The sequence below is a fragment of the Lactuca saligna genome, chromosome 9 (assembly GCF_052625555.1).
Source record: "Lactuca saligna cultivar CGN05327 chromosome 9, ASM5262555v1, whole genome shotgun sequence".
Classification (NCBI taxonomy): domain Eukaryota; kingdom Viridiplantae; phylum Streptophyta; class Magnoliopsida; order Asterales; family Asteraceae; genus Lactuca; species Lactuca saligna.
Window position 1 is genome coordinate 195,533,300 of NC_136425.1, and position 72,089 is coordinate 195,605,388.

At 36.8% G+C, this 72,089-nt stretch overlaps 4 protein-coding genes across 4 annotated transcripts; 2 read left to right on the top strand and 2 right to left on the bottom strand.

The window, feature by feature from the left end:
* The first annotated feature begins 26,829 nt into the window (after window positions 1–26,829).
* LOC145013880 (Chaperone DnaJ-domain superfamily protein) lies at window positions 26,830–29,564 on the top strand. The gene is made up of 8 exons (XM_078972228.1): window positions 26,830–26,923; window positions 27,240–27,568; window positions 27,808–27,891; window positions 28,048–28,085; window positions 28,183–28,262; window positions 28,519–28,602; window positions 28,939–29,047; window positions 29,294–29,564. Exons 2-8 carry the CDS (start codon window positions 27,245–27,247, stop codon window positions 29,433–29,435), a joined length of 861 nt encoding a protein of 286 aa, XP_078828354.1. The 5' UTR covers window positions 26,830–26,923; window positions 27,240–27,244; the 3' UTR covers window positions 29,436–29,564.
* Window positions 29,565–31,750: 2,186 nt separating this feature from the next.
* ATN (cyclin family) lies at window positions 31,751–33,596 on the top strand. Its single transcript, XM_078972839.1, has 4 exons — window positions 31,751–31,955; window positions 32,040–32,179; window positions 32,276–32,331; window positions 32,414–33,596. Exons 1-4 carry the CDS (start codon window positions 31,872–31,874, stop codon window positions 33,487–33,489), a joined length of 1,356 nt encoding a protein of 451 aa, XP_078828965.1. The 5' UTR covers window positions 31,751–31,871; the 3' UTR covers window positions 33,490–33,596.
* On the bottom strand, window positions 33,584–37,784 carry LOC145014467 (putative disease resistance protein At5g66900). The gene is made up of 5 exons (XM_078972838.1): window positions 36,989–37,784; window positions 36,500–36,906; window positions 35,953–36,308; window positions 35,027–35,241; window positions 33,584–34,489 (listed from the first exon to the last, which is right to left on the bottom strand). The coding sequence occupies exons 1-5, from the start codon at window positions 37,668–37,670 to the stop codon at window positions 33,672–33,674; spliced, it is 2,478 nt and encodes an 825-aa protein (XP_078828964.1). The 5' UTR covers window positions 37,671–37,784; the 3' UTR covers window positions 33,584–33,671.
* Window positions 37,785–48,504: 10,720 nt separating this feature from the next.
* Window positions 48,505–52,631, bottom strand: LOC145014988 (putative disease resistance protein At5g66900). The gene is made up of 5 exons (XM_078973435.1): window positions 51,834–52,631; window positions 51,301–51,707; window positions 50,863–51,218; window positions 50,039–50,253; window positions 48,505–49,474 (listed from the first exon to the last, which is right to left on the bottom strand). The coding sequence occupies exons 1-5, from the start codon at window positions 52,501–52,503 to the stop codon at window positions 48,657–48,659; spliced, it is 2,466 nt and encodes an 821-aa protein (XP_078829561.1). The 5' UTR covers window positions 52,504–52,631; the 3' UTR covers window positions 48,505–48,656.
* Between the last annotated feature and the right edge of the window lie 19,458 nt (window positions 52,632–72,089).

Below are 72,089 nucleotides of genomic sequence, written 5' to 3' on the forward strand. Positions count from 1 at the left end.
AATCTCTTACCAGCATACAGACAGTCAGACCAAACTATATGTCACTAAGAATAACAACATCCGATCTACGCGGATACCGATCTAATATATCATACTAGCATATAACCATCATATCTACCAGGATATTGGGCTAACAGATCATACTAGCATATGACCATCCTATCTACTAGGATACCGAGCTAACATATCACAACAGTAACAATCCCAAATAACAAATCAAAGGGCCAGCCTGGGTGCCTTAGACCCTTGAGTACAGTGAGGATGACTCACCTCGCAAAGTCGATCTGAACTGAAGAATCGAACTCCCGAATCGCCTCCTCACCAAAGATCCCGAACTATCCAGATAATAAAAACCAAGTCATTACACAACATAACAATCTTGACTAAAGGGGTCCACACAATCCATCATGTCCATTCTCTTTATTGGGCCAAGGCCCAATGCCAATTCCATAACCTTGAAAGTCCTTATGCCAAGCCCATTATTAGCCCAATTTACCAAATTGGGCCTAACTTCCTAATTGGGCCAAAATCCAAGGTCCAATAACAAAACTTGGCCCAAGTCCAATTGTAACATCTGGACCTTCAGATGCATTAATGTGTGTGTTTAACCTTGAGATGTATGAAGTGACTTGACGAGTTGTGAGTCTGACTCGCCGAGTAGGTGTTGGGCAGAGAAACCCTAATTTCCCGGGGTTGGAGCCTATTTAAAGGCACTTATAGCCTCATTTGCGGCTACCTTCCCTTGAGAGAAAACCCTAAATGACCTTTGAGCTTAGAGAGAGAGAGTGTGTGTGTGTGTGTGCCTTGCTAATTATGAGTGTTTGGTGCATCTTGTAAATAGAATATAAGATTTCCAAGCCAAGTGACAGGAGGGTGTTGCTAGATCTGAGGTTGTTTCACTTCAAAGATTCTAGGAAAGGTATAAAGCTTGCACCTTTCTCATTATTTTGTATAGATCTCATGATTTTGTGAATCTAGGGTTTTTCCACCCAAATATGTGGGCCTTGAGTTTTTCATGCTCATTGTGAGGGTTGAACTTCATATCTGGACCATGTGAGGTCCCTAGAGTCCAAAAGTCCCTGCTTTATCCAACCATATTAGTGATCTTGAGTGAAAAACCCTCTTTGGGGTGTGTTTTGGCATTTTACGCTCAAAATGCCATGCATGAACGTAAAAGCCCGTGACTTTACGTGATTGATGAGCCTTAGGAATGTAGATCTAGAGTTTGGGAATGTTCTCTGCCTTGAAAATGTTTAAATGATATATGAGTCAGAAGAGTCTGTGAGGGTTGGCCTCGATGGGTTTGATTGTGCGATAACTCGGCGAGTTGGGGGTCAACTTGATGAGTTGAACTAGACTTTCTTGAGACTTCTGACGAAACAAGGGGAATCGACGAGTTGCAAGAGCGCACTCGACGAGTCGGGTCAAACATGGACTATTGACTCGAGTATAACTTCTGTTGACTTTAGGATTGGTCAACATGAGTAATGGAGACCGGGGGGTGGGGGTGGTAAATGGTTTTTTACCCAATTCGAGAATTAGAGAGAGAAGAATAACTTTCGGTTACTTAGAGTCGAGAATCGAGTAGTAATTCGATATGTTTACCCTGTGTGTTAGGTAGTCGCTAGTTCGAGATTCGAGGTTCGAGGAAAATGTGCTTGCTGCTAGCAAGGTGAGTCTTCTCACTATACTTTACCTAGAGTGGTACTTATGTGTGACCGGAGGGTCTTATGTGCTTACATTGAGTATTATATTATCCTGCCTTATGTTGTATGTTGTGCATTATGTATTTGTGATTTATGCTATGCGGAGCTTTACAAACCAGACCGGAGGGTCCAACGAACCGTGGGACCAAAGGGTCCCACTGAGACACATTGACCGGGGGGTCTTGCAGTGCTATAGCCTCGATTGTCTAATGAGTTGTATGTGCGGTATTTTAGGGAACTCACTAAGCTTCGTGCTTATCGTGTTATGTGTTATGTGTTTCAGGTTTTTCTCAAGATCGTGTGAAGGCACCGGCTTGATTGTACACACCAGTGAAGGAGTTATGTTTTGAAGATCATGATCAAACAATTATGGAGTCGTGATTTGTAAACTAAATAAATGAGATTTTTGTGAAATGTGTTATGAGAACTATGTAATTTTAAATGAAATTTTATTTGAAAATTTACGGTGTTACACCAATTATTCAGAGAGTCCAGCAAGGCCCAAGCCCATCTAGTCCAAAACAGCCCAAAAAACAAAAGCCCAACAGAGGAAGTACGTGAGGCGTACTCCTCTGGTACACAGTGCGTACTCGTCCAGATGTTGACCACCATCGGGGTGGTTGACCCAGTACGTTGGGCATACGCGAGGTTTCACCAAAACCCTAACAAGTGCTTAATGGCTTAAGCACTTAAGCCCAAACTCCAGATCCATCGACCAAAAGTGCCATAAGACTATAAAGTCTTGCACTTTATCACTTTAGACGTCCAGAAAGTTCTTAACACATGGTCTTAATCCATTAAGACCTTCCCACTTCATGCATGAGACAAATCTAGCTATTGGGACACCATTTTTATCACTTAGGACCTATTGTAAGGTCTGAAAGGACAACTCATTTTGTCCAAAACATAACATGCACCATTTTGGGAGTTTTAGGACAAGAATGCTTCCTTAAAGCTAAAATGACTAGATTTATCTCATACTAGTATAAAGTTCCAAGCTTTTTACCTTTTGGAGCTCCCAAAATAGATGATGAACCAAGATCCACAAGCCAATCTTCCCTCCTTGGCTCCTTAATGCACAATCTCCTTCTTAAAGGCACCAAAAACTCACTTATAAGCTCAAGAATGGTCACTAGGAGGCTAGGGTTCTGTCAAGACGGATGAGGGAGGAGGCTGAAAGAGATGGGAGGGTATGGTCCATAAGGTGCTTAAATACTCCGCAAACCCTAAAAGTTAGGGTTTCATCCTAGCACACGTACACCCAACATACTAGGGCACGCCCTAGTACACGTAGTGTACCACATGTACGCCCGACGTACTACTTAAGTTTCCAAACTTACCTTTTTGCCACTAGGGCCTCCTTTTGCAACTTCCTTCAAAATAACCTAATTAGAATCCGAGGGATGAATTTGAAGCTACTGGAAAAAGTGGGATGTTACGACTCCCCCCCACTTAAATTCGATTTCGTCCTCGAAATCATTCCTTACCATCCCCAGCAACCTGACATCCTGAGGGGCACCTCGTACCCATGACATCCGACGATTTCTGAAGGAGACTAAATCCAAGGGAAATCTTCCGTTCCAAAGAAGACGAATCCATAAACCCACGCAACACACAACCTTACTCTGCCTAAACCCGCAACCTGGAAACCTAAATTCGGTTTGGCTCCCTGACAAACCACTCATAGTAACCATCGCTAACTCTCTTCCCAACACTAATAACAGACTGTTTAACCCAAGAATCCTGAGGTTCCTACCCAAAAATAGAACCATGGATCATTTTTTTGTTGAACCCATGTGCCTACGACTTACTGTCGGCCCACACCGGGTATCTTGGGCTACTACATAGAGCAGGACCGCCTCATCCCGATCAAGCACAACATGCCACCTAATAGACCGTTCAAATAAGATGTCCACAAACTACTGATAATAATCTACCATCTTGCTCCTTGTCACCCGCCACATCCATAGAATACAGTCCCGCAAGCGATTACCACCACCAACATACCTACCACTACCGGCCAACCAGACAAAATACTGATGATCCAAAGTATCGGAAAACCAACTTTCCCTCTTCTTGAAGCGAACCCCTTTGTGCTGACAGGATAACGTGTCCTTCAACTCCCAAAATATCATACAAAAGCAATCCACTAATAAACACGAACACTCATGCCTGACCCAATCAGCCTCGGGCTGGAATACCAGGCATGCCTACAACGGGTCCAGTCATCCCTAGCATGGAATACCCTCGTATCTCACACATGTTTGGCCCAATCAACCCTCGGGTTGGAATACCAAACATATCAGGTCCAATTAATCATTGGGTCTGGTCATCCTCAGGATGGAATACCCTAGATTGGAATACCTATATGAACATAACCCGGGTCTACTGATAACTTGAGATCCAAGGATCTATACTTGCGTCTCATCCATCACCCTCTGATTCGTCACAACTGAGTGCAATTCCCCCGAATCTCAACAATACATCCATTCCGAACGCGCTCCTACAAGAGACATAACCAACACAATCTCTATGCCCACAACCTATGATTGGAATACCATTACATGGTCGTCATCATAGGTCTGGATTTCCTCTGAGCCCACAACATGAGTCTAGTATGCCCTCTTCGGCCCTCAACTTATGACTGGAATGCTCTCGATAACCTATCGACACAGCTGGCATCACTTCAGTTATCCAACACTTCCATCCTAGAGGTACTTACCTCCTCGATTGCCCAGTAAGGCCTAATCAATGTCATTCAAAACACCAACAAGTGTCAAAGTGCTGAAACTTGATTATATATATATATATATATATATATATATATATATATATAATGTTTATGGGAAATCTTATTAATAAAACAAGGATGGACGCTTCAATAATCAAGTAATCGATTCCTCGTTTCTTTTACCCATTCAATGATCATTCTCTCTAGACTTTTTTCCTAGAATCAAGAATTCAAATATGATAAGAATCCTTGTTCAGTTCATCCCTTGGTCTTCAATTTTACACTCTTCAAACAATCAAGCTTCATTATTTCTGGTTCATGCTTCACGACAACAAATCAATAATCCTTCAATTTCATCCACCCTACTCTCATCGATGGTCATGGGATTACAGGAGAACAATCTACAAAAAGTTATAGCTTCATCCAAAAATCATGAACCTAGGTTAGTATTCGATTTGGTTTTCTACAAACGATTTAAATTTGCATAGTAGAATCAATTTCTACAAATGATTTCTTAACTCCAATCAGTTTGTAACTGATTAATCCATATATTAGCTGGAATCCATAATGGATATCTTGTAATGCATAATGGATATCCAATCAGTTTGTATCTGAAATCGATTTTATTACAGCCCTATTAGATTGAAGAAGCTTGAATCTTGATTAAACTGATTACACACAATTACCGGCCTCGTTTATTATTCCAAACGAAATCAAAGCTATATACAAAGTTATATGCCCGCCAAGTGTTCGATGATTTGCCTGACTTAGATTTAGACTGCCAAAAATTGTTCTCTAGTAAATTTCATTGCATACTCACTATCTAATGATTTGGCCAAGTGATATTGACAAACAAAAAAGAAAAGTATAAAGGAACACCCATACAAAAACTAGAAACAAAACCAAGAGAACTATCTTTTTTACTGTGATTGTTTTTATAAGATTATTCTGAAACTTGATTAAATCATAGAAACTTGAATTATGAGACTTGATTAAGCTGCATTTAAGGAATCCTTTTTACTATGATTAAGTGTATAAATGTAATATTTTTTTGGCTATGATGTTAACTGCATCAAGTGTATAAATGTAATATTTTTTTTGGCTATGATGTTAACTGCATCTATGGAATCCTTTAACATAAAATATTTATTTGTTTAATTTTTTATTACTAGGTGCACATTCAAATAGAGAAAAACATCTTTCAAAGATTGAAGTTGTAAAAGACGATGAAACGAGTTCAAGCTTTGTGGATTTTGATACTTAGCCTATGAAGAATTATTGTTTTTATTTTAGTTTTTTGGGACAAACATTGAGAATATTGTGGGTTTTTTTTGGTATGAAAATGAAATCTTAACTTATATGAATGTTTGGATATGATGATTGTAATTATGTTTTTTTTTATATATATGTTTCTGATTTACAAAAAAATGGATTTTTTTAATAAACGGATATCCATCGGGTTCCCCGAATCCGGCGGGGATTTCTACCCGTACCCGTCGGGGATTTGGCGGGGCAGGGCGGGGATGGATATAGGGATCGAAGTTCGGGTGCGGGGATGGGTATTGCAGTATCCGCTAATATTCTCCCCCATGTGCATCCCTATCGGGGAGACATACCAGTATAGATTTTAGATCTCGGAAAGATAGAATTAGTCCTCTGTATGACAGTAAGGGTGATCTTTCATCAGGTTTGGAGGCTTTCGATGGTTGGATTCATTTACATTAGGAAGGCCATTGATTGCGTAGGATGATAGTAGTACTTCCAGGACGGCGAGTGCCGGTGGCGGTGGGAAACACCAATGGTTCAGGACAGGCAGGAGGAAAGTTGTGGGCGTGGCGCGTGAGATGTTTGCAGGGTACGTGACTGTAGCAGACTTCGAAGAGGAATTATAGCTTAAGTGGGGAAGAGTTGTAACACCCGGAAACCAGAAGGCTAATTAAGGAAGGATATTAAGAAAATCAAAGGTCTACTCATCGAGTCCAAGGGGATAACTCGATGAATAGGAATAAGTTTTAAACGTGGGTAGAGAGACCTACTCGACGAGTTGGGGAGGACCAACTCGACAACTTTGTCTGGGTTTGGGAAACCCTAGATTCGGGGTTTTGAACCCTATTTAATGTCACACCCGAAAACCTGAACGACGGAATCGTTCGGGGGTGGAGGACGTCATGTAAAGTATCACAACAATGCAAAGTAGTAAACAAGCAACAACTTCATCCATTGCGTTAATAATATAATTTCATAGAAGTGTGTTCTGTCAAGTTAAATAGACACCAAAAGTACATCAAAATAAAAGAGGAGTCTTGAACAAGCTCTATCTTCTCAAAAACCTGGCACCGGTACCTGTCTACTGGTGACCTGAGAATACAAGTTATTTTGAAAGCGAGTATCAGCTTTAAAGCTAGTGAGATCATAAGTATAATAGTGTCTGAGTTTGTATGAAAGTATTTGTAAGATGTTTGTAATGTATACGTTTTGTAAAGTTTGTATTTGTTTGAACTATCCTAGAAAACCCTATGTTTCCTACTAAGAGTAGACTTCTATCAAGGCATCTAGTAACTGTGTGTGTGTCTCTTGAAAGAGTGTGTATTTTCCCAAATCCGACTATCATTAATCAAAAATATAGTTTTTACATTACCGTGCATCGTGTGAATGTTCACGAAGTGAATGTAATGGGAGAAATATCATAGTACTGTAGTATTGTATTAAGTAACTACTGCTGTACTAACTACCTTAAACCAATTGTTATTTAAAGTACTGTGTGATTGGCCTGTATCCTGCTACCGACTCAATAGTAAAACAATGATGTAAGATGCCGTAAGAAATGACATTTGGCACCCGTAGACTTGCAAGTCCCACTGTAGCGAGCAGCAAGGTGTAGGATAGTCAATCGAGTATAGATCTATACGCAAACTCATACGCTCCCCAATTAAGGAGATTCTAGATACAAAAACGGTCATGGCAGGTAGTGTCATGTCCCGTTTAATGGTTCACATAACTGAATGTAATGTATATATAATGTATGCTAGTTGTATTGTATGTTATCCCTCTTTCTAGCTTGTATGTTCTCTCTGTATAGTATTGTAATGTATTGTGTGTACTAGTTGTATGGTGTGCTCTCTCTCTAGCATGTATTGAAATGTACTGTGTGTACTAGCTATATTGTGTGTTCTCTCTATCTAGAAAGTATTGACTCATGCATGAACTGACTCTTTGTATGATTCATTGTTCTAGTATTAGTATTAGTAAAACCCTAAACTACGCCTATTGTAGTTTACTAGTAATATAACTTGTACGTATGAACATGGAAGTATACCCTTGCTACCCAGGGTATTGAATTGACTGGAATAACTTTTATAACTATATATGTACACATGATATATAACTAATAGTTAAACGACCTTCGGACGGATACCCGATACACTACCAGACCACATCCCAACGCGGAAAAGGAAATAAAGCGGGTTAGCCTTCCAAAGTCCTTAAAACATTACTTATATAACTATACATATCTAGGCATGAAATTGACAATATAAAAGTATAAAAGAAGTTTCGTAAAAGCATTTGATATGTAAAAGAGTTTTTAAGACAGTTTGAAGTAAAACAGTTTGAAAGTAAGATATTCACTTGTTGATAGTTATTAATCACATGTGTTTGAGATAATAACTATAGTAACTTTACTTGTATCCCCCCCCCCCCCCCCCATAAAAGCATTTAAAAAAATTTAAAAGATAGATTAAGGGGTATGAACTCACCTGTAGTGAGTGGTATGGATGAACTAAAGATGTAGGATTGTTAGGTGTCAAGTGAAGTCTTGAACACACTCTGTGATCCTAGTTAACATATAATATCACATATATGTATCCAATTAGTCTTTCAACAACTAATAAACAAAGTTAAGACACCCTAGGACATGCTAAACAACTTATACAAGTGTTATAAGTCCCAAGGATTGCATTTAAGTGTTGTAGGGAAAGGCTAGTGTGTTTGGGGTTCAAGGAAAACTCCATTAGGGAGTTTACGGTTTTGTAGTTACAACCAATAGAGTTTACGGTTGTAAAATATTGATTTTACGGTTCCTAAACCATTTCCTTTGAGTTTACTATCGTAAACTCATTAGGTTTATGGTATTTTGTGGGTTTTCAAGTCCTTAGCTCATCAAAGAATGGATCCATGTTAGTTACTAAGGCATAGGAAGGAATATGGGTCATTTATACATACTTTGGGGTGTTTACGGTTTTCGGAGCTTCCCAAACCGTAAACACATATAAATGAGATATTTTTTGTGCTTTTTATGTGATAAACACATCAAGGAAGGATTTAGACATGTCCCTAAGGCTTGTGAAGGACTAAGGCACCCTTTGGCACCTTTACTTGGTGTTTACGGTTCAAGAACTTCTTGAACCATGAGCACCTTGTTCTTGGTGTTATTGGGACATTTCCTTGATGTAAAGATGTATAACAAGCTTTATAAGACTCTAGGATAGAAGTACTTACTATATTGAAGCTTGAAATGAGCTAAAAGTCCAAGAACACTAGTGTGTGTTCTTGGTGTTTTGGAAATCTAAACAAAACATGAAATTTGATGGGTGAAAAGATGTATAATCACTAGTTGTTATGATATAACAACAAATCAAGCCAATAAGTACTTGCGTTTTCGGGAAATCGGGTGAAAGACGGGATGGTAGTTGAGAGTGTTTGGAGTTTGCTCTTGAGATTGGAAGTAAGAAATGAGGTATTTTGGGGAGTAAACTCATGCTTAAGGCATGAGTTTACGGTTGTGGAAGGATTTACGACCCAAACATAAAAGTTTGGCTATGAATTTCTTAACTACGTGGTACTTGCGGTTTTGGATTTCAAGACTCGAGACGGCACTTCCTTTCACCCGTTCGTTTAAAGAATAATTATTAAAATAATCAAACGAACTTTAAATTTTCTAAAAACAAATAAAAATGAACTTGACTTATAAATTGAAGTGATTGACTTTAGGGTTTGACCGAACGAAAATTTCAGGTTGTCACATTTAAGCATCTTAATGCCCACCCCTCAGCCTCATTACAGCCACCAAGTCGCAAACCCTAATCCACGAACTCCGGTGATTTGTTTGAGGTTGTGAGCTATTTTTAGTGATCCTTGTGTATTTTTGAAGCTTGTGGAAGAAGAGGAAGTGTCACACCCCCGGACCAGGCGACGGAAACGTCCGGAGGCGGGTGACTTCATTGTCTGACTAGAATATTAACAACCTTTTGAACAATCGTTGATATCCATTATTTGTTAGATAAATAATGATACTCGTACTCATTGAATAGAAATATCGTTTTTGTTCCATATTGTTTTCGTTTCATATCGTTTTCGTTTCATATCGCTTTCGTTTCGTAACATGAGTCGTGTGTTGTTGACTAGTTACATCGTTTCGTTTTGTTTATCGGAAAATAACCGCATTGAATCCTTTTTATCAAAAGTGATCCACTATTATTGATATTAGTAAAGATGGCCCTTCTTGTAAAGTATCAAAATAAGATCCATATTTGCCAAAAGAGTCGTAAATGACTCAAAACTTGGTGAATCGTTGGAAAATGACCCATTTCTTCTAAAATGCTCATTCTAGGCCTATATTTAAGAAATCGTTTGTAAGGTCTTTGTTTGTCCAAAAAATTTCCTTTTTGGTCCTTTGGAAATTGAGATCTTTAGTGTTTTCTCAATTTATTTCATAGTTCAAAAATAGCCCTTATAAGTTTCCATGGCCCAAAATAGAGTAATTTCCGAAGCTCTAACTCTAATTCCGGAGGGAAGGGTCTGGTTTGAGAGGTTCTGAAGCTGATACAAGGGAGTTTCGTAGTCATCAGCAAGTTCTAGAGCCCTCCTTCTATTTCCAGAGTCAGGTGTGAATTTGGTCGGTCCGGACTGAGGGTTCCGAAGCCGACTTGGATTTCCGAAGTGGGGCTAGTCCTTCCGGATGAGAGGCTTATTCTAGAGTGACCATTACGTAGCGAGATTTTCCGGGTATACCTAACTTTCGAAGCATATAAATTCCGGAGCCAAGGGATCCTACGTGCGAAATTTCCCGGTTCCTCAAGAAGGACCGAAGCTTCTAAGGGTTTCCGAACTAGGTTTTCTCTATCAAGTTTTCTCCTTTCGTTTTGAGATTTTTTGGACTGGGGAAGGTACCTAGGGAGATTCGAGAGAGATTTGAGGTATGTGGAGTGATTTGGGAGATATTTCACATACTTGGAGAGATCGTGGAGAGATTTGGGAGAGATTTCACATACTTGGAGAGATTTTCCATAGAGGAAGATATTCCTTGTAATATGACCATACATGGCTCCGTAGGAATCATAATGCAAATTTTAACGTTTGTGTTCTAGCCTCACAATGGTTGGGGCTCGCATGAGGACATAATTTCCTAGGCAAAAGTGTTAGTTATGACATCATCCCCCCATTAGAGGGAATTTCGTCCCAGAATTCTTTTAAAAGATAGGGTTATAAACGCGAGAATAAGTGAGGGTACCTATACTTTTGAAAGATAGGGTGTGTAACGACATAAAATCTCAAAAAACAATTCATTTCCAAACATAATAAATTTCATAAAATAATTTCACAGCTCATTCAATCAAATGTTTTCTCATAAATCATATCCCAGAATCTCAAACATATGGATCTTCATCAATGTGTACAGATCATGTCGGCACCTTCCCGCGATCCTCTCTGGTACCTGAAATGTGTATTACACAACATGGTAAGTATAAATGCTTAGTGAGTTCACCAAAATACCACATACAATACATATGTCACTCGAGGCTATAGCTCTACAAGACCGTCCGGTCAATGTGTCTCAGGGGACTTCCGTCCCAAAGTCCTGGTAGACCTTTCGATTCCACTTCTCTGACCTTTCGGTCCGTATCATCTTGATCTTCCGATCCTACTTCTCTGACCTCCGGTCCGTATCATCTTGACCTTTCAGCCCATACACTGTTGACCTTCCAGTCCATATCATAATAGTCATAACATAACATATTGGAAGTTCCCTTGGGTTGTGGTGACTTGGTAAGGCATGTGGAAGATATGGTGGATAACTTATTGACCCATGTTCAAATCCTGGCACCACTCAGCCCTTGTGGCCATGGAGGTTCGCCTGCAGTGACTCCAGGGCATGAGGCAAAGCTTTATGTTTGCAGCGGGGGATTAGTCGGTGCGCGAAAGCTGGCCCGGAAACCCTCGTTAGGGAAGTTCCCTCTCCAAAAAAAACATAACATAGCACATATATATATATATATATATATATCATATAACAGCATGCATCACATACTCATCATAGTACATAAGACCTTCCAGTCACACATAATTACCACCCTAGTTAAAGTATAGTGAGAAGACTCACCTCATATGATGTCTAGTAAACCTTCTGGCTTGATAACCTCGATCGAGCTCCCGCCTAACACATAAGGCAAGCATTTCTAATTAATACTTCCTTTTGTCCTCATCTCTATAGAATGGGTAGAAGACCATTCTACCCCTCCCTGACCTCTCTTAAAGGGTTCTGGAAGCAATAGGGATGAAAGGTGGCTGAATGAGGCCTTTAAATAGGGTTTAAACCACTTAGATTAGGGTTTTGTCCAAACAGTGCGTATTCATCGAGTTCGGGCGCCGACTCCTCGAGTCGCTCACTTAACTCCCGTGCCCAATCCACTTCTACTCGACGAGTTGGGCCACCAACTCACCGAGTCCCAGGTCAAAATGAGAAATATACTTGAATAAAATACATACCAGGAATCGGGTGCTACAAATTTGTTAGGATTCAGTGGTTCCATGGGCAATTTTCCCTTCCCTCTTATGAGGCAGTTGAGTGTTTTCCGCAGTTAGGGGATTGGTTTGATATTTTTCCTTATTTATTGTATCATTCTTATGTTCGGACACTATCCACTTTTGCGACCATGCTAAGTGATATCGGGGGTTTGGTTATTGAGATAGTTCCAAGAGTTGAGTTGATTCCAACGCGTCTTAGCACATAGTTGAGGTTTCCATAGGAATTTGGGGAACATATGGGGGTTTTGTTGTTATAGGATGAAGAGTTGTTGTTAATCGATCGAGTAAGGCAGAAAGTCTCTTTCTAGCCCAAAGTTTGGAAGGTGGGAATCATGCCAATCCGTGTCAATTTATGACGTTGGGCTCCTTATAATAATAGGTGCTACATTGATTGGGATGGAATGGTCATTAGAAGTGATAGGGTGTTCTATGCTAATATTCTTATCGCTACCGGTTTCGTTTTTGTTATTACCATTCTGTATATTTTGTTCCTATTTATAGAGTGGGTAGAAGACCATTCTACCCCTCCCTGACCTCTCTTGAACCAACTTGACCAAAACCCTAAGGTCAACTGAAGTCAACTCTAGTCAACGGTCAAACTTTGATCAAACACGTCGAGTGCATTTGTGTGACTCGGCAAGTCCATGCGTGTCCTCTTAATCCTCATAAATCCTCACTCAATTCGTCGAGTTAACCTTTCATTCAACGGGTTACCACTGGTCACGAATCTGCAACCCGACTCGACTTGTCGAGTCCCCTTATGGACTCGACGAGTTCCCTTCATGGCAACACTCAAAAGATTTTCTGAGGTCAGATCTGCTTCTCTAACCTATAGATCTGACCTTCCAATACACAATAATCACGTAAAGGTTCAACCTTTACACTCATACAACACTCATAGGGCTTCTTTTGGTGAAATAACTTCTAAAATGGCAACCTAGGTTCATATCTCAAAAGGAATAGCATAAAGCAGGATATATAGGACTCTCTGGACCTCTTAAGGTCCAGATCTAAGAAGAATTCCACCTTGGGACCTCATATGCTTCGGATTCAAGCTAAAGAAGGCATAAGAAAACCTTAGATTCAAGGATTCTACACAAAACAGAAGGAAAGGGGCGAAATAGTACCTCAGAATGGGGACCTTGCTTGGATATCTCATAATAAAAACCTCCTTTGGTCCTTCTAGCTGAATCCCTTCTCTTCCTTTGTAAAATCACACCAAAATTACTTGATTTCATCATAAGAAATCTCCTTTGGCTCCAATGGCGATTTGGGTGGAGTGGGGTTGGTAGGGGTAGGGACTGATCCCGCTTGCTGCCTTTTAGTAAGTCTCTAAGTCGAACTACTCCCTTTTTTGTTTTTAAACTTTTTCTTCTTGAGCTTAGGTTTAGGTTTTTGGTTGCATTGGTGAGTTATCCTTCGTTGATTCCCCTGGTTGTTGTTACGTTTGAATTTATCGACACTACTTCCACTCTTGTTTGTGTCGTTGGCATTGAAGTATGCCATGGCGGCTGCCACGACAGCTGTTACGGTGGCTTGGAAAGTGTCGGAGTCTATCCGTAAAACCGTTGCACCATAGGGGTACTGGTTATTTTCATAGGAAGACATGACTCTGTTGCAGATGAAAGGTGAGCTCGTAAGTATTCATTGCTAATTTCAAGTGAGTTAACTTGCATAATCTTAACGTACTGATGCTAATTGCGATGACCTACATCCTTATGATGTAGTTATGGTAGAGAGTGGAAAAATATATTGTATGACGTTAAGTCCGTCAACATAGCACATAATTAGCAATATAGTTAGCATAATTGGGTTGTATGGATTTTTGGAGGACGTACTTCTCTTGGTTTTACTACTACTGGTTGCGGCTAAAGGCATTATGAGCCTAATTAGCAATATGGTTAGCAGAATTGGGTTGTATGACGTTAAGTCTGTCAGCATAGCACATAATTAGCAATATAGTTAGCAGAATTGGGTTTTATGGATTTTTGGAGGACGTACTTCTCTTGGTTTTACTACTACTCGCTGCGGCCAAAAGCATTATGAGCCTAAGGTGAGTAGTGAGGTGATTCTCCCCTGCTACTGTGGTTCACAAGGTCCTTAACCCATTCACTCATGTTAGGAGTGCCCCATTTTGTTACTTACTTTGTTAAGGGTGTCCTAACCTTGGTTACAGCGAGTCGTGGTCTTCCAATGGTCACTTCTTCGTTCGAAGATTGTGGATGATCTACATAGTTTTCAGGTCCTACTTGTGGGTTTCGTAAGGCATTTTGAATGGTGTTCTTGTTTACTTGTAGGGTATCATATTTACATTGATGCACACCGATCGAGCTTCGTTTACGGTCTCCATTACCCCTGACGGAGGGTTGGGAACCGAGAGTCGATTCGAGTCACTTGTGGCCCAAACGGAGATGATGCTTGATTCGTGAAGGTGTTGGCTATCGGGGTTTGGTGCATGTTGATTGTGGATCAGGTTGTCTTGTGTAGAGATGCGCCCTAAACTAGGTAAGAGTCCCTCACAAAGCTTGTATTTGTGTGGGTATTGTTTTATTTCTAGGTACGTCCCTTCCAAGGTCACTTATATTGGGTGATTATGTACCTGGAAAGAAAAAGGTGAAAGGGACTCTGGTCAATTCCCAATTGGGTAAAGCTTGTTAGGGTTCCCTTGGCACTTTTATCTTTTCCGGCTCTTAGTCGGATTTGCGCATTTCACTGTAACGCCTGCAGATCTGGGCTAGTCAATTTAGAGGCAATAGGGGTCGAAAAAGACTTTCCGACAAAAGATTATTTAGAATAAATAATCTTAACCAAGTTTTATAATATTTCACAAGGTTTCTGTAAATATAAAGAACACCGAAATCCGAGTTATAACGAAGAAGTTATGACCCATCGAAGTTTCACGACGGAACCGGCACGATACCAGGAAGCGTAAATAGTGAATTTACGATAGAGTGAGATTTAGCCTTAGTGATCTAAATGAAAGTCGTAGAATATGTTAAACCGAGAGCATCCATAAAAAGAACGCCAAAATCTGACTTCGTATGAGGAAGTAATGAATTTTCGAAGTTTCGGATTAGCAGTGTACAGCCCAAAATTCGAATATTAGATCAAGCGGTTTTTTAAGCAACACAACCTAAACGAGAATCGAGGATCTCGTTATTTGTAGCATAACGAGAAAAAAATGAGCAAAAACGGACGTCGGATGAAGAAGTTATGAGAATTTAACGGACCAATCCTGTCCCGGCCTATTAATAATATAACTTTTAAAATAAAGTCAAAATTAGCCAACGAAGTCTAAACGAAAGTTGTAGATTACGTTCCCACCTACGTGTGGATATAAAGAACGTCAAAAACGGAGCTTGTATGCGAAAGTTACGATTTTTAGAAGTCAAAGGGGGAAATTGCGGAACTGATGCGGACTCGATGACGTGGTGCGATCTAGACCGTCCATCGCTGATCAGGGCATCGCTTCTGATTCGGACATGTCACTCCTCGCATTACGCCCAGCGTCCGAAATGGAGTACGCCCAACGTTCTTCGGCCTTGTGCGGTCCGAGAAGAAGCCACGTCGCTCCATCGAGGTCTCGCTACCTGGCAGCTCTATCTGAATTACGCCCCGTGTAAGGGCCTCGGTACGCCCATCGTACTCCGAGGCTGAGGCCTATAAAAAGGAGGCGAAGCCTCTCCGATTTTTCACACATTCCACCACAACTTTCTCTCTCTACTTTCTCTCACTACCCCCTAACCCTCTCCTTAGCCTGGGTAAACCCTCTAGCACCCGAAGGAAGCCCCGAGGCTCCCGGAGTCCCGAGAAAAAGGGTCTTTCGGTTTCGAAACGCTGCTCCGAGCAAAGCCCGGTTTACTTTAAAATCCGTTGTAAGTGAGTTACGCTTACGCAATTTTTAATATAGCTTTCAAATAATTATAGTAATGTTATTAGGTCCTTAAAATAATTATTTGGGCTATTATTATGAGTTATATTGAGTGTTATTTAACGCTTATATAATAATAATAATAGCTAGACTATTAATTTGTCGCGGTTGTCATTAGACTAAACTCTAGTGGTAATGATACTAGGTTTTGTCCAAGGGAAATTGTTTTAACAGTAACGAAGTGTTGTCCGAGTACCGAGTCATCACTTTATCAGGTGAGTGCACAGTTACTTTCATTTTACTCATATATATGAAGTATTTTATATAAATTACGTGCTATGTGTGCATAATACATGAGTACTTGTTGTCTATGTTGGATGAAAGATTTTATACACGTTTTAAATGATTTAAATTGTATATGTATTTTATATCTTCGAAAATGTTGGGGTAAGACATGGGTAGATGTAATAGATGAAATATGAGTTAGATAATGAGTGGAGAGGTGAAATAGACCGTGAGGTGAATGTGAGAGGTAGACGATGTGAGAAGCCTTTTCCCCAAATGATGTTTCTGTCATTCAGCAGAGTATGGATGACAACCACGAACTATTCTAGGCAGTCTAGTGGAACACTAGCAGGCTTGCAACCTATAGGTGTTGTGAACGATGTGTTCACCGGTGTACTCTGAAAACCCATTGATTTGTATTGCGAGTGGACTCTCGAAAACGATACTGTCAATAAAACCCTGACAGATGCGCCTAAAGGACTCTACCGGCAGAAGCGCCTAATAGAGAACCTTAGAAACCCGGCAGATGCACCTAAAGGACTATTCCGGCAGATGCACCCCATAGAGAATGTCACAATTTTGGCAGCTGCGCCTAAGTGACAAAACTAGCAGTTGGGCTTGACAGATGTGTCATTTACAAAGATGGAATTTGTACCTATTCCTTAGGATACTCCTTATGAATGAATGAACAAGAAATAACTCATTCTTAAGGTAGATCCTTAAGAATAAAGAAGATAATAGGGATGGGTAATTGGGTTAACTGTTTGATGATTAAACATAATAATTATATTATTGTAGGTTGAAAACCCTATGTACTCACCAGGTTTCCCAACCTGACCCACTCAGTTTATTTATATCACAGCTGTCGATATGAAGTGACATTACACTGAGAGATTAAAGAGATGTAGATCACTAGTGTAAATAAATGTAAGTTCCGTTTATGCTTATGTTCCTGTATTGACAATGACATCCCAAATGTTTTAAAATGAATAAAATACGTTTCTTCGAAAATGTTTTGATAACGTATTTATCGTATTTTTCTGGGAACAAATTCCGCAACATTTTTATGAAAAGAAGTACTCTGATTTTTATAAAGCATAAACAAAATCGGTCTTTTTTTTCCGTAAAAATGGGGATGTCACATTCACGATTCATCTCCTAAGATCCACATCTTTACCCCATCCACAATTCGATGTGACATGGTGGTAGAAGTCTTGGTGAGGAATTTCAACTATGTTGCTTGTGCGAAAATTGAGGTGTGAGATATACGGGGAAAGTTTAGGTGTGGGAGGGTTTTATAGTATCCTAAAATACTCCTATAGCATTTTAAACTCGATGTTCGATTCTACTGTTCTCTTGTATTCATAGTTGGCAGGTTTTAGGTTCGTTGCAACACCATTATCACTTCCAGGCACATGTTGGTCATATCTTGAATAAATATAGTTGATCAGACTATATTTGTCCCATATATGATTACATAACTGCCCGATTTGACTGTAATGTTCAACTTGTAGTTACTTTTGTTTTCTCCTCGTTATGATACTATGTTAGTATATGTGGATACTTTTAGACAATACTCATCTTTTTAAAGCGTACTTTTAGACAGAGTGTGTTTTAGTCCTATTTTATTTATAGTTGTATATCTTGTATGACTATATATACTAGTTTACTATAAACAATGTTCTACCAATCTGTCACACCCCCGGACCAGGCGGTGGAAACTTCCGGAGGTGGGTGACTTCATTGTGCAGTCTCATAACAATTGAATATAAATGGAAACTAGCAAATCCAAACATCATACATTGAGATAACAAGCTTACATTGTTTACATATTGTATTTGTTCTTTGAATTACACAAAAGAGACATAAGCAGAAAAATTTCAAACTACAACTAAATAGTCCAACATTCGCGTCCCTTGTTACCTGCTTACTAGCTCCTTGAGAATATGAGTCGTTTTGAAAAGCGTCAACTAAAAAGTTTGTGAGTTCATAAGCATTTTTGTATAAATAATTTTACACTTGTTTAGAATCGTTCTCATTGCACTTTTAGAAAACACAATATTTTCTAAGAAATCGTTTGAAGCCTTGCTTGGAAAATCATGGTATTTGTATGCATGTCGTTATTCTGGTTCATCCTTATAAAGAGTGATTTTGAAAAGTAGTGTAGTTTGTAAAGGCGAGTTGTGTCCGATAATAGTTCTTTTGTGTAGTAATAGTCAACCGTTTCCCATAAATCCCTTATTTCCAAAAAAGAATATAGTAGAAAATCTTGTTTTTCTTATCAAGTAAAATTGAGTGTGCGTTCTAGTTTATCGTTATCGAGATCATATAAAATCATTTTCTCCAGAAAATCCTATATTTTCTGCTATAAAATATTCGTAAGTTCTGTTTCCAACTAGGTATACTTGTGTTAGCTTATCGTTTTCAAAAGCGTTTACAAACGTTTTCCATAAAGTCCTACATTTTCTGATTTGTAAAGTAGCAGTATTAAGACTCTAATACTTGTTAGGTGTAAGAAATCAACATGACGATTGTGGACATTCTACGCAATGAAAAAAGGACGGTCAACACAACGAATGCGGATCATCACTACCATGCATAGGGTAGTCAACACAACGTGCCAAATTTCATTTGAGAGGTTTTTCTTGCATAAATTTCTAGATAACATAACATATTCTAGTGAGTCGTTATAACCATACTGATATGACGGTAACCTGTTTTGACGTTTCTCAGGTGCCCTCGTTTTGTTCCAATACATTTGTCACCCTAGACTGACTGATCTAGCTGTAGCGAATAGCGAAAGTACAAGGTGTCAACCCCGTATAGATCTATACACAAATTTCCGCTCTCCCTCCAGGAGACTCTGGCTATAACTCCTTACAGGATTTTAGGCATACACTAATATTTTTATATTTAGGTACTTTTGAGATTTTTCTGATTAGAATATTAACAACCTTTTGAACAATCGTTGAGATCCATTATTTGTTAGATAAATAATGATACTCGTACTCATTGAATATACATATCGTTTTCATTCCATATCGTTTTCGTTTCATATCGTTATCGTTTCGTAACATGAGTCGTGTGTTGTTGACTAGTTACATCGTTTCGTTTTGTTTATCGGAAAATAACCCGCATTGAATCCTTTTTATCAAAAGTGATCCACTATTGATATTAGTAAAGATGGCCCTTCTTGTAAAGTATCAAAATAAGATCCATATTTGCCAAAAGAGTCGTAAATGACTCAAAACTTGGTGAATCGTTGGAAAATGGCCTATTTCTTCTAAAATGCTCATTCTAGGCCTATATTTAAGAAATCGTTTGAAAGATCTTTGTTTGTCCAAAAATTTTCCTTTTTCGTCCTTTGGAAATTGAGATGTTTCGTGTTTTCTCAATTTAATTCATATTTCAAAAGTAGCCATTATATGTTTCCATGGCCCAAAATATTTCTCAACATATTATTATTTTTGTAGTTTAACCTTATTTAAAATTTTTTGTCCAACATTTATTTTAAACTTAAATTTTGGAGTAAACTCATGGTTCTTTGATGCACAGTTTATGATTCACCTTTTATAAACATATTAGCTTTTGTGTCTAGTATCTACTTTAACATATATATATATATATATATATATATATCGTTTAAACTTCAAGATTTGCTAGAAATCTCGAATTCTTGAGCATATATATATATATATATATATATATATATATATATATATATATATATCGTTTAAACTTCAAGATTTGCTAGAAATCTCGAATTCTTGAGCATATATATATATATATATATCGAAAATTTAAGCATATAAATCATAACATACATGCATAAGCAATTAATTATACTACAATTTTACAAGACTCTTGACTTGTATTCTCCCCCAAAACAATTAAATTTTTTAAAAAGTGGGGTATGAAGCTCACCTTGAGTTATTTGGAGTGAATGAATGAAGATTTTAAGCCCAATCTTTGGCTGAGATGAGGAACCTCCTTGGGAGAAAGTTATCCTAAAGGTGATTATCACGCATTATTATGAATAAAATAATATGGATTCATCTTGAAAGTTATATAAAATATAAGATGAGTGGAGACTTATGTAAAAATTTATTGGGAAGAGTTGAGAAATTTTCTTTTCAGCAGATTCCTTGTTCTTGCATTGGAGATGATTTGGTGAGAGAATAGGAGAAAAGTGAGAGGAAATGTGAAGCCTCATTTCCTTTTACCGTCGTTGCTTAAGAGTATAGGGAAAAGGGATGGAATCTTTGGTGCATGGGGATCTGATGGTCCATGCATTGTTATTTGGTGGGTAAAGCATTGAATATTGTGATTTGCACGGGGAAATGGAAGATGACAACAAATCACAAGGCCAAACCTCCTTGACTTTATCTTGATTTAGGATAGGATCTTCCTAAATCCTAAACTTTTATTTTATGAAAATATGATTTAAATAATTAAATTTGGCATAAAATAGAGGTTTTAGGGGTCTTAGTTAAGAAAAAAACGAGTTTGGTGGGATTCCCGACGTCAAAATACCCCAAAATGGAGAAAAGTTCTGAAATAGTCCAAAATCAGGAGCTAAAAGGTGAATTCCGGAGCCATAGAGTAATTTCCGAAGCTCTAAATCCAATTCCAGAGGGAAGGGTCAGGTCTGATAGGTTCTGAAGCTGATACAAGGGAGTTCCGGAGTCATCAGCGAGTTCTGAAGCCCTCCTTCTATTTCCGGAGTTAGGTGCAAATTTGGTCGGTCCGGACCGAGTGTTTTAAAGCTGAATTGGATTTCCGAAGCGGGGCTAGTCTTTCCGGGTGAGAGGCTTATTCCGGAGTGACCATTACGGAGCGAGATTTTCCGGGCATGCCTAACTTCCGAAGCATATAAATTCCGAAGCCAAGGGCTCCCATGTGAGAAATTTCTCAGTTCCTCAAGAAGGACTGAAGCTTCTAAGGGTTTCCGAACTAGGTTTTCTCTATCAAATTTTCTCCTTTCGTTTTGAGCTGTTTTTGACTGGGGAAGGTGCCTAGGGAGATTCAAGAGAGATTTGAGGTATGTAGAGAGATTTCACATACTTGGAGATATTTTGAGAGATTTCACATACTTGGAGAGATTTGGGAGAGATTTCACATACTTAGAGAGATTTTGGGAGAGATTTCACATATTTGGAGAGATTTGCCATAGAGGAAGAGATTCCTTGTAATATGATCACACATGGATCCTTAGGAATCATAATGCAAATCTTAACGTTTGTGTTCAAGCCTCACAATGGTTGGGGCTCACATGAGGACATAATTTCCTAGCCAAAAGTGCTAGTTGTGATAGGAAGCTAGAGGTCTCAAGAGGGAGAGAGTAGATCCAGAAACTACATATCATTTGCTACATTTTCGGGTAAGTAAGTCCCAACCTTGCTCAGTGGTTTCTTATAGTATAGATCTTAGTGAATATGCCTTAGTTTGAAGTATTGGTAGCTTGTGGACCAAGATATAGGTCCTAAGGAATTAGGATTTGAGCTACAACCATTATGTGAGTGTATTAACGGGTAAAGTTGGAAACTTTACCCTTAAAAGGACGTTTCTAGGGTACAAGTGAAGTATGGAGCTTAGATTTGAAGGTTAGGGGCTTAATCCTTTGAGATGAAGCCACAGATAGAGGAACTCGACAAGTCTTTGTTTGTCCCGATTCTATGAAGGATAGGACTCGACGAGTCTGTAGAAGAACTCGACTAGTTGACTCGTCATGTCCCTTCACTGATTAGCGTGGGAACTTGGCGAGTAAAGGGAGTGACTCGACGAGTTGGGTCAACTCAGGGTTGACTTTGACTTTAACCAAGCATTGACTTTGACCAGGGGGTAAAATGGTCATTTTACCCTAAGAAGGATTATCAATTTTTGACTAAGTATTATGTTGGTAATGATAGCTCGGGGAGTCGAGAAATCAGTAGTTTAGGGACCTACCAGCTAGCAGCGAGATGTTTATTCATGAGATTCTGCAGTCAGCTTGTGATGTAAGTTTTCTCCAGTGGGAACGGGTCGAAGGCACCAATGTCAGCCCATTTATGTATGTTAGTGTATGCCGGATTAGATCTGATGCTGGGGATAGCCTGATGTAGCTTATATGTTTCCGGATTTCGGTTCGATGTCGGGCGAGGCCCGAGGAAGGTTATTACGCATGTTTCTGAACTACGGTTCAATGCCGGGTGGGATCCGAGGAAGGAATGCTTGTTAGTTATACTTGATGTCTTTGTGATACTTGTATGTGCCTGGTAGGGAGGTGAGTGTGGGCGGGGGGCCGTATCTCATCACTAGTTGAGTGTGGACGGGGTTCCATATCTTATTATTAGCAGAGTAGGGGCGGGGCCCAAGATAGGTGGGGCCTTGAGGCTAACAATTATAGTGTTGTGTTTGAATGTTATATACTAGCATGATTATCTGTTATTATTTGTATGCGTATAGAGGGTGGGGCCCAGAGACAGGCGGGGTCTGGTAGAAATAGATCTGTATACCGAGCGGGGCTTGATGTCAGGTGGGGCCTGATGCCAGATTCGTCTGATGTCGGACGGGGCCTGGTGTAGCAGGCTAGGCCCAATTTTTGCAGTATGTGATTATGTGTATGTTATGTGGTATTTTGGGGAGACTCACTAAGCTTTGTGCTTACAATTTTCAGTTTTGGTTTTAAGTACTCACACTAGCCAGGGGAAGAGCTCGGGATGACTGCATGGTACATACCACAACTTTTAGCTTGGGATGATTTACTCTGATAGTTTGATACATGATTTTTATAAAGTATTTTGTTATGATGATTTGAGATATATGAACTATGATCTTTATTGTGATGTTATATGAATTATGGTTTTTCTTAATGATTTAACACGAAAATTTTGGACCGTATTTTTGGGATGTTAAAAACTTCTGAATTTGACGGCCATGTAACGCTCGGTTCCTGGTATGTATTTAATTCAAAATTTATTCGTTTTTGTATAGAAAATCGACGAATTGGAGGTCCCAAACTCGTCGAGTAGGGATGGATTTGGACGCGAGTTGTGAATTCTACTCGGCGAGTTGAGTGCCTAAACTCGACGAGTAGGACTAGAAGAATGAAACCCTAATTTTCATGGTTTTGCGCTCTATTTAAACACCTTAACTCCCCATAATCCGGCCTTATTTACAGCCTCCATCGTCCCAAACCCTAGCCAGGAAACCCTAATTCACTTTTAAGAGTTTTGAGCCATTTTTGTGCATTGCTTGTGATTTTGAAGAAGAAGATACTTGGAGAAGGAGCAAGGATGCATATGAGAAGACTAGATCCAGAAGTTGGGCTTCATTTATGGTTCACCTGAGATATAAAGCTCTTATCTTGCCTATAACATGCTTAGATCTAGTTTTATGTTTGTTTTCTTCATGTTTTGGTCCAAGGATGATGGTTTTGGGGAGTTGGATGCCTCATGTGAGCAAACTATTCAGATCTAGGGTCTTTAGGGGACTTCATGGCATAAAGGTGCCAACTTTATGGCCATGGAAGTCCCGTGTAACTTGTGGACCATCTTTTTGGCCTTTTGAGCGAAGTAAACCACACATGCAAGTAAAGATAGGAACTTTACATGACCAAACTATCCCTGGAGTCCATATCTATGACCCCATGGCTTATATCGAAGTTTTGATGGCTTTTGAAGTTGGAACTAAGCCATTTTAAGTTAGGGTTAGGGCTCATTTCTTCTAGTATGGGTCTTAATGGGTAAAGTCGGAAACTTTACCCTCCTAGATGTGTATTCGACTCAGATCTGGAATATGGGACTTAGATTCGAAGAATAATGGCTTAATACATTAAGAAAGCTTAACAAACTGAATAACTCGATGAGTTCATAGATGATCTCACCGAGTTGGGTCAAAATGTCCCGATTCTGTTGATAGGAGGAACTCGAAGAGTTCGTGAAAGAACTTGACGAGTTGGATCGCGATTTCAGGGTTTTATGATTTATGGAACTCGACGAGTAGAAGGACCAACTCGGCGAGTTAAGTCAATCTAGAACGTTGACTTTGACCAAGATGTTGACTTTGACTTTGACCAAAGTTGACCCTTAAGGGGTTATGAGTATGAAAGGGGTGACTAAAGGGAATATTTTATGTGTAGGAGTTTGAGTGTGGTTGATTTTAGAGTCGAAGACCGTTCAACTACCTTACAATATTCGGGGTGAGTTACCTTCCAGTAAGAGTGGGTCGAAGGCACCAATGCCGACCCACTAGTAGTTGATTATAATTGAGATGATTGTCTTTGTGATAATTGTTTGGTATGCCACTATCTGTTATGCTTTATGTGCTAGTATGTTATGTTATTATGCATAGTGGTATGAGGGGTGGGATAGACCTCGTTACTGGTCGAAAGGACCGAAGGGGTAGGATAGCACCCAGATATGCTAGGCAGTATGTGACTTATATGTTTATGTATTAGGATGATATGTGGTAGTAGTAGGGGGTGAAATAGTCCCAGTTACCGATTGAAAGAGACCGGAGGGATAGTCCAACATCCAGATATGCTAGGAAGTTACTGGTTGAAAGAGACCAAAGGGGTAGGCCAAGACCCATATATGCTAGGCAGTTATCGGTTGAAAGAGACCGAATGGGTAGGCCAGCACCCAGATATGCTAGGCAGTATGTTATTGTATGGTATGTGGTATGATGGGGGAACTCACTAAGCTTTATGCTTATAGTTTTGGTTTCAGGTACTTCCTCTTTGAAGGGAAATGTGCCGGCATGATCGTAACACATCACACTACATTTTCCGCACATGAGATCTCTGGGAGTTTTACTCTGATATTGTTTATCATGACATGTTTTGACTATTGATACATTGATTTTGATATGAGTTGATACTATGGATGTTTTCAGACAAATGATTTTATAATTATTACATCAAAAATAAAATTTTTATTCTTGAATTTTGGGATGTTACAGACCAGGTTGTTTAAAGTCCAAAAGGTTGAACAATGAAGAATTTCCACTCATTATCTGACCGAAATGGGGAGATTGTTGAGTTTTTTATTGTGTTGTGTCAAATTTACTAATGTATGTATTTAGTCTTTATTAGCGGATTGAGCATGTTTATCCGTCATTATGATGCTAAGGTTAGACTATATATAACACATGCATGCATTGTATTAGGGGTTAATCGTTAAATATTGTCTGACATTGCTTTTACAAAAAAGTTCTCGTCGAACTCTTCTAAGACATTGATTATAAAGCATTTCGCACACATTCGATCATTGTTCTTACTGTTTTAAGTCACTTTATTGTTACTAAATATATCGATCTTTAAGTTATTGTTTAAGCAAAACTGAATTGGACAATTGGACAATTTTGATTGAACTATTTGGTTCGGATATTTGAATTTTTGGATTAGTTTTCAATAAAACCGAATTATTATTTTGGATTTTGAATTGATTTTGGTTTGTAAAATAAGAACCGAATAATCCAAAAAAACCACAAAACAATTTATTATTTATTTATTTATAATATATCTATAGTTATTTATTAATTAACTTATTTGTTTTTTCAAATAGATTTAAAAAATTTGATAACATTTTCTCTCAAAACTTTTTTATTTATAAAATATTGAACTATAATATATATTTTAATAGTCAACACAACTAAATAATTAACTTTTTTCTTCTATAAAATTGTCTATTTAAAAAAAAAAACGATCTGAATTATAATATGATTAGATTGAATGACATTCTTTTATATATATATATATATATATATATATATATATATATATATATATATATATATATATATATATATTAAAAGAGGATACTTTTTTTAGAATAGTAAACTTATGTGATTTTTGGCAAGAATAGTTCTTTGTTTATGTGTTTGTGTTTAAATACATTCTTATATGTATTAAAGTTATTTTGTTCATATTTCAATTTTGTTGAAAGACTATCGCATCCGACCACCGCAACGCCGGGTTCCCACCTAGTTTAAAATTAATCTGGATTATATGGATCATGTTTTGAAAAAGAGTAAATTACACGAATGGTCCCTATGGTTTAGGGTAATTTGCACGTTTGGTCCCTAACTTATTTTTTTAACTCGGAAGGTCCCTACTGTTTGTTTTTGTTACGCGCTTGGTCCCTGTCTTACTTAAAAAATCTAATTTTCCCTTTATTTTTTAATTTATTTAAATAAACACACCCCTAATCTCACCTTACCTTACGTACTGAATTATTTTTTCCTATTTAAATAATAATCTTTTTAGGTATGACAGGGACCAAGCGCGTAACAAAAACAAACAATAGGGACCAGACACGTAATAAAAACAATCAGTAGGGACCTTCCGAGTTAAAAAAATAAGTTAGGGACTAAACGCGCAAATTACCCAAACCATAGGGACCATTCATGTAATTTACTCTTTGAAAAACCCATCCATCCGAAACGAACTCCTCTACTCTTCCTTCTCCACCACACCCGTATTTCTTTCTCCACCACAGCCGTACGTACGTCTTCGTCTTCTCCACAAACCCCCTTTGAAATCTTCAAGTAAATTACATTACTTGCTATTAATTTCTTCGTTGTTACCTAGGTGGTTAATATTTTCATATGTGTCAAATTTGGTTGATAACCAGATTAGAGAAATTAATATATAAATATCATGGGAATATGGGACGCATTAAGCAAATAACGTAAACGAGTAAGTACAGCATCACCCTCTTCTCTACATTCATACCCTACTTCAAAGCTCAAATTTCTCCTCTCGAAGAGCAAAAAACCCGTGTATTGAATCATTTATCAAGTAATTTACGAGTGATACATATAAAGTTGCAAGAAATCTAACTGACATGACATATATTTGTAGATGCAATGGTGGAGATGGGATCTTTTCCTCTATGCAATAAAGCTGTCACCTTATGCTCCTACTATCAAACACACCCATCAATAATCCAAAAGAGTTATCACCGTAACTGTCAAACGAGACCCTTTGAATCCTCGCTTCAACGGCTGATTCATACGAGCATCAAATACCCAAATCGTTTCTTTTCAGATACCAACAACCAGTTCAGGGTTAACTCAGTCAGAGACAGTAATGGAGATCAAACCACCATGTCTGCTTCTTCTGCCTACCAGGTGCTCGACATAATGCCTGATTGCACTTTGTCCGAACTCAAAGCAGCTTTTCGTGCCAAAGTATGTTTCCATTATTATTATTTTTTTTCGGTTATCCATACGTTTAAGTTCCAATTGCAAACTACAAATATATTTGATCCCGGATAAGATTTGTGTGGAGTGCTCGCTCTAGTGTCAGAATTTATAAACACAAAGAATTGTTAACTATTGTGAATACATGGGGATGTAATTAGGGGAGAACTCTAACGAAAATTTCCTATTTAATAGTCATTTTTGTTCTTGCTTTATTTTTTTTATAGGTGAAGCAATTCCATCCTGATGTTATAAAGAGTGATGATGGTAATTCAGATACAATGATTCGCCGTGTGATTGAAGCCTATGAGGTATAGATTATTTTCCTAAGATTTAAAGATGGTAATTGTTATCTAGAAACTTCGTATGAATATGATGCATAAGTTTCTTAATATTAAATTTATAAACTTCCTAACTTTGTAAAGATGTAACATGTGATGGTAAATCTTGAATATTATCTTTTCTAGGTGTTATCCAATTTAAGCAAATCAGAGATCATTGAAAGGCATGTATCCTTTTAATACGTGTTTTTGTCCTTTTATTTTCATATTTTTTTTTATGGATCCTATATTCTAAATATGGGATTTGATATGAAATTGTAGTGAATGTCTAGACCCTTTTGATGCTCCTGAATGTGAGGCATTTGACATCTTTGTTAATGAAGTTCTATGTGCTGGAAAAGGTAAGAGTCTCTTCATTCTTTTAGTATTATTTGTTTTTTCTACTTAATCTTTTAGAAGGAATGAAATCTGAATAATTAAATCTGTCATCATGGTTTTTGTTGGCAAGAAATGGAATGGAATGGAATTCAATTCCATTCTTTTGTTGTTTTCTATTGGTTTGGAAATCTGTCAAAGCAATTGAAATGAAAATAATGTTAAATGACCAAAATAGCCTTGATTGAATTTTTTTTTTTTTTTTTTTTTTTTTTTGTGCAGGGTGTCCTTATTCGTGTGTAAAGACCGCACCTCATGCCTTCACATTCAGTTCTTCAACAGGAACTGCATATGCAACGTCTCAAGGTTTGTATATAAAATTTATGAAACAAGGTTTCACTTTTTTTTCCTAATTTATGCAAAAAAATGGTTTCTTTTTCCTAAATTATGCAACAAAGGTTACTGGTGGAAATACTGAAAAATTGCATGTTTTGGTCTTAAAATGAAATGTGGTTTTATCTCTTAAAACAAAAAACCCACTTTGTTGCATAAATTTAAATAAAATATTGAAACATTGTTGCATAGATTCACATTCAATCTTATATTAGCATAGTTGAAAAACAGATCTAATAATCGTTGGGATTTTACAAAATACTCTTCTAAACTTTAGATCATATCTTTCTAAATTTTAATTCTAATTAGGTCATGGTGAGGACTATAAGGTACAGCTGGCAGTTGGACAGTGCCCTAGAAACTGCATACATTATGTAACACCTTCTCAAAGGATTATTCTCCAGGAGTTACTTGCCAGGTATACTTTATAAAACAAAAAATTAAAAAATATAAATCAATTAGCTTTCATTTGGTGACAAAAAGTGGTTGAATTGGTGATCTTTGTCTGGATAAATTGTTGTATACATAAAAGTCTGTTTTGTTTTTATGCTTAATAAATCATGTGGATGAGAATAATTGACCATTTTATCTCTACATTCCAAAAAAAAAAAAAAAACAAATTTTATAATATTTACTATGTGGTTATTTGTTGTTGTTGTTGTAGCATCTTGAATGTGCCTTTTGATTGCTCTGCTGAGGCGGACTTGCTTTATACACTCATTGTAAAAGCCAAGTTTGAAAATAATCGATACAAGAAGCCAAAAAAGCAACCCAATGTATCAACTAAACATGTTGATTGGTATTAATCAAACATTAGTTGTTAAGTCTTGTTGCTTTTGTGTAAATCTTGTATATAGCTTAAAAGGAGAAAACAAGGGCTTGTATATATTTATTCAGTTATGGTGTATATTTATATGCTTTGTGTTGTCTTTCTATCCCGAGGTTTATCGGATGATTTGTTTGTTTTTGGGTTCCTACTGACTTGGTATCTATTATTTGCAAGTGTGCAAACACAGATAGTAGGATCAATAGCTACTAATGGACACTGGGCTTCAGGTCAAGAGTGGATCATGTGATAGTAGCTGATGGCATTAGTATTAGTAGTTGTTAATAAAGAGAATGAGCAAAGAACAGTAAACACTTCCCGAAATAACAAAGTTTATTAATGGATGGTAAAACCAATCCAAACCTTCAAATGTTTTGATGATACATAATAACACCTCCAAACAAAGGAAAGTACTAATATACAAATAATGGGAATCAACCATAATTAGTAAAACAATAAAGACGAGAGAAAAACACACTAGTTTATGTAGAATAACCAAACCGGGAAAACAATACAGAGGAAACCATCGAGAGATCCACTCAGGCCCGTCTCAAAGGATGTGCGATACGGGCGACCGTTCAGAATCCATCTTTTAAAAGGGCTCAAATTTTTTATAGACTTTATTAATATAATGTTAGACATGATCTATTTTGAAGATATTATTAGTGATTTTGCATCTCAAAAAACTAAAAAAAAGTATTTTTCTTTAGATATATATGTTTTTATAAGCGAAAATGTTATATTCAGAAGGCTAGTATAAATAATTTTTTTTTTTTTTTCAATTATTAAGTTCAGTTGATGGAATTTGTGTATTTTAAATATATATGGAACGCCCATATTCACTCTTGATAAAATGTTTACAATGCAAAGAAATACCATGAAGTACAGGTATTTGGGCTACAATGAGGGTAATATGAGAGAACGGAAAAAGGCTTTTTAGGGTATTTGTATCTATTCAAGGAAATCATTTTAACCAAAAGTCCAAAGTAGTTAATTAAAAAAATAATGATATGTTTAGACGTATTTAGATGTGTCTAGACACGCTCATATGAGATAAGTCGTTATAGTTGGTAAATCATTTTGAAATAAAGGTTAATATAATAAAATATCTTATATATTGAGCTTTTTTTTTTAATCTTGTATTTTTAAATTTTTTTTCCCGAAAAGATCACATTAGATAAGTTTTTCCGGAAAAAACAACCTAAAAGGCTATATTAAAAATGAAAAAATAAAAAAATCAAAAATATTTAAAAAAAAAAAGTTAGTTTTAATCCCAAAAAACACGATATATAATGATTTTTTCATATATTAACCCAAAAAATTATTATGATTTTTAAATGACTAAATGATATGAATCATATTTACCGTTTCAGGAAAAAAAACATTGAAACAAAGTTATGAATGATAAAAGAACAAAAATTCCCCTACCCACATTCTAGAACACCCAATACATGTCACCTCTCTGTTTGAATGCTTCGGACCCACACCATAATTTAATCTCCCATTTAAAGCACTGCGAAAAATTTCAATGTTATATAAACAATACCTGAGGTAGACCCCCATTTTTACACATTAAGTTATTTATAATCAGATCAATATTGTCGAGTTGCAACTTCATATGGAAGTCAATATCGTTCATATTTATATTCATCTGTAACAAAGTTCTTGTACTACCTGTATTTTGAGGTAGACTAACAAATTTCTCGAAAAAAATGCAAAAAAATTAATTTTTTTATAAGGATAAAATACTTTTTGAAAGGGTCAAAATATATTATTTTCATCAGGTCAAAAAAATATTATTTTTGCTTTTTTTTTGAAATATTTTTTATTTTTCTTTTTAATTGTGGCCTCACCCCAGTATAGGTCTTTGAGTCTTTCCCTGTTTGTATAATTGAAAATGATGACTATATAATCATAAAACATTAACAGTTTTGAAGATGACGATATCTATTCAAGACATTGTTTTATCTGTCATGATTCAATATTATTTGGTATTCACTCAAAATTTAATGATATAACTTTGAAGGTGAAAAATTAGGATTTAATGGGTCAAAAAATGGCACCAAGTATATTCAAAAATTTATTACACTTTAAACCATTTAATATAATTGATTACAAACATAAGGGATGTTAATATTTTAATGAGCAGGATTTTATTAGCATGTTAATATAATAATAAATTACAAAATAATTATTTACGAAATGAAACGGAAAAAGTCAATGGTTGATTAAAATGATAATAATATTTTATTGGGAGAAAGAGAGATAAAGAAGTAGCCGTTTAACTCTCTTTGTGTGCGTTTTCTACTTTACACAATCTGACCGTTGGGGGTGTTCACTATACTTCATGTAACATACTCTTTCTTCTTGTTGTCGCACTTACCCCACACACACACAACACACACACACACAAACAATGGTCGCAAGATCCCCACCTAAGCCGAAGAAGAAGATTGTGGCTCCACTTGATCCGATTCAACTCAGAGACACACTCAACAAGGTACCCATTTCACCTTCTTCTAAATCTCTGTTTTTTTCATTTTTGGATTTTGATGTTTTAATGACGAAAACTTGGATTTTGAAGGTGGAGAAATGTATGGATAGACTGCAAGAGCTTCAGTACATCACCGGTGGGACGAAGGTGATATCCGGTGTGAATCTCAGCCCTCGTAGTTCCAGAGGCTACTTAAGAACAAGCCTCAGGTGTAAACAGGAATCACTCAGGTAAAATTTGTTGGAAATTCTCAGTAAATCAATCAGATGGGTATTTTATGATTTCATGGTTTAATTATGCTTATGTTTTCTCTCTCCAATCTTTAGAATCAGAAATGCAAATGGTCAAAAATCGCCACCTGGAAGATTACCCACACAAATAGGTGAGAATTTTGGGTGATATCTGATGTTTGTATTTTGTGTTTCAATGGCGGATTTTTGAATTTTGGTTTTGAATTGATGAAGGGGAATGGAAGAGGATGTCACTACCAGCGATGATTTTGGGCGAAACCGTGGGGGAGATACTCCAAGCAAGTCAGTTTGCTAGAGAAATCGTGACGGCTGTTGAAACGAAAGCCAAAAAGATCACCACCGGCGCCGGCGGCGATCCGAAAACTCCGGTGACTCATTCCAGACGGAATTCGAGGTTAAACCCAGAAACCACCGAGCTCCGGTCACGGAGAAAGAGAGAGAAACGGATAATTCGATCAGATCTACATTCTCCTTTACTTGAAAGAGCAAAATCACGGATTAATTTCAAAGTCTCCGGTTCACCACCCAAAAAAGAAATTGAGACTGAAAAGGGTCGTTTTCCGGCGAATAGGGTGTCTCCGAAGAACAAACCTTGGGCTAGAAAAACCGTGATCTTCCCGAACCCCCTTTTCCATTCAACACCTGCTTCACAAAACCAACAATTTTGCAGAACAAGGTCGCCGGTGATTACAAGAACCCGTCAGACCACGCCTCACAAGTTTCTAATCAAGACGCCGCCGCCTCCTGCTGCTGTGGCTAAGTTTCAAGTAAAAATTCGCAGTCCACCACTTTCTGTATCTCCGACCAGACCCAAAACGGCCAGCGCGAAGAAGAAGGCGATGTCACCGCCAAAGAACGTGTCCACGTCAGCAAAGCTACGGAGGTCATTTTCGCCGTCGAGATTGGCTACTAGATTGGCTTCGCCATTGAAGATTAGGAACCCAGCGATTTGCGTATCTCCGACAAGATCTGGGATGGCTTCCGTGAAGAAGTCGATCTCACCGCCCAGGACGGTCACCGGAAAGAAGAAGTTGGCGTCACCGCCAAGGACGGCCTCCGTGAAGAAGTCGATTTCACCGCCTAAGAAAGTGTCGACGGCGGCAAAGCTGCGGAGGTCGTTTTCACCGTCGAGATTGGCGAGTAGATTGGTTTCACCATTGAAGAGTAGGAAATCATCTGTACAGAAGAGCGTGGATAGTAGCGAGATGATGATGAACATGATGAGTGGATTGAAACAGAGGCCACTGTCAACAACTACACCGATGCATTTGTCAGCTCGGAGAATTTAAGATTTCATTCTTTTATATGATATTTCCTTAATGTCAATATGATTTCTGTTTGGTGTTCACATTTTTATAATCATAAAATAACAATAACTTGCAATTTGTTCCCATAATTTATGACTCTTTATTGATTCAGGAATCAGTCACAAAAGTACAAAAATCGATTATATTTTTATATATATGCCGCATCAAAACGACAAAATTCTCTTAAGGGTTTCTAATGGATCTTCTTCCACCAAATCAATCTCCACATTGCTATACTCCCGCCATTTACAAGCTACTTCTTCATTACACACCACACGTACATGAGACAGCTCCCCCACAGATTCTGGTAGCTCATGTACTCCGCTGCAACCTTTCATATAAATCTTCCTTAAACAACCCAATTTCCCCATTTTTTCTGGCAACCCACTCAAGCTCAAACAATCTGAAATATCAAAAACACTCAAGTTTTTAAGTCTCCATATCGATTCAGGCAATTTCTTCAATTTCATACAAGAACGAAGACCAAGCATTTCCAAATTAATCAAATCCCCAAATTCCTCAGAAAAGCCACACATCTCATTACAGTTTGTGATGCTAATCTTCTTGAGATGGACACTGTTACATAATGTCCCTGGGAATTTGACCAAGTCTTGGCAGTAATCGATCTCCAGTTCAACTAACTGTGGCCAGATATTTGGGGTTTTGGTAATGAGGTTCTTGAAAGTGTTGCCAATTTTGCACATTATTAAGGATACTTTTTGCAGGCTTATGAGTGATAAAATGGCTGGACTTATGTCAACACGTTCGAGTCGGATCCTTGTTAGATTGTAAGAAGCGCCAAGAAAATCGAAATTGCTGAATTCTGTAGGGTATAATCCATTGTTTGTGATGTTTACAATCTTTAATTTCGGATTTGCTGCTAAGAAATGGGGTAAAGTGTATGTTTTTGACATTAAGTTTAAGATCAGAACTTCGAGGTCTGGGACTTTCATGTCACACCATCGCGAGGAGAATGATTCCCCTACAATCAAGATTGTAAAAGATTAATAAAAACATAATATAATAACACATTCATTCATACTAACTGCCACTTTGTCCAGAACAAATAAGAGTTTTTACTTCTCGTAATCTAGAGATTATTATTGTTTTTGGCAGGATTAAAAGCAAAAAATAGCAATGTACTTTTATTTATTTGTTTATTATAACATCCTAGTATCCAATGTCATCTACTCATCCTAATACAAAGCATTTTTTGCCTTTAAATTAATTGGGTAGATTTTTTAAAGTATAATGTGCAAATCTAAAGGACAATGTTACGTATGTGTAGACTTTCAAAGAAATACAAAGGGAAGAGGTTCCATTGAAGGTATGAATGTAATCCCAAAAGGGCTATTCTTATCAACCGTTAAGGCACCCCACCATGCCTTAAGAACATCATGTCAGATTTAATTGTGGCTCACTAGGTGGCTAAGAGGTGAGACACAACATTGAGACTAAAACTCCCACCCTAGAATTAACTATGCTATGCCCAAGGGCATAAAGGTAAAAGAATCAAAACCTGTGGAAATGGACAATATGCGGGCTTGCATAGCTTCTTGGATTTTTACAATTGATGCAGGCAAGTCTTCTCCTGGTGCATCAATAAACAATCTACTCCTTTGTGGTAAAGGTAGTTTGTTATTCAAGTAAATAGCAAGCTCCCTCAGCAAATCATGCTGTGTCACGAATTGTTGGTCACAATAGTTAACTCTTGCACCCGAATCATTCCTAAAACTAAACAATTCAAGGATCAGTCTACAACAATATATATAAATGAAATTGGAGTTCCTCCTATTTAATAACAACTGTTGGACACCCTTGAATTCACTCGAGTAATTTTTAGTAACTGAGCAAGGTTTTGTTTCTCTTTTAGTTGATGGACTTGACTAGGACAAGTCTTAGTAAGATAAGTAGTGTATGGCATTGCTTAAAGAACGACTTGATGGAGAAAATGAGGTGTTCCCTGTTAAAGCCTAGGTTTTTAGAAAATTTATGCATATGCAATTTTCTTTTTGACTTAATGCAAAAAGAACGACTTGTAGAGGAAATGAGTAAAATGAGGTGTTCCCAAAGTCATGACTTTTTACAAATTTGCTATATATGGATTTTTTTTTTTTTTTTTTTTAAACTTAAATGCAAAAAGAACAAGTTACAAGAGGAAATGAAGGAACCATTAAGTCCCAACTATTTTATAAATTTGATATAGTAGTTTTTATTTTTGACTTGATATAGAAAGAACGAATTATTAGAGAAAGCCAGGAAAAGCCCTAACTTTTCACATATTTGCTATATATGAGTTTTTCATTTTGACTTGATGCAGCAAAGAGACTTAATAGAGAAAGTGAGGAAAATGCGGTACCAACCATTTATCCAAAGAATACTGTATTTAGACAGTCTGATGGGAAAAATAAAAAAAGGAAAGCAACAAGGGCGTAAGTTAAATACCCTTTGGCCATAAGATCGACAAGATTTCTATAGGAAAGCTCAAGGATGGTGTCCATGGTATCAACACCATCATCATCATGGTTGTACAAATGCACCCACATATTCAAGAGGGTACTAACGGGGATCCTTTGATCTTCTGGGAATAACCCCAAATCCAAGAAACATTCTTTAAATTCATCATCCAAAGCATCAAAGCTTCTTTCTAAGCCTATGAGTACATCCTTGTGTAAATCTAGAACCAACCTACCTTGAGACAGCTTTCCTAGCATAGATTTCCAGGCTAACTCATTCTTCCCATTTAAGGATCGACCAACCACCAAAAGGGTCAAGGGATGTTTCTTACACCAATGTACCATCTACATACAAGGGAATGAATGGATACAAACAAGTTAGAAGCAAAAGGAAGAGCAACAGAAGAAAGAAAAATCACTTCTTTATGCATCCAAAAATACTACATACATTCTTTGATTATATAATTAGTATAGACTATAGAATGAGGATCTCACAATGCATGGAAAAAGAAGAATATCATGATAAAGTTAGTTACCTGATTCACAACATGATCACTAATAGTTGGACTAGGTCTACTCCCTCCTTTAGTGAATGCTGAATCGCAAAAGAGAGTTTTGGCATCTTCCTCATTCAAAGGCTCAAATCTGAAGGTCTTGTATGTCGGAAAAGCAGTCCTAGATGTGACCAGAATTTTGTGTCCTCTGATCTTGGATGGAAAGAGTTCTTCAATAAACGAAGCAGACCAAACATCATCTAATACTAGAAGCATAGGATCTGATGCTTTCTTATTCAAAAAGTTGTCCAACTTGATCTTTGCGTCTTCCTTGCCTTGAAACTGAAGCCGCGGGGTGGAGGGATTTGGATTAAACAGATCACTCACAATCACCATCAAGTCGGGTGTTTCTGAAACTGTCACATAGAAGATATTCTCCCCAAATTTTTCTGTTCAAAAGTAAGAGATTTTAGCATCAAGTCAACCAAGAAGAACTAACTAATACTTCGATTCTAAAGATTGAAGGATCACCTCGAATTTCAGCATCATGGCATAGCATTTTCACCAAAGTAGTCTTCCCACATCCACCAGGAGCCTCGACAACCAGCACCAAACGATCATCAATACCAATATCAGAAACAACCTCAGCCTTCAGCTTCTCCAGTGGCTCGTCAAATGCCACGATTCCACTTTGAAGTCCGGGAACTTGCCAACCATATTTTTTTCGTTCTACACTTTCAGATCCACTATGACTACCAACCAATCTTGTTCTATGTTTCGAATCTCTTGAATCCACATACATACGATCCACTTTTGATTTGATGTCGTTCACCACTGCAAGAGTCTGCATAATGTCCCGAATCTGAATTGCTTGAACTCCAACTTGAAAGAAGTTTACCAACTTAATCTTGAAATTTTTTAGCTCCCGTGAGTAAAGGAACATCTTGGTCGGATCCCTCTTTACTTTCGAACATCTGATGATAAGTTCTTCTGCCTTTTGGACTTCATCTATGAACATCTTACACTCTAGCTCTGAATGATCTAGTTCCCGTTTCAGCTTCACCGTCTCTTCGATGATCGGTGTTATTCTCTGTAAGGTGGCTCTGAGTTCCTCCAGTTGGGGCTTGAATTCCGCTGTGGTTTCTGCTACATATATTACAGTTTTAAAAAGGCTGGAGATGGATTCGGAAAGGGGATCTTGAAGCAGGGCCATTTCTTGTTTCTTAAACCGAAATCTCGATGTAAAAGAATAGACAGGAAGATTATTGAGATGGAGTTGATGATACGAAGGTCTTGGTTTTTTAGAGGAAAAAACAGAGCTGGATAAATGGAACGAGTCTTCTGAATATTAAAAAAATCAACCGGCGGTATTACAAATTTGAGTAAATTACAAGAATGGTCCTTGTACTTTCTTAATAATGCATGTTCGGACCAACTTTTGAAATATTTACATAATTGTCCCTAACTTCAATTTTTATTTCATCATTGGATCCCGGTCACCAACCCACCCTAGTTCTACCACATGTTGATGTAGGGAAATATATTGCAGTAATGCAAGAAAGAACAACAAAAACATAAACTGTTGATGCTTGTATTGAACATAATGTCCTTAAAAAAAATATGCCTCCCGACTAGATGTTTGTTTTCCAAAATGCAACAACTGCAACAGTTATTCAAGACAACCAAATCATTATAGGCTAGCAAGTTGTCCTAACTTCAACAAGAAAATACAATAGTAAGAGCATAGGATATGATTGAATCTGATTTTCATTGAGTCTAAATGGTTGTAAAAAAGTTGTATTTATACAAGAAAACCATACCCAAACCTTAATGATTCCATACAAAACTTGAAGTTAAACATGGAAATACCCGAGCTCGGGGATCGAAGAAAGAGAGAAACAAAGTATCCGATCAAATCCACATTCTCCTTGCAAAATCAAGGATTAATTTCAAAGTCTCTGATTCTCCACCCAAAAAAGAAATCAAGACAGAAAAGCGTCGGTTTCCGGTTTCCGGCGAACAAGGTGTCACAGAAGACTAGACCGACTAGAAAAGTTGTGAAATTCCCAAACCCACTTTTCCATTCAAAACTTGCTTCATAAAACCTACGTTTTTGCAAAACAAGGTCATTGGTGATTTCAAGAACCTGTCAGCATCCCTCACAAGTTTTTAATCAAGATATCACCGTCTCTTGTTGGTGTGGCTAAGTTTCAAGTAAAGATTTAGATTCCACCCCCTAAGAGTGTGTCTACATTAGTAAATCTACGAATCTATGAAGGTCATTTTATCTGTCGAGATTGACGACTAGATTGGCTTCGTCGTTGAAGATTAGTAGCCCAATCTTTTTCATATCTCAAACCAACGACGACTATACTTGAAAAAGAAATCGGTCTCACCGCCTAGGATGGTCATCGTACATAAAAAGTTGATGTCCCACTAAGGACGACCATCGTAAAGGAGTCAATTTCACCGCCTAAGAAAGTGTCGACGACTGCAAAATAATGGAGGTCTTTTTCACCATTGAGATTGGCGAGTAGATTGGTTTCACCATTAAAGAGTGGGAAATCAACTACATATAAGTGCATGAATGATGATGAACATGATGAGTGGATTGAAAGTCAACAAATACACCTGGTATTATGTGATAAGATAGACAATGTGCATTTGAAAAGTGTTACTCACCATATTTCAATTGCATATAAAGATGATTAAAAATATTTTTCAACTTTGTATTATTTTATTTATTTTTATGATGAACTTGAATATATATATATATATATATATATATATATATATATATATATGTATGTATATATATATATATATATATATATATATATATATATATAATGCTATTTTCAATTATTATTGTTCATAATTAATTAAAAAAAACTTTTTAAAAAACTTATTATTATAAAAAATAATTTATAAAAAACTGTGAGTTGATATGATATTTGAACTAGTAAAAAAGCTCATGCTTTCACGTGGGTTTGTACATATTTGTTAAAAGGGTTCAAAGTAACAAAGTAGGGAGATTAAACTTAAACATCACACATTAAGCATTTGGTATGATGGTGAAGGAGAAGGAATGGAATGGTTCGACCATTACCATTACCTTTTCCATTCCATCTAACAAACATACCCTAAAAGGTAAACTGCAAAAATCTCAATTATAGTGTAACATCCGAAAAAATTCAGACAAAAAATTCATTTTAATTCATTCCAAAACATCCAGTAATTATGTCAAAACAACCAAAAGTGTATCATAGTGGATAATATCATAGTACAAATCCCAAAATCACTTAATGCAGAAAACATGGGCGAATGCGGTGCAATCAAGTCGGGTCCTTCCCTTTTGAGCTGGAAGTACCTGAAACATAATTGAAAAGTGTAAGCAAAACACTTAATGAGCTTCCCCAAAATACCACATATCATACATGCATAACAGTCAAACATAATTGGGTCTATTTCATCCCTTCGGTATCTTTCAACAGGTACTGGGTCTATTTGACCCCCTTCGGTATTTTTCAATCAGTATTGGGTCTATTTCACCCTGTGACAACCGTCAATTTCCAGTCTAATCAAAGTCAAATAAAGTCAACAAGTCAAATTGGTCAACTCAATTAACCCTTGTATATTAGGGATTACATTATGTATACTATTGTACAACACCCTATCTTAATGCAAAGAATCACTTTGAGTCTTCACGTGTTCATAAAATCTAAACCCTAATCAGGGTAAGTGATGGAACTACTCGATAAAACATTATTACATACCTTCCATGGATGTATAACACTCATAATGAGGCTTAATGGGGTTTACAAACCTTGCATTTCGAAGCTAAACACTCGCAAAGGTCACAAACAAAGTCTCTCTCAGTCTCTCTCGCTCTATATGTGACACCCACAAATTTTTACACCAAAATTTAAAAATTTTCAATCATAATTTAAAACCAACTCTCGGATCACTCGCCAAAGACTCCTCCACCTATTACCATAGTACAAGCATACTCATAAATCCTCAACCTCACAAGTACTCCATAAACCAACCAGTCAACCCCAGGTCAAAGTCAAAGTCCTCAGTCAAGGTCAACAGTCCATGTTGACCTTAACTCGCCGAGTACCCTCGGCTACTCGCCGAGTTCTTTGAAGTTTTTTCCCACTCGCAGAGTCATCGGGTGACTCGTCGAGTTCTCACGATTTTCGATCGAAACCCTAATGCCACCCATCGAGTTTCAGGTTATACCTTTAAAATGACTAATTGCACATGTTCATACGATTTTTCTATAATTAATGGTGATTTTTACAAAACTATCTATCACTGTAGCTACAAATTCGAACCAGTCTGTGAATATGGACATTTTCACACAAGTTAGAAACTTCTAAAAATCATAATAAAATTTATGAACAAACTAGACACATTTTGTAAACTCTTAGAGTTTATAAATTCAGTTTTTGACTTCCTATGATTTTTCTAAAACAAGGCGGAAAAGTTAAAAACTAGTTAACACCTTACCACTTTGATAACACTTTATAACATGTTGAGTAAAGTGTTTATCTTGTATGGTTATAGCGACTCACATAGGGAGATAACGACACATGTAGTTTATGGGAATTTCTATTTTAAAAAGGGGTTTTATCTATTTAAAACTGCATACCTTGTTACAAGTACGAACATACATATACTCGGTCTTGGGATTTAAGACTACATAATATTTTATAAGGAAAATATTAGATTTTTCTTGGGTATACACTACATTTACAAACAAAGGTTTTCAAACTCGGAATACAATACTCAGTTTTATTTCAAATAATAAAACTACTATACATACTGGTAGTAACCAGGGGTTTCAAATTTTACATCCAAAAGCTTATGAACTCACCAACTTAATTGTTGATACTTTTTTTCAAAACTACTTTTATTCTCAGGAAAATAGTAAAAACAGGAACCTGCAACTTTTGAGGATGGGACGTTAAGACGTCAAATAGTTCATTTTGTCATCATAATGTAATTGATTTTGAAGCATGCAAATCCATACTATGGTGTAACTTTTCAATTATATTTATAATGGTTGTATTTATTTTGAGTACTATTATACTCGTTGTTATGATACTACACATGAAGTCCTCCACCCCTAGACGTTTCCGCCATCCTTGGTTTGGGGGTGTGACACACCCCCTTTGGTATCTTTCAACCGGTACTGAGTCTATTTCACCCCTACAGCTAAGCATTCAATCATATCAACGAGAGTCACGAAGACAACAGGCATAAACAAACATAACATGAAATTGTCATGAAGACAACTATCATCCTACTAACATAATCTAGTGGGCCGATATTGGTGCCTTCGACCCACTAGTACGGTGGAGGAAACTCACCTGATACTGAAGACAACTATCATCCTACTAATATCTCCCTGTCCACCAAGGGAACGTATCTCAAACGGAACATCTCTGAGAACTGCTCCTAAGTAATAGCAACGCTCTACTCAGGAGTGTATGAACTAGTCACCAATCTCCACTAATCCTTTGCCCTTAACTGGAGAAGGTTCAAGGTGCACTTAACCTTCTGGTCATCCGGGAAAGAATAATTAAATAAACAACCCTCCACATCATACAACTACCTTATCACCATAATCAGGTCCTTGACCCCATCAAACTGTAGGGGATTCATATTGTCGAAGTCCCGATACTGAAATGATCTCTCCCCCCGAATCCATATAGCAACAACAACTGCGGTAGCTGCAACAACAACAATGTCAATGAGTGCAATGTATCGGTCATCAAAAAGCTCAATCATAACGGTCTTGATAGAACCAAACAACTCCGGAATAGAGCTCTGGACAGTTGTAGCTACCTTTGTAGCGATCAACTCACAAATGTCATCATCAGTCAATCTCGACCTATCCTAGCCACCAGCTCTTGAAGCAGAACCTCTCATAATCACCATATTGAAAAATAAACCAAGATATACATCAACAAGGCCACAACCATACTGCCATAACCATCATGACAATACTAACCCTCAAGGTTTGTAGCTTCCTTGTTATGCGTATGGGTCTTGTATACCAGGATATAGATCTAACATATCTCTACAACATAACAACATCCTATATACAATGATACGGATATAACATATCACTACTGCATAAAAACATCCTATATACTAGGATACATATCTAACATATCACTATAGCATAACAACATCCTGTATACTAGCATATAACCTAGTGGACTGGCATTGGTGCCTTCGACCCACAGGTATAGTGAGAAAACTCACCTCTCAGTCTCAAAAGATAACTGAACAGGACACTGCTCCGAATATCAATTCTACCGGTCACCTATACATGAAAATGAACAAACTCAACAACAATTTAAAATACCTAAAATGCGCCTAGGTCAAAATCTGGTCAAAGTCAAAGAAGTTAACTGAGTCAACTCCGCTAACTAGATCTAGATTTTGGACAAAACGGACTTAAGTGATTAATCCCTTGTATGCACGACGTACTAGTGTGTTAACCAAAAACAGGCTGTTGACCTGGTACGCTCACTGTACCATAGCGTACGCCTACCTTACCAACGTACGTACCTACCACATTTTCTTCTACTAAGGGATTAATCCCTTAAGTCCGTTTTGTCCAAAATCTAGATCTAGTCCTCAAATGAAGTCCTTAATCATAAAGTTTCCAACTTTATGATCTTGCATGGCTATTAAGTGCTCAATACCAAAAACCCTAACTTATCAACTCATTAAGACAACATAGTCCATGCATGGAATGAAACTAATGTCCAAGATTACATTTTAATGACTCTAAACACTCCAAAACGTCTGAAAGGTTAGCTCATATGATTTAGAGTAACCCATACTCATATTACCAAGCTTATGGGACCAAAATGAACCCAAATCCATGGCTAACAAGATCTAAAGGAAAAATTCATCAAGATCAGATCTTTTTACCTCCGAGTGGTGCAAAATGATGATGTGCTTCTGGATCCAAAGTGCTCAAAGCTTCCATGATTCTTTCCTTTCCTTCTCCTTCCTCTAAGAACACCAAAAACACACACTAATGGCTCAAAGATAATCTCAAAATAGATTAGGGTTTGCAAGGGTCGAATATGAGGTTGGAGGCTGATGAATGAAGGGAGAGTTAAGGATGTATAAATAGTGCACAAACCATAAATATTGGGTTTTTGGTCCAAGCCACGTATGCCCAACATACACAAGCAACCCACGTTTTCTCATTAAAGTGCCATGGGAACATTTTTGCAAACATTTCTCACACCAAGGGTTAAATGTGTAAAATACCTGGAAATCAAGATGTTACACCTGGTCTTGACTTTCGTGGAGTAACATTTCGATTCCATAATAATGAAAATGAGATAATATGGAGTGGTGTATGGCTGAATGAGGGGGAAGATGCAACACAGGAACATAATGGAATTGATGTAGAGGTATGGTATGGTGGAATGGAATTGATTGAGTTGGATGGATGGTGTCCTAGATTCATAACAATCTGCAAAATGAAAATTAGTTAATAACTTATAAAAAAAGGGAAAAATACCGAAAAATCGCTATATTTTAGGCAATTTTGTGGTTTAACTGTTTATACTTTATTTTTTTTTCCAAACAAACTATAAAAGTTTCAGAGTTTTCCTATTTAACCATTTTGATTATATCATAGGGACATAAATTTCATAGGAAGTTTGCGATTCATTGCTAGGAAACCGATACAGTGGTTCCTTTATAGAAAAAATATACTCTCAATGGTGTTTTTTTGTTAAATTTGATCGATCTTAATGCTAAATTCAAAATGGTTAATTTGGGAAAGTCTGGAAACTTTAATGGTTTGATTGGAAAAAAAAGGTATAAATGGTTAACTCGCAAAACCCCTCAATATATATATATATATATATATATATATATATATATATATATATATATATATATATATATATATATATATATATATTGTAACACCCCGTTCTTCGAGTGTTCAATTATAAGTCCCTGAGATTTAAGAGGAAGGGTAATTCTGGTCCCTTTCGAGAAATGAGCTTCAACCGAGAAGGTTTCGGACGGGTGTATGTGTTAGACGTATTGGGCTTCTCGTCACCCTCGTATGAATGTAAAGTTATTTTAGAGTGGGTTTAGATTAGAGGAGTTGCAGTGCTTCGAAGTTGATCATTGTTTATAGTTCTTTGTGGAATAAGAGGGAAATGGTCCCATGCATGCATGCTTTTGATTTTGAAAGGTGGCTGGGTACGCCCAGCGTAGAGGGGCGAATAGATGCGGGTGGCCGGGTGAGTACGCCCAACGTACCAGGGAGGTACGCCCAGCGTACTCTCAGAAACCCCAAACCCTATTTTTAGGGTCAGCCACTATATAAGGAACATGTTGGTTCACCCCTCAGCCTCCTTATGCTCATCTTCAACCTCAGAGAAACCCTAGATCTAGTATCCTCTCATATTTGGGTGTGTTTGATCTTGAAAAGCTTGTGTTGGCAAAATAAAGGCTTGAAGAAGAAAAGGGAAGTTGTCAAAGAAGAAGAAGAACATGTGGAGCTTGTAGATCTGAAGAAATATCACCCTTTGGGATTGTTTGAGGTATAAAGTTTCTTGCTTGACCTTCATATTGCATAGATCTATGTATCTTGAAGCTTTGTCACCATTCTTGTCCCAAAAGTCCCCACCTTGTGGTATAGTTCGATTTGGTCAAGATTACCTGTCCTTTCAGACCTTTGGAGAGGTCTTAAGTGATAAAAATGAGGTCCCAAGGGCTGTAGCTATTCCATGTATGAGATATATAGGTCTTAATGGATTAAGACCTTGGATTAAGGGCTTAAGGACGTCTCAAGTGATAAAGTCTGAGACTTTATGAATTCTAATCATATTTGACCTTTGGATTTGAAATTTGGGCTTAAGAGCTTAAGCCATTAAGAGGTTAGAAAGGCTTAATGGATCTCGCAGTTACGCCCCGCGTAACCTTCGAGTACGCCCCGCGTAGCGGGCCAATGCCCCGTTTTCTTTTGGTGATCATGGCAGTACGCCCAGCGTACCAAGGAGAGTACGCCCAGCGTACTCCTCCTGTGGACTTTCATTTTGGGCTTTTGAGTTTGGGCTAATTGTGGGTTGTTGGTTATTGGGCCAAGTCGGGGAAATTATGAATAAAGTGTTTTGGGCCCAATTATTGTTATGGTCTTTGGATCTAGGCCCATTTGGTGAGGTGGGCCCAATTTGGTAAATTGGGCCAATGATTGGACTTTGTGTGAGATTTGGACTTTGATCTTGGCCCGATAAGTGAAAGTATGATTGACCTTATGTTTATTTTTGTGATGATGGTTAGTTCGGGATTTGCGGTGAGTTGGTGATTCGAGAGTCTGCTTCTTCGGTTCAGAGTATCGGCAATCGCGAGGTGAGTTATCCTCACTATATCGACAGGGTCTACGGCACCAAGGCCGACCCTTTACCGGATGGAAATCCGGATAGTTGTCTGTTATGGTATTGCTTGATATGGGCCGGAAGGCATTCTATGTTATGTGGACCGGAAGGTCATGGCCTGGAAAGGCGTATGTACGTAAGTAGTATTTTGGCTGAGACGTAGGGTGATGTTATGCTCGTGATCGGTTAGGTCGGTATCCTGGTTAGGGTGATGATATGTTATGTGATCTGTTTGATCGATTTGTTGACTGTGAACTGTTATATGATTGAATGTTATGTACACAGGGTTGTTTGGACTGGAGTTTGACCCGATATGCATGACTGTTCTATGTTCTGTTATGTTATGTATGCTTTTTATGCTATGGGCCGGAAGACAATATATTATGGGCCGGAAGACAATATGTTTTGGACCGGAATGTCGTGGCCTGGAAGGGCGTATATGTCGTTGGTATTTTGGGGGTATCTCACTAAGCTTTCGGGCTTACAGTTATGGTTTAATGTTTTTTTCAGGTTCTTCAGGAGACTGTGGCAAGACAAAGACGTGATCGTACCGTTCCTCGCGTTTATGTTTTTATGAAATGGACCTGGAAATACTCTGATAAATAATGTATTGAAAACCTTTTTGTAATAATGTTATTAAAATGAATTGTTTTGAAAAGTTAAATTATGTTGAAATTTTTTGGTCGTTATATATATATATATATATATATATATATATATATATATATATATATATATATATATATATATATATATATATATATATATATATATATATATATTATTTTTATTTAATTTTTATAATTTTCCTTAAATAAACAAAACTATATAAAAGAAGGAATCCAAAATAGCATATAATATAACTTAAAAGATCACAAATTCCACTTTTCTTATTCGAACAACCTTGCAACAGGGCAATATGCACCCGAAGGTGCATATTTGTGGTTCAAAAAGTTAGTGATTAATATAAAAACAATTCAAACCATATCCACTAAAACAAATCACATACCCAAACAATTAAAATACCTTATCTTTGTGAATTGTCTTTCTTGAAAGAAGGCTTTGAATTGTCTCTATCTTATAAATTGTTGGTGAACCCCTTCAAGGGGTAAATACTCAACGTTGCTTAAAACTGTAAAAATACATTCTAATGAATAAAGGATTTGTCAATTTTCCTAGTATCAGATGAAATTAGGGTGGAAGTTTGACTATCAATCATACAGAAAGTAAAAATATTTGAAATAAGAATCAAGAGAGGCTATCATCTCTTTGGCAGTTTTAATGAATCAGAACAAATGACTGCCAAACATGATGTTACCCAAGACATGAATGAGTAGAAGTTGACGTCACTGTTAGAAAATAAAGGGAATGTGTAGAAGGTGATATCACTCTTAGAAAATAAAGGGATCAAAATAACAATAAATATAGATTTTGATATATATAAAGACCATGTTTATCAAACACTTTCCGAAATGTATAATTCGTCCCTTTTTCCTGAGGTACACAAATTCAGAAGTGGGATAATCCAAGAATGAACCAATCTGAATTACTGACCTAATTCAGATTTTGAAACACATAATACCTATTAATGTGATCTTGAGAGATAGAACAAATCTTCAAATCAGATTTTGAGAGTATATGGTTTGTAACCCGTTTTTTGGAACATAAAGAATGTTCTTATACTAGAGGGAAAAGTGGTTACGGCGGTTGCCTTCAAATTTTGCTCAAAAAACTAGTAGTTTTTAGACATAACTAAAGCTTGCATCATCAAGTGAGTTTTGGCGGTAAAATGAATGGTTGGAGTCATATCAGATATAAAAATCCATTTAGGTTTTGGGGCGCTGCCTCGAGCCCTTTGGACCCGGCTAGGGGCGCTGCCCCTAAACGCCGGCGAAGGGTTGCTGTCCCTTGGAATCCTAAAATCACCAACAGTCACCACCACCGGAAAGAAGAAGTTGACGTCACCGCCAAGGACGGCCTCCATGAAGAAGTCAATTTCACCGCCTAAGAAGGTTTCGACGGCAGCAAAGCTGCGGAGGTCTTTTCGTCGAGATTGGCGAGTAGATTGGTTTCACCATTGAAGAGTAGGAAATCATAGAAGAGTGTAGATAGTAGCAAGATGATGATGAACATGATGAGTGGACTGAAATGTTGGTCCAGACCCAAGAAAAACATTCATGAACACATCATTTCTCTGGATTATCTCTTTCATAGAAAACAGAAAATATATGTACATGCAAATGGAAGAAATTCTACTCTACTTATACTAATAAACATGCTAAGAAACAGGAATAAACTATCAGCTAAGAACCACAAATATAGGACTACTAAGTCCACGTTTTGAAACCCCTTCAAACCAGGTCATTATTAGACTAAGTCTGACCTATCCAACTTGTGCATATGGAAACCGACCCGACCCATTCGAACCCGTACCCGTGACCCAGCTTAACCCATCAAGATTACCCAACATGAAACAGAGGCCACTGTCAACAACCACACCGATGCATTTGTTAGCTCGGAGAATTTAGGATTTCATTCTTTTATATGATATTTACTTAATGTCAAAATGATTTCTGTTTGGTGTTTCACATTTTTATAATCATAAAATAATTGATCCGATAATTTCTTGATTCTTATTGATTCAGGAATCAGTCACAAATTACAAAAATCGTTTATACAAACAATCGAAATGTCATCTCATTCGTTTGAAGATCAACATACAAGAAAACATGCACTCAGCTAAACAAATTATATATGCAGCATCAAAACGACATCATTCTCTCAAGTGTTTCTAATGGATTTTCTTCTACCAAATCAATCTCCACATTACTATACCCCCGCCATTTGTAAGCAACTTCTTCATTACATACCACACGTACATGAGACAGCTCCTCCACAGATTCTGGAAGCTCATTTACTCCGCTGCAACCTTTCATATAAATCTTCCTTAAACAACCCAATTTCCCCATTTTTTCTGGCAACCCACTCAAGTTCAAACAATCTGAAATATCAAGAACACTCAAGTTTCTAAATCTCCATATCGATTCAGGCAATTTCTTCAATTTCGTACAAGAACGAAGACTAAGCATTTCCAAATTAATCAAATCCCCAAATTCTTCAGAAAACCCACACAAATCATTACAGTTTGTGATGCTATTCTTCTTGAGATGGTCACTGTTACATAATGTCCCTGGGAATTCGACCAAGTCTTGGCAGTAATCGATCTCCAGTTCAACTAACTGTGGCCAGATATTTGGGGTTTTGGTAATGAGGTTCTTGAAAGTGTTGCCAATTTTGCACATTATTAAGGATACTTTTTGCAGGCTTATGAGTGATAAAATGGATGGACTTATGTCAACACGTTCGAGTCGGATCCTTGTTAGATTGTGTGAAGAGGTAAGAAAATGGAAATTGTTGAATTTTGTAAGGTATAAACCGTGGTTTGTGATGTTTAGACTCTTTAATTTTGGATTTGCCGCTAAGAAATGGGGTAAAGTGTAGGTTTTCGACATCATGTTTAAGATTAGAACTTCGAGGTTGGGGATTTCCATGTTGCACCATTTTGAGGAGAACGATTCTCCTGCAATCAAGATTGTATACAAATACAATTAATAGAAAACGAGATAAACTGTAAAATTATTTCAACCCTTTTGTCCTAAACAGATTAAACTTTTCACTTGTCATATTCTAGATTAATATTATTTTGGTAGGGTATAAATACAACAAAATAAGAATGTACTTTCATTTCAACATCCTACTTTCATTTCTCTTATTACAACATTGTACTTCGAAATATCTACCAACTTATAGCAATCGTAGTCATATAAAAAGAATTTTAATTCCTATAATAGAGTAAAATTTTCAAAGTATAAAAGAAATGAAAGGGGGATGATATATAAAACAAAAAATATTATGTTGCTATTTTTTTTATATTTTAGCCCAAAACATAGTCTGACCTTAAGATCTTATGTGAGATGTAAATCAAATACATAGCAGCCCCCTAGGTGGCTAACATATAACTCACTACTCTCAAAGAGCCAAATTCACATTGGAACTGAAACTCCAACACTGCAACTGCTAAGGCTCGAACCCTCACATGCTTCTACAAAGATATACGCGCTTTAATTTATAAAGGAATCAAAACCTGTGGAAATGGACAATATGCGGGCTTGCATGGATTCTTGAAGTTGTTTGATTGGTGTAGGAAATTCATCTCCCCGTACATTTATACTCAATCTTGTCCTTTTTGCTAAGGGTAATTTGCTATTGAGGTGAATAGCAAGCTCCCTCAGCAAATCATGTTGTGTCACTAATTGCTGATCGCAATAGTTAACTCTTGCGCTAGAATCATTCCTAAAACTAAACAATTCAAGATTTAGTTTGCAACAAATTATATAAGTACACATTGAAGTCTCTCCCGATTAACAATTGTTGTACAATACTCTTCAATTCAAATGGACAACTTAATAGATAAATGGGGAAAATGATACTTTACCTGTTAAGTCATAACTATTTAAAAACTTTATGTATATGGATTTTCTTCTTTGACTTAATGCATAAAAGACGCCTTTAAAGAGTAAGTGAGAAAAATGAGGCTTTCCCCTTTATATCAATTTCTTTTATTATAAACTTGCTATATATGACCATATGGATGTTTCTTTTTTAACTTGATGCAAAAAGAACAACTTAAGTTAAAAGAGAAACTCGTAAAAATGAGTCTTTTATAGCTTAAGTCCTAACTTTTTACAAACCTGCTACGTATGAGAAGTCGTAAAATGAGTCTTTATGATTTAGTGCAAAAAGAGCGGACTCAACAGAGAAGTCAGAAAAATAAGGCTTTCCTACTTCAAAGTCCTAACTTTTTACAAGTTTTACTTAGTGTGCCTTTTTTCCTCAAATATATTTTAAACAACACTTTATCCAAACATCTCTTGATGGGAGGAAAAAAACAGGGTGTAAGTGAAATACCCTGTGGTCATAAGATCAACAAGATTTCTGTAGGAAAGTTCAAAGATAGTGGCCATGGTATCAACACCTTCGTCATCATGGTCGTACAAATGCACCCACATATTCAACAGGACGCTAACAGGGATCCTTTGATCTTCTGGGAATAGCCCAAAGTCCAGGAAACATTGCTTTAATTCCTCATCGAGGGACTCAAAACTTCTTTCTAAACCGACGAATACATCCTCATGTAGATCTAGTACTGACCTACCACGTGACAACTTTTTAAGCATAGATTTCCAAACTAACTCATCCTTCCCATTTAAAGATCGGCCAACCACAGAAAGGGTAAGTGGATGTTTCTTACACCATGGTACCATCTACATATATCAACCATATTTTCTTTGATTACGTATATAGAATGAGGGTCTAAAAGAAGAATATCATCATATAGTTAGTTACCTGATTCACAAGATCATCATTAATAGTTGGACTAGGTCTACTCCCGCTTTCAGTGAATGCTGAACTGCGAAAGAGACTTTTGGCATCTTCATCGTTCAAAGGTTCAAATCGGAATGTCTTGTACTTCTGAAAGGCAGTCCTAGATGTGACAACAATTTTGTGTCCTCTAATGTTGGATGGAAAGATTTGTTCAATAAATGAATCAGACCACACATCGTCCAATACTAGAAGCATAGGATCTGACGCTTTCTCATTCAAAAAATTCTCCAGTTTGTTCTTTGCGTCTCCCTTACTTTGAAACAGAAGTCGCGGATCGGAGGGATTTGGATTAAAGAGATCGCTGACAATCATCATCATGTTGGGTGTTTCTGAAACTGTCACAACGAAGATATTTTCCCCGAATTTTTCTGTTCAAAAGTAAGATACATTAGTGACCAAATATACCCCAAATCAAAATCAAGCAAGCACAACTATCTAATACCTTTTCCATCCTAAAAATTAGTGACCAAATACACCCGAAATTGATGGATTACCTCGAATTTCAGCATCATGGCATAGCATTTTCGCCAAAGTAGTCTTCCCACATCCACCAGGAGCGGCCACAACCAGCACCGGATGATCATCACCAACCGCCGCCTTCAGCTTCTCCAGCGGCTCACCAAACGCCACGATCAAACTTGGAAGTATGGGAACACGCCAACCATACTTTTCTCGTTCTGTGCTTTCAGACCCACGATGATTACCAACCGGACCTGTGCTCTGTGTCGTATCTCTCTGTTCCTCAAATATACGATCCACTTTTAATTTCATATCGTTGACCACCGAAAGAATATGCATAATGTCCCGACTCTGGGATGCTTGAACCTCGATTTGAAAGAAACTTAGCATCTTACTGTTTAGGACTTTTAGCTTCAGTGAGTAAGTGAACTTCTTGATGATATTCCTCTTTACTTTCGAACATTCGGCGACAAGTTTTTCGGCTTCTTGGATTTCTTCTATGAACATCTTGCACTCTAGCTCTGTACGATCTAATTTCCGTTTCAAATTCACTATTTCGTCAATGATCGGTTTGATTCTCTGCAAGGTCAAACCGAGTAGCTCCAGTTCGGGCTTGAAATTGGCTGTCGTTTGTACTACAGATATTACTAGTGCAGTTAGTGTGGAGATGGATTCCGAAAGAAGGGAATCTAGAAGCATAGCCATTTCTTGTTGATTAATCTGAAATCAGAATACAAAATGGACAGGAAGATTTGATGATATGAAGGTGTTGGAGAAAAAAACAGAGCTTGACTATTGGAACGCGTCTTCTGAATACGAAGGATGGACAAACCAACGAATGGTGCTCTATTTTATTGATTTTTAGAGTAAATTATGAATCTGGTCCCTGTACTCTTACCAATTTTGTAGGTTTGGTCCAAGTTTCATTTTGATTCGAAATTATTACAGTAATTTTATTTTGTTGCTGTTTTTTTTCTTTAGTTATATTATTATATTAAATAGGCCTCACCATCCCACCCATTTACGCACACGCACCCCTCCCCTCACCACCACCACTACTATTGTCGGCAAGGTTCTAAATAACGCAAGATGTGACTTGGCGACAATGTCAAACCTCAAGCTTTTCCGAGCCTTGGCGAGTCATGACGTTTGTAAGGCGTGACTTAAGGCGACAATTTTTAATATAATTAATATTTTTATATGTATTTTCAACTATTATTCTGACGGCAATGTCAAACCTCAAGCTTTTCCGAGCCTTGGCGAGTCATGGCGTTTGTAAGGCGTGACTTAAGGCAACAATTTTCTATATAATTAATATTTTTATATGTATTTTCAACTATTATTCATTTTATACACATATATGAGTTAAAACGATGTTTTGGCAAAGCTTGACGGCAAATGCAAGCCTTGGAGCTGTGGCGCACATGGCGAGTTTTTTACAACCTTGATTGCTATCATTCAAACATGCCTAAATTACATAGATGCTCCTTATGGTTTATAAAAGTTTACAAGTTCAAAACCTAATTATAATTTTCTATCATGAATGGTCTTGATGATTTTAATTTCTAATATGGTTGGTTCCTAAAGTTTTATTTTATTTCAAATTTGATCTAAAATTACGAATTTACCCTCAAGTCATTTTTTATTAATATATATATATATATATATATATATATATATATATATATATATATATATATATATATATATATTTTGAAGGTCTCGCCAAATTCACTCCACCCGTCTCCCACCTTGACGACTTAATCCCACTGTGTTGGCCCTTTGTTATTGTCGGTAATAAAAATCATTGGTTACCTACCTACCTTTTGTTCTTTCCGGTGTCCAACTATCATCATCAAAATAAAATAACTTTGTCCTTCACACACCACCTTCTTCTTCTTCTTCTTCTTCTTGTAGAAGTGTCCTTCATGAACCACCTAGATCGGTTCAACATCCAAATCGATGAGGCTATGTAGCCTTAGATCAACATCCTTTCCATCGACCATCCTAACTTCTTAAAAGACAGTGGCCTCCAGTAATGTGTCTTTCACAATGTTTCTATTTGGGAACATCTCGAGGTGAAACTTTACACTCATGGGCTAAATTGATGGGTTTTAGGTAAAACAAATAAACTAGAAAAACAATTCCTAAGTTCACATGCAACCTACTTTGGATCTATGTTTTAACTATTGAACATATAACTTTGAATTGCAAAACAAGAACCCTAGAGGAGAGATGCTATTTTCGAAAATAACAAACTAGGGTTTAGGAGTTACATACCTTTCAATTGTTATAGCAAACAATTGACAATCCTCTTGATCTTCTTGGAAGCTTAGCACCACAAATGTAATGCCTCTAATGGAATCACACCCAAGAACTAGCAAGAAGAAAACTAGAAGGAGAGAGAGGGAGGGAGTATGCAATTCTTGGCCTAGGGTTTCTTCAAAAGAAGGAGTGGCCAAAATGTGAACCAGGAGGCTCCTTATATAGCTGAGGGATCTAGGGTTTAGGAAAAACCCTAATGCTCCTTGCTTAGGGCCTAAGCAAACCCAAGGGCCTTATCAAGCCCCCATGGGTGAAATCATTAGTGTTTCCCCTATAGATTTCGTCCACCCTCTTCCAAGGGGGTTCTAGAGCCTTCCACTCAACTATTAGATAATTGCAAACTAGTCCCCGCACCTTATAATTAATACTTTTAACCCCAAAATTAATTCTGATTAATTTCTGGCTAACTATTAATTAAACATAATGATTTCTAATTAATATATTAATCTTTTAACATATTAATAAATTCATTTATACTAATTTATTAATCTTATAATAAATTAATATCTCTCCTTTCATAATTTCCTTGTCCGGTTGCTAGGTTTGAAGGCAACCCAAAAGGACTGTGCTGCTATCAATTCAAGTACATACCAATTATAGTTATGGGCTTAGACACCTAATCCAACAGTCTCCCACTTGGATAAGTTTGTAACTATAATTGCTAGTATGACTTCTAAATTTGATCAGCAAATTGTAGCTTCCAAAAGCCGTTGCCGAACTCTGACCCAGTCAGTTACGTGTCCTAAGATAAGTGATCTCATGACCCTTCGTTCTACTAGATATCCTTAGACATAAGACATGGAATACAATCAATCTCTTTGTCCAGAATCTATGTTTCCCGATTTCTGATTTGTGATGATATAGGACTTCTAATCGATCATATCAATTTAGTCCTGGCTGGGCCCAACACAAAAGTCAACACCAAATCATCGAGGGGCCCACAGATATCGCTTTTCCCGTTAGGGCATAAGGAACGAATAAACATTGACTCATATGCTTATATCTTTTACTCATCAAACCATACATGACAATACGTTTTATAACACCAAGTTACTGATGCGTTTTCGTATCACTAATGTAGAGCCGACTTGCAAATTACAACTCATATATCTTTGTTTCAAGATCATAGATATTATCGTCTCAGTATTACTCGTGATTAATTCAATGAAGTAATACTCTGAGCGTGAGTTTATCTAATACTCAAATCTCACTCTCTGAGTACTCATGAACATTGCAACAATTCTATTGCTATATCTATCCTTAGACAATCTGCAATCCTATTCATGATAGTCTTGATTCACTACTTACTTCCAAAAGTACAAGCGACTGTGGAGTTTGAATAATCTTATTATTCAGGAAGTAAAAAACATGCAAATTGAAACGCAATAATAATATTAATCCTATATGGCCCCAAAGCTTTTGAGCGTAAATAAAAACACTTTAATTTAAACACCATATTGATTACTCATTATTCATTGCTTACAGTTTCAGAAAATCAACTTATTACTCGAATTATAACCACAATTGTCCCATGCTCCAAGCATGCACACTTTGGTTTCCTTTGGTCCATACTTTGTGAAATAGATCAATTGAAAAACTTTTCGTCTCACAATCCCCAATCCTTATTATTAGTATAAGAATACCAAATTCTTACCACTTCTAGAATATGTTAGCTTCTAACATTTTATGCAATAATTCTTTCGTAATATCATAGCACAAAAGTCACCAAGACTCAACTAATGAAATTACAAGGTATTCTATCGGAAATTGTTACAAGACAATTCCATAGACGTGAAGTCTCACATTCAAAGTACATTCTTTTGAACATCCTTCTTGTATAAAAGTTTCTAATTAGACATATTTCTTAATATCCAACTCCCATTAGTGGAAACATTTCCATATTTACCATATGACAACTCATTCTTAATAGAATCTTATCTATTCATAATAATGTCAATATAGCCCATTCAATACTATACTTCCAAGTACTCACAAGCGACAAATCCTCAGTGAACCTCAGATTTTCCTTTGATAGTTGTTTAATTATTTTAGTCAAAACCGATTCTAGTTCCTTTTTCCCTCTTAATGCCCTAGGCATTTGGAAAATTTTAGAATGGTCAATTATTACAGCATATGCAATCGATCCTATACCCGAAGCGTATTGGACACGATGCATAATGTTTCACATAAAGACGTGATACTTTATCATCCTTCTGCCATAATATTTTATGTGCACTGTTCCCACAATTCGATCTATGAAGAGGGATGCCATGATCATAATCGAATTTGAGAATGCATTATATATCCTTGACTAAATTGATTAACGTTTCTCGATCTAAGCTTTAGAATTTTGAAATGAAGTATAATATTCTCTCCCTTAATTATAGCAAAACAACTTTTCAACCATTGCAACTTTGCAAAGAGAATCTTTGTTTTCTATAATTAATATTGCTAACTCGCAATACTTTACCATAATGATCATGCTCCCACTAACATGATGATTATTTTCTTACCAGCATAACACTTATGCTCCCACTAGCTTTGACATGTATTTAGAAAACAATTAAACTTCTAGAGAACAATGCTTATTGAATTCCTTAAGTTCATATTATTGGAACAGTGTCTAAGGCTGCAACTATATTAGGCAAGTATTTGAACCGATTGTGCATGGTCCTTTTGGGTTGCCTTCACCATAACAACTTGACAAGATGATTTATTATGAGAGAATAAATATTATTAATATATTATGAGAATAATATAAGGTATAATAATATTATTATTTGATTAATATAAGTCATAAATTAATTAGGAATTAATTTGGTGACTTAAAGAAATTAATTAAATAAAGGAGTATAAACTGTCAATTGTTTGATAGTTGCACTTTGGGCTGTATATCCTTTATGGATAAGGGGTGGACGATTTCTAGGGCTAAGGATAGCCATAAAATCGTCCAAGGCTTATCATGAAAGGGATTTGGATTGCTTAGGGCCTAAGTTATCCAATTAGGGTTTAAGGGTGAAACCCTAAGAGTCTTGCAAGTATAAATAGACCCTTAGGGTCAAGAGAAATTGGCACCTATGCTTTGAAAAGAAACCCTAGCCGAATTTCTCTTCCCTCCTCTCTCTCAAATCATCCTCCTTGCTAGTTGGTGTTTGTAATCCATTAGAGGAGTGATAATTGTGACTCTAAAGCCTCAAGGACAAGAAGATCAAGCAAGTGTTTCAAGGTAAACTTCTAATCTTTGATTTCATATTGTTATTATAGTATATTAGCCATTAGAAGTCTTGGATTCAATGTATGTTCAATTAGAGAAACTTAGATCCAAGCATTAGGGTTGCATGTGTACATAGGAATGTTCATATGGCTAAAACCCATCAGTGGTATCAGAGCCTAGATTGGTTTCTATTGAATTGATACTTTGATTGCTTGTTTGTTGCTGAAAAAATCGTTTTTTTGTCCTCTGCCTGATGAACTCGACGAGTCCCATAGTGGTACTCGGCGAGTTCGAGCGCCAGAAAGAGCAATATTCGGGATTTCTTGCTGTTTATCTTTGAGATACTTGCCTTAATCATATTAGATCAATATAAATCCGATTTTATGATATATACGAGTATATTCTTGACCTAATTGAAGATATTTATCAATTAATAAAATATTTATTTCCTTATATATGTGATAATAGATTAATTATTTTAATTAAATTGGTAAATTGTTTTGCATGAAATCATTAAATAAATCAAATATGGATAATTATGGAATTAATTGTTAATTAAGATTATTTGTTATTTGATCCTCTATGTTTTTAAAAGTTTAAAACTTGCCCTCAAGTTTTGAAATTTATGTTTTGTGATTAAAAGTTTAATTTAGACAATTTAAATTTCAAACCCTAGAATTTTACAAGTTTAAAATCCAACCATATACTAATATAATATAATATTACAAGATTAATATATATATATATATATATATATATATATATATATATATATATATATATGTATAATTAAAATGCTAGTCTTACCGTTAGTAGGCCTCATTCACGAAGCCGGTCTATAAGGTGGGTATAAGGTTGCTGCCTATAAAATGGCGCTTAATGGGTGTACACTCACATCCACCGCTTGCTTGATCGGTGGAGGGTCGTTAGCCAAACGGGTAGGATAGGGCAACCTCATCTCTTCATTAAAAGTATAATATGAAATACAAAGTAACTACATGTTTTTCAAAATTTCCCAATCTTAGTTAGTTTAGGAAAAGTGAATTGATGCAATCCCATGAAATTACACTTTGCACCCTTGCTAAGAAGTTAGTGGAGCGTGTGTGGTTTACCGACACACTAATTGGTTCTAAGCAAAGGTGGCAAAGGGTGATTCATTGTTTATCATAGTTCGATGGAGCGTGTGTGGTTTACCGGCACATCGAATAGGTGATCGTTACAATGAAGGCACCATGTAAATTTGCATGGTAATTCACACCCACTTTGTGATCCTCGGTATCCCAGTCACAAACGAGAGGGGCATATCGAGATTTAAACATGCCATTGAAAAGTTTTCAATGAATCTCATCCAAACCTAGGAATTCTCAATACATTTAGAACTTAAAGTTATGTGGTGGAGAATTAGTGAATCGTCATTCACTTACCTTCAAATTGTTTGCATGTTAGATTACGACATCCCTTTTCTAATATGTAAATATTGTTGGATCCTAGCCCTAATTTTTCTTATTGGGTGATAATTAGGGATTCATATTCTAATCTATCTTTGTCCTTTCTATTTGTAGATGTCGAATGCAAACAACGTTGCTGCTAGTTCATTCACATTGATGAGCCTTTGTCAAAAGGTTACTTTCGATGGGACGAACTTTAGCGAATGGATAAGATACATTCGCACAATTGCTCGCTATGAGGACAAGGAGTATGTACTAGATGAGAAGCTCGAGAAAATCAACCCAGAAATCGCTACTCCGGCTGAAATGACCGCTTTTGAAATTCACAAGCATGATGCAAAAAAGGTACATTGCATCATGATAGCCACCACGAATGCCGAATTCCAAAAGTCCTATGAGGACATGTATCCATATGAAATGCACAGAGACTTGTTGGAGAGATACCACCAGAACGCGAGGCAAGAGCATTACGAGATTTTCACTAACATGATTTCCGCTAAAATGGGTCATGGAGAATCTCTTACCGTGCACCTGCAAAAGATGCAAATGTACGTCGATTGTCTTCGCAAGTTGAATGTTGACTTTGGGGAAGACTTGGCGATCGATATGGTGCTTCACTCTTTGCCTCCGTGTTACAATCAATTTAGGATGACCTATCACATGAACAAGGAAGACGTCACCCTAAGCAAGCTTCAAGGTCTCCTTAGGGTTGCTGAAAATAATCTCAAGGACAAGTCTGTTGCACCCATTCCCAATCCACCCGCTGCTCCTGTTTTGGCCATTGGGCAAGGAAGAGTCAAGAAGAGGAAGGCTCCGTCTAAGAGCCACCGCAAGGGAAAATCCCGAGATGGTTCCTCTTCTAGTGGGACCAAAGTTGATCCTTCCAAACCCTCTCCTAACCCTAAGGAGGCAGAGTGCCATCATTTCCATAAAATAGGGTATTGGAAGAGAAGCTGCCCAGACTACCTGCAAGCCATAAGGGAAGGAAAGATCAAGCCATATTTCGCAGGTATTTATATAATTAAATCTAATGATCCATCTCATGCTAATTCTTGGGTCCTTGATACCGGTTGTGGTTACCATATTTGTTCTGATTTGCAAAGACTAAGAAGAGATAGGGATGTGGAGCATGGAAGAATAAATCTAATAATGGGGAACAGAAGATCGTCGCCTGTGACCAAGATTGGAGTGTATTCTTTAGTGCTTAGGAATGATTTATCTTTAGATTTGAACAATTGTTTCTATTCGCCAGAAATGGCTAGAAACATCATTTCATTTCATGGTTTGTTTAGACAAGGTTTTAGATTTTCTTTTAATAATGAGAATGGTTCTATTCTTGCTTATCTAAATGGTGTCTTATATTTTGAAGTTATACCATGTAATGGAATTTATGAAACTGTTATGATTGTAGATAACTTAGGAAATGATGTTTTATGCATGGTTTCTTCCAATGGTGTGGATAGAGCATCCTTGTGGCATTGTCGTCTTGGACATGTCAACAAGAAGCGCATAGCCCAACTCCAAAAGGATGGAGTGTTGGAGTCATTCGACCTTAGGGAAGATGACACATGCGAGTCTTGTTTACTTGGAAAGATGACTAAGTCACCCTTCACAAGTACATGTGAAAGGGGTGAGGGTCTATTAGACCTAATACATACCGATGTATGTGGACCGTTTAGATCAACCACAAAGGATGGGAACCGCTTCTATGTGACTTTTATCGATGATTATAGTAAATATGGGTATATCTACTTAATCAAGCAAAAGTCAGAAACATTTGAAAAGTTCAAAGAGTTCAAGAATGAAGTGGAGAATCAAATGGGCAGGAAAATCAAGATGCTTCGATCCGATCGAGGAGGAGAGTACCTAAGTCTTGAATTCCACGACGATCTCAAGGAGTGTGGAATAGTTTCACAATTGATGCCACCTAGGACACCGCAGTTGAATGGTGTGGCAGAAAGGCGTAATCGAACCTTGTTAGACATGGTTCGCTCTATGATGGGTCGTGCTTCACTACCTATCTCTTTTTGGGGGTATGCCTTAGAGACTGCCCCCCATATCCTTAACCGAGTCCCTACTAAGAAGGTTGCCAAAACACCTCACGAGATGTGGACAGGGAAAGCTCCCTCGTTGGCACATATCAAGGTTTGGGGTTGCGAGGCTTTCATAAGACGAGATACTCACGACAAGCTCGAACCTCGTAGTGAGCGATGTATTTTCATCGGCTACCCGCAGAAATCCTTTGGATATCTCTTGTATAGACCGAAGGACAATGTTGTCTTCATTGCGAGGAGAGGAGTTTTCCGAGAGCGAGAACTCATATGCCAAGGAGACAATGGGAGGCAAATCGAACTTGAAGAGATTCAAGAGTCGATAGATGAAGGAACCTCTGCCGCTGGCGCTCAACCCGAGGAGGAAACTCCGGTTGAACCGATTGACGAGTCCTTACCTCTTAGACGTTCCGAAAGAGTTAGAGTTCAACCCCAGTTTTATGGTTTTCATATTACTACCGAAGGGGATACGTATATTAGTGATGATACACTAATACATCTAGATGAACCTAATAGCTATAAGGAAGCTATGGCAGGCTCGGAGTCTGCGTAATGGAAAGAGGCGATGGACAGCGAGATCCAGTCCATGTATGACAACCAAGTTTGGAATTTGGTTGATAATGTGCCGGGACGTAAGACCGTCGGGTGCAAATGGATCTTCAAGAAGAAGACCGACGTGGATGGAAACGTACACACATATAAGGTGTGATTGGTTGCGAAGGGCTTTACTCAAACTCCCGGAGTTGACTATGATGAGACCTTCTCACCAGTTGCGAAGATTAAGTCTATTAGAGTGATGCTATCTATTTCCACATTTCATAATTATGAGATTTGGCAAATTGATGTCAAAACCGCTTTCCTTAACAGGAAGTTGGCTGAGGATGTTTACATGGCTCAGCCAGAGGGTTTTGTCGATCCGAAGCATCCGAATAGAGTGTGTAAGCTTGAGAAGTCCATTTATGGACTTAAGCAAGCGTCTCGCAGATGAAATCTTTGCTTCGATGAGAAAGTCAAAGAGTTTGGATTTGTACAAAGCAAAGATGAATCGTGTGTATATGTCAAAGCCAGTGGGAGTACAGTAAGCTTCCTCGTTCTGTATGTCGATGACATACTACTCATAGGAAACGATGTGCCGACTCTGCAGGAAGTTAAGTCCTGGCTCGGGAAGTGCTTCACTATGAAGGACCTCAGAGAGGCTTCCTATATTTTGGGAATAAAGATAGTGAGAGAAAGAAGTAAGAGACTAATAGGACTTAGTTAGAACACTTACTTAGATAAGGTACTAAAATGTTTTAGTATGGAAAACTCGAAGAAGGGAGAATTATCGATACAAAGTAATGCCAAGTTGAGTAAGACTCAAAGTCCGAGTACTGAAGCTGAAATAGCAGAAATGAGCTGAGTACCATACTCTTCCGCAGTTGGCTCAATCATGTATGCTATGACTTGTACTCGCCCTGATGTAGCCTTTGCTTTGAGCATGGTTAGCACATATCAAGGGAACCCTGGCAGAGCCCATTGGATTGCGGTCAAGAATATCCTTAAGTACCTTCGGAGGACGAAGGAATGGTTCTTAGTCCTCGGAGGGAGTGATGACTTGAAGGTGCGAGGGTATAGTGACGCCAACTTTCAAACCGACAGGAACAACTACCGTGCGCAGTCGGGCTAGGTCTTTACCCTGAATGGAGGAGCAGTGACTTGGAAAAGTTCCAAGAAGGAAACCGTAGATGATTCAACGTGTGAATCAGAGTACATTGCAGCAAGCGAAGCGTCGAAAGAGGCAATATGGTTAAAGAACTTCATCGGTGATCTTGGAGTTGTACCCGTCATAAAAGAGCCCATGGAGATTTTCTGTGATAATGAAGGAGTGGTTGCCTTGACCAAGGAACCGAGGGATCATGGTAGATCTAGACATATCGACAGAAAATATCACTTTATTAGACATCGTGTAGAAGAAGGACAACTCGTAGTGAAGAGGATATCATCAGAAGATAACCCAACAGATCCGCTTACGAAGGGACTGAGTAGGGTTAAGCACTTGCAGCATGCTAGGAGTATTGGGCTGAAGGATGATATTAGTATAGATTAGATAGTAGTAGAAAGATGTAATAGATAAATGTAATTAACATTTGATGATTAAATAAAAGAGTATTATTTATGAGTAATGTTACTGTCTTATATTAATTGTTTAACTATTGTTTCATTTTTGCATGTTTTGACTTCCAGAATAATTGAGTTTATTAAGAATAATCGAATTATTCAAATTATCCACAATGGTTCATATGTTGGAAGTAGGTATGAATGAAGATTGTCATGAATTGGTGTGTAGATTGTCTAAATGGTATTAGACATAGCAAAAGGTTGCTGCAACGTTCATGAGTGCTTATGAACTAGTTTTGAGCATTGGAACAAACCCGCGCTTGCTGGAATCACCTTATGGAATGTGATAGAAAGGGTGATCGCAAGACGATAATATCATATGGTCTTAAAACCAAGATATCTGGTTTGTTATTTGTTAATTGGTTGTACATTAATAATGCGAAACCGCATCGGTAACTTGATGTTATAAAACACATTATTGTGTATAGTTGATTAATGAATAAGCAAATACATATAAGTCGAATTTTATCTGTTACTTTTATCCTAAGAGGGCAAAATTGATATCTCGGCCGCTCGATGATTTGATTTGACTTATGTGCCGGGCCCGGTCAGAACTGAATTGATGTGTTCGATTAAGTTCTATGTCAAATAAATCGGAGATCGAGAAACCAAATGCTAGACTAATTGTTCCATAGAATTGTCAGCATGATATCTAACAGAGGACTGTACGATCCCTTATCTAAAGGACAAGATTGATTAGATCAGAGTTTGACAGCGTCTTTGAGAGCTACGATTGCAAACCGGATTATACTTGTGCATATAGTTACTAGACTTATCCAAGTGGGAGACTGTTGGAATAGCGTCTTTGAGAGCTACGATTGCAAACCGATTCTAGTTCCTTTTCCCTCTTAATGCCCTAGGCATTTGGAAAATTTTAGAATGGTCAATTATTACAGCATATGCAATCGATCCTATACCCGAAGCGTATTGGACACGATGCATAATGTTTCACATAAAGACATGATACTTTATCATCCTTCTGCCATAATATTTTATGTGCACTGTTCCCACAATTCGATCTATGAAGAGGGATGCCATGATCATAATCGAATTTGAGAATGCATTATATATCCTTGACTAAATTGATTAACGTTTCTCGATCTAAGCTTTAGAATTTTGAAATGAAGTATAATATTCTCTCCCTTAATTATAGCAAAACAACTTTTCAACCATTGCAACTTTGCAAAGAGAATCTTTGTTTTCTATAATTAATATTGCTAACTCGCAATACTTTACCATAATGATCATGCTCCCACTAACATGATGATTATTTTCTTACCAGCATAACACTTATGCTCCCACTAGCTTTGACATGTATTCAGAAAACAATTAAACTTCCAGAGAACAATGCTTATTGAATTCCTTAAGTTCATATTGTTGGAATAGTGTCTAAGGCTGCAACTATATTAGGCAAGTATTTGACCCGATTGTGCATGGTCCTTTTGGGTTGCCTTCACCATAGCAACTTGACAAGATGATTTATTATGAGAGAATAAATATTATTAATATATTATGAGAATAATATAAAGTATAATAATATTATTATTTGATTAATATAAGTCATAAATTAATTAGGAATTAATTTGGTGACTTAAAGAAATTAATTAAATAAAGGGGTATAAACTGTCAATTGTTTGATAGTTGCACTTTGGGCTGTATATCCTTTATGGATAAGGGGTGGACGATTTCTAAGGCTAAGGATAGCCATAAAATCGTCCAAGGCTTATCATGAAAGGGATTTGGATTGCTTAGGGCCTAAGTTATCCAATTAGGGTTTAAGGGTGAAACCCTAAGAGTCTTGCAAGTATAAATAGACCCTTAGGGTCAAGAGAAATTGGCACCTATGCTTTGAAAAGAAACCCTGGCCGAATTTCTCTTCCCTCCTCTCTCTCAAATCATCCTCCTTGCTAGTTGGTGTTTGTAAGCCATTAGAGGAGTGACATTTGTGACTCTAAAGCCTCAAGGACAAGAAGATCAAGCAAGTGTTTCAAGGTAAACTTCTAATCTTTGATTTCATATTGTTATTATAGTATATTAGCCATTAGAAGTCTTGGATTTAATGTATGTTCAATTAGAGAAACCTAGATCCAAGCATTAGGGTTGCATGTGCACATAGAAATGTTCATATGGCTAAAACCCATCACATATTTCTAATACCTAATGCTTTGATAAGCCTTTATCAAAGCTTCTTAAACTCATACACCTTTGCCTTAGAAAGCTCATATGTGTGTCTAGACAAATTCAGAACTTATGTCACTAAGTCCCAGATGTTTAGACTAATTGCCAAATCTCACAATTCGAACTATGGAAAGGGATGCCGTAACCATAATCGAATTTGAGAATACAATTTCCACAATCGCTATCTTCTTAAAATCTCTCTTAGTGAAATCCTCACAGTCATTTTCATGAAGGAGGTAATCTTATGACACTTAGATTTTGTGGTGTATAAGTTCCTATCCATCTGGATTTGTCAAAACCAAAGTTTGTGACAAATCCAAACTCATATGGACTGAACTTTCTTAATCTTGATTTCTTGCCTTATGGTAACACGAGTGCCCACCATGTCTTCCAAGCGGTTTAGCAACTCATCCTTACTTATCAATGTACTTTCCATTGATCAAGGTGCTTTGTCTTTATGCATTCACATGAGAACTCATAGAACTCACATGCATTATTAACTCAATTGGAATGGCACAGAAAAGGAGTATGTCATCCACGATAGGCTGGAAACCTCAAGTCGTGTGCTAGTGATGACTGATAAGGTTTATTCTTGATTTGTTCTTGAAATCCTTTTCAAGATCATTAAAACTGCCACTGACCTCTTGACATATATGATTCTCTTGTCAGGTTACTTTCCTAGACAAACCAAATATTCAAGAGTTAGTGTAGTTCTTATCAAGACAAAACACTTCACAAAATTTGTCCTAGTTGGTCTTTGTCTTATCCAAGACATCACAAATTACCAATTTCAAATGTGCTAGAATAAGAAAACTTTTCAAAATTCCACATTTGATGAGTGTTATAAACCTTCTCGAGACTTGTCACTCAATTCACAATCTTGGAGTATAACTCTAAGACTTGATGTTGGAAAAAAGTATGATTGACTTCTTGGTTTTAACCATTTCCACAATTCTCGATTCCTCTTCTTAGACATGCAAATGCACTAAGACTCACTTAGAGGATCAATTGAGATACGGTTCCTTATCATTAAGACTTATCATTAAATATAATAAAAGGTACTGTCCCTTCTTCTTAGAATAGAGAAACTTTTATCTTTTTGCCTACTTGATTCTTCTTATTTGTTCTGCTTTGATTGAAACTCTTTCGATCAACTCAGAATTATACTTAATCTTATAAGTATAACCATATGTACTAAACTTTAGTAAATCATGATGAATATCTATATCACTCTTGTGGTGGATTTGATCAACGTACAACCTAATGCACTCGATCTCCTAGTCCTTTTCTTGACACTTTGTGAAAGAATTAGTCTAATTTCCAAATATGAAGTTTCTCATTCATCACGCAACCAAGTTACATGACTCCAAGTTTATGTCCAACTGAAACTTGGGCAATGAGAATCTTCCTTTATTTGGAAAATTCTCGACATTTCCACAAATGACATAATTAAGAATCAAATCCATTATTGATACACAAACATCAATTTTTCATAATGATTTCATTGCAAGGATATATAAAATTATTCAAACCAAAAATTTTATTTTATTCATAAAAGCAGCGGAAAACATGTCCTTACAATGCAAAATCAATTGAAAAACTCTGTTATTAGCAGTCTATTCTAACTCCAAGTAGTAGCTCAAGAACCCAATCTTCAAGCAATGCGATCGAAATCCATTTCTTCAATATTAGATTCAGCTTACTTCTTCCCTTAAGCTTCCTCTCTTTTCTTCGATCCTACAAAACATCAAAATGTAATCTTATCACATCATGAATTAAGAATCTGGAATAGGAACTTAAAGGAGTTAGATAATGGATTTCATACCTGAAGAGTAGTCATAACACTAGACTCTCCCATCTCTTAGATCTCTCAGGTAGATAGGGCAGCTTCGTCTCCAATGCCCCTTCTCTTGGCAATAAAAACAAATGGAATCTTTTGGAATGACACAAGGAACTATCTCAGAGTTTAACTTTTCTGGATATCCAATGTCATCATTTTCAATGTCCATTGAAGTTTGGGAGTTTGATTCACCAGACAAATTTGCTTGACCAGCATGCCAAATCATTGCTGATTCAGAAGCTATAAGCAAATAGGTGAGATCAATTAGGGTTACGTCGTGATCCATCATATTGTACTCTCTAACGAACTCACTATATGATTCAGGAAGTGACTGAAGAACCCAGTCAACAACCAACTCACTTGAAATCTCGACACCAAACATGCTTAACTTATCAATGTGTGACTTCATCTCTAAGACGTGTGCACACACGTGTTTCTCATCTTCGTGTTTACTTGCCAAAAGGGCTTGAGTGATATTGAAGTTTTCAATCCTTCGGTCTTGTGGGTTTGGGAGAACAATGGGAGGAGGTGGAGGAAGTGAAATGAAGCTAGTCCACATGGCAGGGATTGATCTTTCACCTTCATTGTGGAACAGACTTTCACTTTGAGCAGGAATATCCTTTCCTTTAGATTTGGGAATACCATGGTTAGATTCAGACATCTACACAACGGGAGAAATCAAGCTAGTTGATTGAATCCTTAATAAAACACCCAAAATAGATATTAAGGCTAGGACCCAACACAATATTCCACAAATTGGAAGAGGGATGCCGTAATCCAATTTGCAGAATATTTGAAGGTAGGTAAATGACGATTTACCAATTTCCACCATGAAAAACGAAAAAGAAGGTTAAGTTTGAAATGTATTGGAAACTCCTAGATCTTTTGAGATACATTGAAACTATTCAATGGAATGTTTTAATCTCGGATTATGCTCTTCTATTTGTGACTGGGATGCCGAGGATCACAAACAAGATGTGAATAACCATGCAAATGTGCTAGGTAACCTCATTGTCTTTATCATTAACTATTGATGTGCTGGTAAACCACACACGCTCCATCAAAATGACAATCATGAGATACCCATTACTACTCTTTATTAGTGCCTTTTAGTGTGCCGGTTAACCACACACGCTCCACTAACGACCAATAAAGCATAATGTGCAATTTCATGGATTAGCATACTATTTCACATTTTTTAAAAGTAACTAGAGTTGGGATTTTGTAAAATAATGTTCTAGTACTTTCTTTAATAACATTATACTTTTAATGAGATGTAGTTGTCCTATCAAATCCGTTATGCTAACGACCCTCCACTAATCAAGGAAGCGGTGGGTGAGAGTGGACACCCATTCAACTACCATTTTATAGTCAGTTTCCTTATACCCCCCTTATAGATTAGCTTCGTGAATGAGGCATACTAGCGATTTGACTGACCATAGTCTTATACATATATAATATTTAACTTTTAATTATAATATATATATATATATATATATATATATATATATATATATATATATATATATGGGTAAATTACACCGATGGTCCCTGTGGTTTATGGTAATATGCATATTTGGTCCCTAACAACTTTTTTTTAACTCGAACGGTCCCTTATATTTCATTTTGTTACGTATTTAGTCCCTACAATACATAAAAAGACTCCTTTACCCTTATCTATTTCTTTTTAATATTTATTTTTGTTATTATAACTATATAAGGTAAATGGAGCCACCATCATTAGCTGTCATAGATACCATCCTCTACTCATCTTCATAATCATCATCTCCGACAACCATGACCACCATCATTTCCAGCAACCACCATCATCTCCGGCAGCCATCACAAAATCTGCTAACCGTTGTTATTGCTTCTTCATTTTACATAGGAATATAGGATAAACCAAATGAAAATCAAACTAAATGAAAATCCCGATTCAAAGATCCAAGTTCATTCATGTCAACCACAACCACTTACCACCTCAAAATAATATTCAGAGCTAAATCAAATCTTAAGCCTAAAATGAAAATCATATCTGAAATCTGAAATAAAACCTCATACCTGAAATCAAAACCACATATGAAATCAAATATTAAAAGAATATCTGAAATCAAACTTGGATTCAAAATCTTGAGAAACCTTAAAATCAAACCCAACCAAATTCAAAATCCACATGTGAATCCATTCTAAAATCGAATCCAGATTTCGCGTGTTTAAAGCAGATGAAAATGAAAAGTTTATCATAAATCAGATCATGAATGTGGGTCTGAGTATATTGGGAGAAGCAGATATCTAGTAGAACGATTATGTGCGATGATATTGTGAATGCGTCTGCCAGCTCTTCATCGTTGATGACCTCAGGTGAAGAAGTTGAAGATCTACCTGTGATGAAACCATCGATCTAACTGGCGACATTTTTTTTTTATCGGAGAAGTTAGAGAAGATGAAGCAAGAGAGAGAGAGAGAGAGGAGAGGAGAGAGAGAGAGAGAGAGACTAGTCGCCGACGGTCTATGCATCGCAGGTAGATCTTCCGAAGATTGTGGATGTGGTTTCCGGTGATGTGGTTTCAAACGCAAATAATAGAATAAGAGAGCATATGAGGTTGAGGCCTGAGGAGTAGGACCCATATGTATTTTTGTTATTTTTTAATTAGATAATATTAATAAAAAAATATCAAAAGGGTATAAATGTCATTTTAAGTATAATAGGGACTAAACTAGAAACAAAAACAAATTGTAGGGACGGTCAGAGTTAAAAAAATTTGTTAGGGACCAAACACGCAGATTACCATAAACCATAGGGACCATCTGTGTAATTTACCCTATATATATATATATATATATATATATATATATATATATATATATATATATATATATATATATATAAGGTGTGTTTTAAACTTTTAAAACTTTAGGGTTTATATGTAAATTTCGAAAATTAAGCCATTAATTTTAAACTTAAAATAAACCAAATAACTAGATTTAATATTTATCTATTAATTAACTTTTAATTAATTTTTTAAATCTTGGGATTATCTAATCAAATTAAACAATTAATTTAATCCTAATCCTTATCCCTCTAAATTTCGAAAATATGGGGATAGGATAAATTCCTTCTTTTTCTCAATCAAATATCTAGATTTAATATTTATCTATTAACTATTAATTAATTAATTAATTAATTAAATCTTGTAAGGATTATCTATTTAAATTAAACAATTAATTTAATCCTAATCCTTATCCTTTTAAATTTCGAAAATTAGGGTAAAGGATAATTTCCTTATTCTTCTCAATTATCCAATTAGCCAATAATTATCCAATCAAGTAATAATTATCCAAGATAAAACCCTAAAATAACTAGCAAATTTCGAAATTAAGGGGAGGAGGCTAGGGTTATGCAAAACCCTAACCCTAATTTCGATTAGGGTTCAAGGAGTCTAGGGTTTTTCGAAAAACCCTTTGAACGAAAACCCTAAAATCGAAAATTTTGGCCTTTAGGGTTTAATAGCTACAAACCATAATTTGCAATTCAACTATTATAGCAATTCAATTTAAAACAAACAATGGCTCTGATACCACTGATGGGTTTTAGGTAAAACAAATAAACTAGAAACATAATTCCTAAGTTCACATGCAACCTACTTTGGATCTATGTTTTAACTATTGAACATCTAACTTTGAATTGCAAAACAAGAACCCTATAGGAGAGAGGCTATTTTCAAAAATAACAAACTAGGGTTTAGGAGTTACATACCTTTCAATTGTTATAGCAAACAATTGACAATCCTCTTGATCTTGATCTTGATCTTCTTGGAAGCTTAGCACGACAAATGTAATGCCTCTAATGGAATCACACCCAAGAACTAGCAAGAAGGAAACTAGAAGGAGAGAGAGGGAGGGAGTATGCAATTCTCGGCCTAGGGTTTCTTCAAAAGAAGGAGTGACCAAAATGTGAACCAGGAGGCTCCTTATATAGCTGAGGGATCTAGGATTTAGGAAAAACCCTAATGCTCCTTGCTTAGGGCCTAAGCAAACCGAAGGGCCTTATCCAAGCCCCCATGGACGAAATCATTAGTGTTTCCCTATAGATTTCGTCCACCCTCTTCCAAGGGGGTTCTAGAGCCTTCCACTCAACTATTGATAATTGCAAACTAGTCCCTGCACCTTATAATTAATACTTTTAACCCTAAAATTAATTCTGATTAATTTCTAGCTAACTATTAATTAAACATAATGATTTCTAATTAATATATTAATATTTTAACCTATTAATAAATTCATTTATACTAATTTATTAATCTTATAATAAATTAATATCTCTCCTTTCATAATTTCCTTGTCCGGTTGCTAGGTTTGAGGGCAACCCAAAAGGACTGTGCTGCTATCAATTCAAGTACATACCAATTATAGTTATGGGCTTAGACACCTAATCCAACATAAACAAGTTTTAAAAAACACTTTAACAAGATTAAAGTGTCCGTAATGTTTTAATAATATGAAATTTGGACTCAAAAGTTAAGCTCAGACATAACTTGTTAAGTTTTACAAGGAAATTTCAACAAATACATAAAGCATAGGAATTAGTGTAGTTATTACATGTCTAACAGTATTCTAAAATATCTAAGCTTCTCTACATTCCATCTTGCACACAAGACCTAATTTGGATACATTTTAAAAATATATACGTTAGGCTTCGAAAGCATAGTGAGTATTCTTGAGGTCAGCTCTTCAAGGGCATTAGATGAGAATGGTCATCCAGTTCCAAAGTCAAACCTCTAAAATAAGTTATAAAACTTTTGAAAGATATATCGAGTTCAAGAAATGGAGGAAAGCATTTCAAATCATTTTGATGATAAAATATTACCAAATCAATAATTAGAATGCATTGCGTATGCTTTTATTCCCAAAACCCTAATTCAATCTCAAAGTCCAAACTCACAAACTAATGGTTCTGGAGAATGTGTAAAGTAGCTACTATTGGGTTTTGCCCCAAGGTTGAGGTACCAATCGATCAAGCGAAATGATGAACCTCAACTGCTAATAGAAACATTCTCCTAACAACCAAACCAAGATCA

Bases quoted from the DNA above. Each gene is read 5' to 3' on its own strand.
- LOC145013880 (XM_078972228.1), top strand. From the start codon at position 27,245: ATGGTGGAGATGGGATCTTTTCCTCTATGCAATAAAGCTGTCACCTTA. The intron at 27,892-28,047 runs GTATAGATTATT...TATCTTTTCTAG, and splicing joins GTGTGATTGAAGCCTATGAG to GTGTTATCCAATTTAAGCAA. The intron at 29,048-29,293 runs GTATACTTTATA...TTGTTGTTGTAG, and splicing joins CTCCAGGAGTTACTTGCCAG to CATCTTGAATGTGCCTTTTG.
- ATN (XM_078972839.1), top strand. From the start codon at position 31,872: ATGGTCGCAAGATCCCCACCTAAGCCGAAGAAGAAGATTGTGGCTCCA. The intron at 32,180-32,275 runs GTAAAATTTGTT...TCCAATCTTTAG, and splicing joins TGTAAACAGGAATCACTCAG to AATCAGAAATGCAAATGGTC. The intron at 32,332-32,413 runs GTGAGAATTTTG...GAATTGATGAAG, and splicing joins AAGATTACCCACACAAATAG to GGGAATGGAAGAGGATGTCA.
- LOC145014467 (XM_078972838.1), bottom strand. From the start codon at position 37,670: ATGGCCCTGCTTCAAGATCCCCTTTCCGAATCCATCTCCAGCCTTTTT. The intron at 36,907-36,988 runs GTGATCCTTCAA...ACTTTTGAACAG, and splicing joins CCATGATGCTGAAATTCGAG to AAAAATTTGGGGAGAATATC. The intron at 35,242-35,952 runs GTATTTAACTTA...TGAATTGTTTAG, and splicing joins GTCGATCTTATGGCCAAAGG to TTTTAGGAATGATTCGGGTG.
- LOC145014988 (XM_078973435.1), bottom strand. From the start codon at position 52,503: ATGGCTATGCTTCTAGATTCCCTTCTTTCGGAATCCATCTCCACACTA. The intron at 51,708-51,833 runs GTAATCCATCAA...ACTTTTGAACAG, and splicing joins CCATGATGCTGAAATTCGAG to AAAAATTCGGGGAAAATATC. The intron at 50,254-50,862 runs GTATTTCACTTA...TGAATTGTTTAG, and splicing joins GTTGATCTTATGACCACAGG to TTTTAGGAATGATTCTAGCG.